Source organism: Macaca fascicularis, chromosome 1 (genome assembly GCF_037993035.2).
Source record: "Macaca fascicularis isolate 582-1 chromosome 1, T2T-MFA8v1.1".
In the NCBI taxonomy this organism is placed as follows: Eukaryota; Metazoa; Chordata; class Mammalia; order Primates; family Cercopithecidae; genus Macaca; species Macaca fascicularis.
The window spans coordinates 122,137,114-122,209,202 of record NC_088375.1 but is presented as its reverse complement, the minus strand read 5'-3'; the positions used below and the strand labels follow the sequence as shown (position 1 = coordinate 122,209,202).

General features: G+C 41.3%; 1 non-coding gene across 1 annotated transcript; it reads left to right on the top strand.

The window, feature by feature from the left end:
* The first annotated feature begins 38,139 nt into the window (after positions 1 to 38,139).
* LOC123571244 (small nucleolar RNA U13) lies at positions 38,140 to 38,244 on the top strand. Its single transcript, XR_006695426.2, has one exon. It is a non-coding gene; the product is annotated as a small nucleolar RNA U13 (small nucleolar RNA).
* The last annotated feature ends 33,845 nt before the right edge of the window (positions 38,245 to 72,089 follow it).

The following is a 72,089-nucleotide window of genomic DNA, read 5'->3' as shown; positions in this document are numbered from 1 at the left end:
TGAGTTCAGAAGGAATGTCTAGGATGGTTTATAAATTTGGGAATCATCAGTGTGGTCACTGAAGCCATGGGAATGGATGAGGTCACCAAGAGAGCTAGTATAGAGCAAGAACAAAAGAGGTAAAGGTGGATACATCTGCAAAGGACTGAAGGGGTGCCAAGACGGAAGGAAAACCAGGCATGTAGTACCAATTGAATTCTCTCCCTGACAGGTCTGAGTTAGGACCCAGAGATTAACATTAATTGGTTTTGAGCACCAGCACTAAAGGAACATGGGTAGCAGGGCAGGGAGGGGGCATTTCTGCCACATGCACGCAGTGCCTAGAATGCTGGTCTGCAGGGAACAATGAAGGGGAGAGCAGAAGCAGAGAAAAGAGGCCATACACCACACAGCCCAGACAGATAGGGGCTGGGCCTCCAGCTCCCCACCTTCCTTAAGGTCCATGGTCAAGGACGTACCTATGTGTCCTTCCTGTGAGCCCACTTTTCACCATGGACTTGTTTGAGTGTTGTTTTTCTTGATGGTGAAGGATGAAGTCAGGAGAGAGCAAGCCTGTGTTGGAGGTAGGAAGCTGATGGTCCTGAGCAGGGCAGGCACAGATAGAGTCCAGAGGTGAGAGAAAGACAGATCTGTGGGGCACCACGAGCTTGGCACTTGCGCACAGTCTCAACTGAACTTCATTGCAACCCTAAAAGACAAGAATTCTTACCCTCCAATTTAGGTGAAAACACAAAGGCTTAGGGACTTTCTCAGGGTCACAACACTAGTACTCAAGGATAAGACTAATAACTAATCCTTCTGATGTCTAGTGCAAGACAGTAGTTATACAGAGGAGAGAAAAGAGTGACTGTTTTGTAAGAGTCTGTAAGGAGAAATAATTAGGAACCACTATAGGTATATTAATTAGTTATTAATGGAATAAAAATGGCTCCTGGGAAGGATGACTTGAATTGCTGTGATAAGCATGAATTAAAGAGGGAAGCTGGAGATCGGGAAGTTTATTCCAATATCTAATCCTAGTAGGAAGTGGCAGCATCTCCTGACCCTACCACAGTGGGCAGGGGTGGAGAAAGCAGAGAAGGATCAAATCAAGCCCCTTCATAGGCTCAGAGTGAAATAAAGCTTTCAAAGACAGGTAAAGAACCTCTTCAAGTAATGAATGAGCTGATTTACTTGGACCTATTTTAGGTCTCAGTGACCTTACAGCTCCTCACACCCTAGGTGTGTTGCTCTTTGGTTCCCACTCACCTGTGGATGGAGGGTGATGAGAAAAGGAAGAGGCTGGTTTGGGAGAGGGAGACTAAGGTGATCAGGAAAGCTACCAACGTCCCCACAAACCAGGGGTGGGCTCAAGATGCAGAAGGGACAGGGAGAGTGATCCGGGACACCTATGCTAATGCTCCTTGGATCGGGTACTAGATTCTGAGAATGAGGGCCTGCCCTGAAAATGGGAGTCTGAGTTAAGAGTGGGAGAAATGAGCTTGGAATATGGGGTGATCTGGCAAGGAAGGGTGATGCAAGGAAGGGGTCACTGTTGATTCTGGAGTGTCCTCGAATAGGGGGACTTGCTGGGAAGGGGAGAATGAGATCTGGGCATGTAGGGCTGCTCTAGGAAAGTGGAGACTATGGGAAATAGGAACCAGAAAGAGATGTTCTGGGAACAGGGCCGTACTGGAACGGAGCTTAGTGCAAGGAGTTGGAAAGCTAGTGAATGTAGGAGGCCTCAAGGTTATCCACGACACAAACTGCTTTCCTGAACTGATTTGGCAGGGATATTCCTTTTCAAAGAAAGATTGTCTCCGTGGCAAGTGTGAGGAAGGGACCTGTAGAGGGGTCTGCACCTGCCTCAGTGCTGATGAATGGGCTGCTATCGGGTCAAGGGCTTGCAAGTATTTCCGTCAGATAGAAAAACCCTGTCATCTCATTCTCCATTTTATTTCCTTCCGTTTCACCTCATATTTCACTTAATGGGAGCTGCCAAGGAGACTCTTTGATTTTTTTTTTTCCCCCTCCTTCTCCAGCAGCTTATGCAGTCTGTCAGCCTGAGACATGGGTCTTTGGAAGACCCACAGTGAAATAAATTGTAAAAGCTTTGAGTTTTAGGGTGTGTGTCCATGTGCATTTCTGTGACTGCAGGCTTGTCTGTGCTCACCTGTGCACCTGAGCATGCATGCGTGTGTCAGCATGGGTGTGTGTGTGACAAAACTGAATCCATGTGGAACAAGGAGATGAATGTATGGGTTTGAGTTCTGCCTCTGATATTTAGCATCCCTGTGCAACCTGAGCCTCAACGGCCTCACTTGTAAAATGAATATAATAATACAGTCCCTTCAGGGGTTTGTGTCACAGGCACTTAAATACAGTCTGTGATCAATACGTGCTACTGATAAGTACAACCACCACCTGTGTCCTTGAGGGGTTCTTCCTGATCCAGCCTGAGTTCAGTGGGGTCTGGTTTGATGCTGCCTCCTCTGAAATGCTGGACCCCCAATGCCTTGATCCTCTCAGAGCCATCATGCCAGTCCCTGATCTTAGCCCAGCTCCATTGACTGCCTCCTCCACCCCTGCCCACAGGCCAGAGAAAGTCAGCAAATACATTTTATTGGAGAACTTCTAGAGTTATTCACCTATTCGCTCGACAAATACCTATTGAGCATTTATTATTGACGAGACTCTTTCCTGACTCTGGGCAAACAGCATTGAATAAAACAAAGGCCCTGTGCACAAGGAACTTTCTAACAAGTTCAATATTTAGAGTTTAAGATAAAGAGTATTATGGTAGATCCAAGCCTGTGGATGATAGCAGTGCAGAGGAGGGCCCCTGACCTCAAACTGACCCCTGAAGCAGGGGAGAGAGTTGGCCATGTGAAGGGAACATGTGCGAGGACCCTCAGGCTTTCCACTGCTCTGCAAATCTTTAAGCCCTCTTTTGAGATCCCCCAAGTCTGTCCCCTAATTTCTCTTCCACATTTTTATCACATGACTCAAGTTGCTTTCATAATCTCCAGATCTTCCTCCTCCATCAGTCCAGTCCGTGACCACTGGGTTAATCCTCCCAAAGCATTGATACAATTAGTTCCCTCACTGCTCAAACATTCCCATTGCATACAGAACAAAGTTCCAACCCCTTAACCTGGCTTCAAGACCCTCCACAAACAATGCTTCCAACTTCCTATCCCACAGTACACAAATACTGGGTCAATCAAAGCTCATTGCCAGTCTTTGCAAATACTGTGTTCTTTCCCCTTCTCTATCATTACTCCCTGCTCTTCCATATGCCAGGAAAGTCCTACCTGCCACCACATCATGTTTTCCCCTTTGGGGATCACGGGCACACTTTGAGTCCTTGCTAAGATTCCACTCTCTCAGGATGCCTTCTAAAATCCCCTACCCGACATGCGAAGGAGATTTTCCCTTATCTATTGGATCAGGTGACCAAGAAAGTTCAATATTGGACCCCACCACACATAGACAAAAGGGACTGTTTTCATATCAGGGACAAGAAGAAGAAACAATCATGGAACTTTGGGTATCAAGATCAACGGCAGGGTGGGCATAGGAGACTGAGGTGCTCATAAACATCAGTTTACCTAGGTTGCTGTGAACATTGACTCATGACAGAATAAATGCACATGTTTATATCTATTTCTTCTCAAAATGCAAAATTTCTGAAATGACTACAAATTATTTTTAAAATATAAATTCACAAAGACAAAGATCATGGAAGTAGAGACCATAGTAAATGAGAAATGTCACATAATCTTTGAACCTGGAAAGCAGATGGGAAAACACTGATTTCCCAGGACAGTGAAACCTAAGTTCCATGGTGAGAAAGCAATGAGAGGCAAGTTGATCCCCACTCACATCAAATGCCTCCTACGCATCACTTCACAACCTCCTGGTCTTGCCTTTTGCCACTTACTCCTTACCGTGTATTATGTCATAACCAGCTGTGCATGGGATCTAAACAGATTCATGCAGGCACCAGCCACCAGTACTTCACCTCATGTTTGTGCTGCCCTGCAGCTTCCCTGTTGACACTGTCGGACTCGCTCAGTGCCCGTCCTGCATAACCCGGAACTTTAGAGAAGTTAACTCCCTTTAGGTGAACTTTTGACCAGTGTGATCATGGGACTAGTAAGTAAATTCATCCCTCTTCCTTCCCTCACATAGATTATACCAAGGTGCAGTCATATTTAAAAGCCACCGACTCCACTGCAGCAGTCAGTGGCTCTTTAACTGAGTGATGGCCAGCACAGGAACACATTTTGTGTTTGCTCTCCTTTACCCCTGTCTTACTCCCATTTTCCCTTACTCCTTTGTCCCTGGGATTGAGCTGCCTAATATAATGCAGTACATAAAGGCTATGTTTTCCTAATCATGCTGAGATACCACCAGAAAGCCAGAAAAAGAATCAAGCCTAGATAGCCTCCAGAGATCTCTGAAGGCAAGTGTGAGGGATGGGGCTAAAAACAGGAGGGTCTTTTAAAATCTATATAAGAAGTTTACACTCTCAGATCTCCTTCCAGTCCAAGATGCCAGGCAACTGCACCTCTACCACCCTGCGTAAGCCTTGAGTAAAGTTTGTGCATTGGAGAAGCTTATTTATCTATTTTCTTTTTCACAGACAGGGACTCACTCTGTCACCCAGGCCAGAGTGCAGTGGCGAGATCATAGCTCACTGTAACCTCAAACATCTGGGCACAAACAATCCTCCTGCCTCAGCCTCCTAAGCAGCTAGGACTACACATGTGTACCATGACACCCAGCTAATTTTTAAATTGTTTTCTAGAGATAGGGTCTTGCTATGTTGTCCAAGCTGGTCCCAAACTCCTGGCTTCAAGCGATACTCCCACTTCAGCCTCCCAAGTCGGTATCCTCAAATTCAAACTCTTATTGAAACTCTTGGCCTGGAAAAGTTTCAATAAGACTTTGAACTTGAGGATACCAGACACCACTGAGGGCAGGGCTGAGTAATCTTACTGAAAACATGGAGACTGAGCATCTACATATTAGAAAACAGAGTCCAAAGAAACAAATAAAGACAATAAACTTGAAGGAAACAGAGACAATGTATACAACAGAAAAGAACTATTTTAAAACAATTTCCCAAAAAATAAGATATTGCATCCGTGAAACAAGAGCAGAGTACTACAAAAAATTGAAAGCACAGGAGAATTTTTGGAAATTAAAAATATAGTAGCATAAATAAAAGTTTTAATAGATTGGGGACGAAGTGAGGAATTGTTTTGATAGTGAAACAAGAAGACAAACAGATGGAAAGTTTTCTTTTTTAGAAGTGGGGAATCAGGCCGGGCGCGGTGGCTCAAGCCTGTAATCCCAGCACTTTGGGAGGCCGAGGCGGGCGGATCACAAGGTCAGGAGATCGAGACCACAGTGAAACCCCGTCTCTACTAAAAATACAAAAAATTAGCCGGGCGCGGTGGCGGGCGGCTGTAGTCCCAGCTACTCAGGAGGCTGAGGCAGGAGAATGGCGTGAACCCAGGAGGCGGAGCTTGCAGTGAGCCGAGATCGCGCCACTGCACTCCAGCCTGGGCAACAGCGTGAGACTCCGTCTCAAAAAAAAAAAAAAGAAGTGGGGAATCAATCTAGAGGTCCAATATCCAGCTACTGGAACTTCCGGAGAAAGAATGAGAGGATAGAGAATGTGCCTAATATAATGAGTTTTAAAAGAACCACACAAGACACATGCTCATGAAATTTTAGAACAAAGATAAAGAGAAAAACTTCAGAGGGAAAAATACATTTAAAAAATCAGATAACAATATGGCATTTGATACATCTACAAAAAATATTAGAAGCTAGGAGATAATAAACCATTATCTTTAACATTCCAAGAGAAAAAACAAATTGCATCTAACCTGGAATTCAATAGCCAAGCAAACTTTCTCTTACTCTTACATGTCCAGCAAGGTCTAGAAAAAGGATGATCTACCATGAATCTTTCTCAGGAAGCACCATCAAAATGAAAAACAGGCAGGGTATGGTGGCTCACACCTGTAATTCCAGCACTTTGGGAAGCCGAGGTGGGTGGATCACTTGAGGTCAGGAGTTCAAGACCAGCCTGGGCAACATGGTGAAACCCTGTCTCCACTAAAATACAAAAAAATTAGCTAGGTGTAGTGGCACGTGCCTGTAATCCCAGCTACTCGGGAGGCTGAGGTGGAAGAATCACTCGAACCTGGGAGACAGAGGTTGCAGTGAACTGAGATCGTGCCACTGTACTCCAGCCTGGGGGACAGAGTGAGATTCTCTCTCTCAAAAAAAAAAAAAAAAGCCACAAATACATCAAAAGAAAAAGATAACAAGTCCAGGAAACAGAAGATCTAAACAGTTCAAAGGCATGATTTCTTGGGATGACAGTGAAGGGAAATGCCAAGGTCATAGCAGTATAGTGAACCTTGGAGGGTGAGCAGCCCAGGGACAAGGCTGGCTGAAGGCTCCTGGCGGATATTAGTCCTAGGAAGAACTCATTAGGACACAAAGACTACCTCATGTGCTCAACTTTACTGAGGGGAGTTTGATAATTTTGTTAAGGAGTCTGAAGATGAATTATTTATATATTACATATTAAGCAAACAACCAAAATGAGTAAAGATTGATCCCAGTGAAAACAAAAAATTATTCAAGAACGGAAATGTAATCATTACAGCTTGACTGTTAAACTTGCATAGCAACAATAACAGATACACTATTTAATCAAAATTATTAAATAACTATATTAGAAAGATTGGGGGAAGGAAATATTTATGGTAGGGTGGGTGGAGGGAGAGAGGGTAGTGGAAGATCTAATTCTCCTCTTCTGTGTTGGGAAGGCAATAAATAATAAGTAAAAAGTTTTAAATCCAGAATTGGTTACACGTGTACATTATTTAGAAATAAAAATGTAATTATCAAGAGAAATAGAAAAAGTTGAATGTGTTTGCCTTTGGGAAATGGGACACAGCGTTAGGAGGAATAGGAGAAGCAACTGCTTTCTTCTGTTATTAATCTTGTGAATTCCGTTTGACTTTTGAAACTATGTACATTGTTACTCTGATTAGAAGTGGGGGGTGGGCAGGCTGGGTATGAGAATTATAGCAGTATGTTAAATGGAATTTTTTTTTATTGTCTTGGAATTTGAGCTGAGGCTCCAAAGCTGAGAAAAGTGATGGTGAAATGCCCACACATTCTAAGAGAGTGCTTAGACACATCTCATCTTCAGGGTTTAGGCAGGAAAATTCCATCTGTGACCCTCACCCCATCACCTGCTTCAGTCCCATAAATAAGAGCAGGTAAATCAAGGACGGTTCAGAGAGTAGATTTCCTGAGACTTGTTACCTTAGTAAGGAGTCCTGTCCCCCACCTCAGTCTTGCAGAGAATCATGTTTAGAAAGTGCAGGCCGTCTGCAATGAGCAGAAGGAAACCTTCACTCCATAAGGCTGAAGCAAAGCAGGGAAAGAGCTTCTGGAGAACCTAAACTACATCTGCGGAGTTTGAGGGGCACAGAGACTAGGGACTGGCATCTGATCCTCACCTGGCAGCAGAAGGTCAGGCCTGGCTGGAGCTGCCTGTCAGAGCTACCTGGGGGCCCGAGTCTAGTGGGGCTTTCCCTGGGACAAGCAGATGTCACAATAAGAGCCAGACTAGAGTTATCTTAAGAAGAACCTGCCCTAAAGGACGGCTTGCTGGGATGAAGTGACCCCAGCAGAGAGGCTGGGGTAGGGGGCGTGACCCTGCAGAAGGAGCTTAGGAGAAGTCATCGGAGGTCATCCAGAAGTCCTCATGTTAGAGAACAGCGAGGGAAACCTTTAAAAGACCCATGAAAGCACCCCATGAAGGAAAGAGCCAGCATTTGGACACCCAAAGAGCTCGCACAGGTCCCTGCTACCAAACTGCAGCAGCACCAGTCTAGTTAGATGTGTCCCTCTCTCTGCTTTCTCCTCTCACCCGGCCCTGCAAGAGCCCCAGGCAGTGGCCAGTAGGGGGGATGAGATGGAATAGGGAGCGTAAGAAATAAATAGCCACCCTCCACCCCACCGCAGGCGGCTGAGCATGAGTAGGCCCTGAGTTGGGAGGAAAGAGAAAAGCTTAAATTGGATGTGAAATGAAAGTATTGATTTAGATCCACCTGGCCTTTTTAATACCTGTAAATAAAACTTCTAATATCTGAAAGTGACTGGAAAAGCTTTAGAATCTGTCCAGGGGCAGAGAAGGGTTATCCAACAGGGCAGGTTTGAAGGACAAGTTGTTATTTGCTGGTTCATTTTTTGAAAGTTACCCTATTTTTTTTTTTTAAAGAACCAACATGTATTGACACCTACTATGTGACAAGCATATACACAGATTATCTCATTGAATCCTCACAGCAATCTTTCATGGTAGTGGTTCTTATCCCTGGTTTGCAAGTCAGGGAATTGAAGTTCAGAGAGGATGAGGTTCTCAAGATTACATAGCTAAGGGGCAAGGCCAGGCGGTGGCACACGCCTGTAATGCCAGCACTTTGGGAGGCCAAGGCACGCGGATCACAAAGTCAGGAGTTCGAGACCAGCCTGGCCAGCATGGTGAAACCCCGTCTCTACTAAAAATACAAAAATTTGCTGGTGTGGTGGCATGCGCCTGTAGTCCCAGCTACTCAGGAGGATGAGGCGGGAGAATCGCTTGAACCCAGAAGGCAGAGGTTGCAGTGAGCCAAGATCAGCCACTGCACTCCAGCCTGGGCGACAGAGCAAGACTCCATCTCAAAAAAAAAAAAAAAGTAAGGGGCCAGGAATCAGATGTAGGACATGTCCCAGAGCCCATACACATCCCAGAAAGAGTGATTCAACACCCAGGGACTGATGTCAAACAGGACTTTAAACTCCTATGAGGGCAGTAACTGACACCATCTCTCTTGGACAAGTTATTTACTCTCCCTCAGCCTCACTTGCCTCATCTCTAATGTAGGGAAATAATGCTACCTATTTCAAAGGCTTGTTATGGGGATTAAGGGAGATCATTCACACTGAGTTCAGCCTATTGCCTAGCACATAGCAAGACTTGATGAACAGTATCTACTGTTATTAAACTATACTGCACCCTGAATAAAAGATGATGAAAGGAAGCAATAATTCAGGAGTGCCTGGAATATCACAAATACTCAATAATTGGTTGAATGAAAACTGAGTTTCTTCTCTCCTGTGAAGATACATATACTTGTATGGAATGGATTGCATTCTGCATTGTATTGTAGATATTTCATAAAAACAGAATCATAAAATCGGGTGGGATCTGGAACTCATTGAATTAGATATTTTCTTCCCTGACAGACTATGAACTACTTAGAGATAGAGGCCATGTCACTTTATCTATTAACTTATTTATTTACGCATTCAGGAAATATATATGTAAGATCTAAGGGTAAAGTATTGCATGAGGTATTTAGAGAAAGACAGAGATTGTTAGAACTTACATCCTGCCCTCAGGAGCTTAAAACCTAAGCAAAGATGAGAATAGTGGCAGGAGCAGATGTGCAGATGGTGTCCTGGGACAGCGCAGCACATTTTACCCCATGCAGCACTCCTCACAGTGCCTGACACAGAGAGAGTATGCACCAAATGGTGTGAACCAATAGTGAACAAATGTGCCTGTGAGCAGGAGAGTATGCGTGCCTAGGACAGAAGAATGAGTGACCTGAGCAGACATTGCGGGCATTCAAATTTGATGGTGCCATGGGAAACAAATGAATGGTGCGCCAAGCTCTCTGTCCCAGGTTATCTATTAAGTCCTTTCTTCCAGCCTGCTCTGTGCCCATGTTGCCCTCTGCACTGTAGAAGTTTATTGGACTCATTTGGGAGCTCGATATTGATCTGATTAGATCATTTCCCAAATTCAAGACTGATACAATCTCTGGCCAGGGCCTTCCCCATTGTGTCAGAAAGAAGAGAGGACTGAGAGGGCTGAGGAGAGGGAGGCACGAGGAAGGTGACTGGCTCCAACTGATCAGGTGTCTTCCCTCTGGGGCCCTTCCTTTAATGGTGTTGCCTCTGGAGAAGTAGACCATGTGTGGTTCATCTTCACACTTTTTTTCTCTCACTCTAGGAGCTCAAGGATTCATGACAGCATCCACACTTACACATGCATTCACAGCATGCTCTGACAGAAGCACCCAAAAGCTCTCACAGGTAAGAGATGCCGCCCTTCACCTGGCCACTTTGCATCACAATGGTACATCAGGGAAACATCAGCCTTCCTTCTCCAACACCCTCTACAACCATCACCACCAAAAATTGGGGCTTCCAGTGCTGGAAATTCTACACTGGCAAACACCACAAGCAGGGACCCAGCATTCAGCCTTCTCAGTCACTCATGCCTCAGGATGAGTGGGAGCAATGGATCCTTTCTGAGTGGGCAGTAGGAGACATGAAAATTGAGCAGAGAGAGAGGGTCTAACTCCATGCGGGAACAAAGGATTTGGACAAGGGCAGTTGGAGTTATCTTCTACTGTTTGGCTTAATTTCATTCAATTTCCATTGTATTGTCCACCAACCACATCCTAGGCATTGTTCTGAGCACCAGAGAGAAACAGGGAATATGACCCAGATCCAGAGCAACTCACAGATTAGCTGCTACCAAGTAAATAAACAAGTGGTAAGTAAACAAAAGTAATAAGTTCTACAATTGAGGCAAAGATTAGGGTGGTAGCACAGCGGACGAACAACTAAACCCAGGCCAAGAGGCAAGGGTTAGGAAGGAGAGCTTCTTAGAGATGGTACACACCACAGCTGAACCTTTAAGCTTAGAACTAAGGGTGCACCCTGCCAATGTTTCAAAATGAAATCACCATAGGCCATTGAAATTGGACAAGAATGCTTTCTGAGTCTGGACAATTTCCACTTTCTAGAGATGCAGGATGATGTAGCAGAAAGCACACAGACCCAGGCTCAGGCCCCCCAAGTTCATATACCAGCCTCAATGTCCTCCAGTCAAATAGCTTGGGAAAGGCACTTAGCCTCTCTGAGCCTCAGTTTCCTCAAGGTTCTATCCGCCCTGCCTGCCTCCTCAGGTTGTTGTGAAGACCTGATGAGATAACCTTGGTGTAAACACTCTATAAACTATTACTGTATGAGTCATTACTTTTCTCTGTTTTGGCAAATCCCTTCTTTTCTGCCTCCTTAAGTGCCAGGATGAGCTTAACAAAGGGTTTTCTTCCTTGACACACCAGCTCCAAGCTTTCTGAAGTATCCCTTGGAGCTGTCATGAGGGCCCCAAGCATCTGTTCCCGGCTCCAGACTTCAGTCTCAGGAAGCAAGACTCTCCATGGGGAGAAGTGTAAAGTAGAGACCCAACCAGCAATGAGTTGCGTGGGGTTTGGGAGTAATGAGCACATGAGCCATGCAGCATTAATAACTGCACAATAAGGACTCTAGCAATGGTTTGGCTCAGAGTCCTCTCCCTACAAATGCCAGTGACATGCCTAAGCAATAATTATAATATTAAATATTCAGTGTTTTATTAAAATAATAATACCTTTTTTGCTCTCTGTAATCACTCATATCCTTTCTTTATACTCCATTTATTCTGAAAATCCACTGACAAGTAGAAAATAAACAGAAGTTCAAAGATGGAAGGAGGCCAAGAGCTAGGGCTGTCTGAGCCTCCTTGATTTTGTCTCTCAGAGATGTGTCAATGTCCATGGCTTTGAGGATTACAGTCTCAGTTACATGATAGCATTTAATGGAAGAACCAAAGGTTTAACTCCCTGATGGACTGACCTTTGGCAAGAGTATGAAATACGTGAGCATTGCAAAATGGTGAAAAGTGCAATTACATTCCAGAGACTTGTGCTCAAATCCAAATACTGTCAGCTCACCTTTGGGCAGGAAAGCTGACCTCTGTGATATTCAATGTCCTATTCGTAAAATAATCACTGTCTCATCTCCCTCCTAAAGTTCTTGTGAGGACAAAATGAAATATTGGAGGTAAAACTGATCTGTCAATTGTAAATTAGTTAATAACATTGGTAAATATTATCCCACAGCTACCTCCTGTGTTGCAGTCATTTTCTTGTTCCTAGTCTGTTGCCCCAAGTACCATACTGGAGAGCCCTGTTAAAGCCTGCCCTCAGTGGACAGCTCCTCTTTTCATAAATGTAGCCCAGTTGCCTAATTTTCATCTGTTATTAGAAAACAAAGTGGTCATTTTACTAGTTTAAGCTAATGTGTGAATAAACATTTATATTCAGGAGCTATCAACTCCACAGGACCTGTTACTCCAAACGCACTAACTTCTAATGGAAACTCAAATTAAACTCTAATGGGCTAAAGGAAGACATGTTACAAGTGAATGGGACCTTTCTCATATTCTTCAAATTGAATATACTCAACCTGGTCATATCACTCTCTATCCGTAAAGTCCATAGATCTTAGGATGATATTCAGGGTCCTTCATAATTTGACTCTAACATTTCATTCCAACTTTATTTTCCACTATCTCCATGAATTCTTCCCTTTGGTCACATGGAACCTCTGGTTATTCCACATTATATACCTCAGCTTTCTGGTCTCCATGCCTCTATTTATGCTATTGCGCTTGCCTGGAATGCCCATGCCCTCACCTCTGCAGGTCCACATTCTACTCATTCTGTAAGACTGAGCTCAAACTCCCATTTGAAGCACAAAATATTCCGATTCCTCAATACAGGGATGATCTCATCTTCCTACCACAGGAAGGATGCCTCTCCTATAGCTTCCATTTTCTATGCTGTGTGATGGCTATTTGTATGCACACTTTAGCTCAAGAAGGACTTCATTCCCAAAATATACCCCTCAGTGATATCTGAACTTTTGTCTGTAGGCTCTCAGTTAATCAGCATATTAATTTGTTTCTATCTGATACAAAACAAAATGGGAACCAAGGAGAATATTCAGAAGTTTCTCTGAGGGAGCCCATGATTTCATTGAGGTGCCTAGTAGTTGATACAAACAAGAAATGCATTAGTAAAGACCAAGGAGAGCTCACCAACATTGAAACAGACCTTTCTTTGGGTTAAATATTGCCTTTCCAGAAAGTCTCTTTTAATGCACATGTATTCTTGACAGTATCTCAGTATACTTCCAACACGATGGCATGGTAGGTGACAGAGCAAGACCATGTCTGAAGGAAGGAAGGAAGGAAGGAAGGAAGGAAGGAAGGAAGGAAGGAAGGAAGGAAAGAAAGAAAGAAAGAAAGAAAGAAAGAAAGAAAGAAAGAAAGAAAGAAAGAAAGAAAGAAAGAAAGAAAGAAAGAAGAGAGAGAGAGAGAGAGAGAGAGAGAAAGAAAGAAAGAAAGAAAGAAAGAAAGAAAGAAAGAAAGAAAGAAAGAAAGAAAGAAAGAAAGAGAGAGAGAAAGAAAGAGAGAAAGAAAGAAAGAAAGGAAAAGGAAGGAAGGAAGGAAGGAAGGGAAAGGAAAGGGAGAAAAGAAAACAGAAAACCCAGAGAAGTGACTGGGAGATAAACTGTGGCTGGTCTGAAATACTAAACTTTCAACAGAGTCCACAGCTCCTAAGAACTCTAATATAATGAAAATGTTGCTAAGATCCTTCATTCAATGTGCAGCTTTCAGATTCTTCTAGAACCAGATCAGGCTTCTAACTACATAACTAGTATAAAAAGAAAAAAGTTATAATAGTGCTTTACATTTATATAATTCTGTATAGTTTACAAAGCACAGTTACACATATCTTCTTTCCCTTTAGCCTGTCACACTGGAGATCCAACCACATGCTGCAAGAAGTGTGAGTTCACATTTCTTGAATAACAAAAACCAGAGGTGACATGTTGAGAGCTCCCCATCCTCATTCCCCAAGATGTCTTAGAAAAGTTTCTACATTCTTTTGGTTTCATGACTTCTACTCCACATGGCTATGTCTCTCATTCCATTTAGAATCAAAAAATCAAGGGAGACAGAATGGGAAAATCAGAGATGAATCAGAATCTGGTGACCTCATCAGAGAGCTGTAATACGATGATGTCAATCCAAACAATGCCACAAATTAGTGTTTATAATCTCTGGTGGCAAAACCCCACTTATTTATGTCAATTCTACGCAAATGTCCTCAGTACCCTCCTACTTCATATCAGTGTGATGTCCTTGTGCAGCAATGATGGGTCTAGTCAGTCTCCAAGAAACCCCAGAAAGCCTTCAGGGCCCAGAAGGCCAAGGCTGGTGGCCAGAAGTCACAGTGCTGGGAGTTGTGGCCCCTTGTTGATTCAGTGGATGTTTCTATGTATTTTCAATAAAAATTTAAGGCAGTGATTCAACATAGCTGAACACTAGAATCACTCATGAAACTTTTAAAACACACTAAAACCTGAAAAATATTCTTACATATTCTGATTCTGTTTTTGAGGCATGCTGCTGGTACCTGGCCTCAATATTTTTACAAGCCTCCAGGTGATTCTAAAGTGCAGCCAGTGTTGAGAACCATCACTCTAGATGTAGAGGTTCTCAAACTTTAGCAAGCACCAAAATTACCTGGAGGGTTTGTTAAAACACAGATTTTAGGGCCTGGTTCCATAGTTTCTGATTCAGTTGATCTGGAGTGGGAGCCGAGAATTTGCATTCACAACTGGTTCCCAGATGATGCTCATGCTGCTGACCCAGGGACTATAGTTTAAAATTCACTGCTCTAAAGTGTCACAAAGCCTTTTACTTACCTATCAAAACCAATTCACCTAAACCTTTCTACTTATAAGAAATACCCCTCACTGGCTATCAGACAGTTCTACTTATTTAGGCTTAATTATTTGCCTGACTCAGTGTGAAACAATGAAGTACAGTGAAACTCAATTTCAAGTCCTCACTCTCCCAGTCCCTCTCTCTTTCCCTCCCCTCTGTGCTTTGATGGAACCTGGAGAGCAGTTTGTTTTTTAAAAATCCCAAGAAGGTCATTTCTGAAAATTTGCCTGGGAGCCCTAAACATCTACCCAATAGTTAAGGTTGCTTCGTGCTGGGTCAGTTCTTGGCAGAGACTAATGGGCGCTGGTTTCAGCACCTCGGAGAGTGGCCTCTGAGCTGCACTCAGAGATGGAACAATGGAACTGTAGTCATCATTCCCAGTGAAAACGAGGAAGAATAAATGGCACACAGCATTCCCTGATCTGTGACAAATTTATAAATCCCATTAGGCAAGCATTGTAAAGTCCCTTGATATTACAAGTCCCTTAAAACTTAATGGGCTTCTGATCTATTTACTTCTAGTTACTTGCATGTGCCAATAACCACATAAAATTTTTCAGCTTTGCTTTACTTGCTTGCTTTCCTGCCCATATGCCTTTCTCCTCCTATTTCCCCTTCCCTCCCTGTCTGCTCTCTCTTCTCTATTAATGACAGCTATTTTAAGTCTATCAGGCTGTGAAAGGCTGTCTCTATCATTAAAAATAGTGCCTTGCACCTGGTAAGTGACCAATAAATAAATAATTATTGAATAAAGTATTTAGGAGAAAGTATAGCAATATCTTCAATTTATCTTGAAGTGCACCAAGACATTTAAGTGTTTCTCTAGTTTGAACACTCACCTGGAGGGTTTGTTAAACCACATATCATTTTCCCACTGTAGAGTTTCTGATTCAGTTGTTCTGGGGTCTGGAGTAGGACTGAGGTGGTTTGGTAGATGATTAGAAGGAGTTCAAGACCAGCCAGGCCAACATGGTGAAACCCCATCTCTACTTAAAAAAATACCAAAAAAATTAGCCAGGCATGGTGGTGGGTGCCTGTAATCCCAGCTATTCAGGAGGCTGAGGCAGGAGAATCACTTGAACCTGGCAGGTGGAGGTTGCAGTAAGCCGAGATCGAGCCATTGCACTCCAGCCTGGGTGACAAGAGCAAAACTCTGTCTCAAAAAAAAAAAAAAAAAAGGATGAAGAGATTATTATGTAATAATACAAATATACTAAATTGCTAATGGCAGAACCTGAAAAGTGGGTATATAGATCTTCATTGTAAAATTCTTCATTGTAAAATTCTTTCAACTTTGTGTAAGCCTTTAAATTTCCATAATAAAACGTTGAAAAATGACAATGTAGTGTCTGAGTACCTGGCTTTAAAGAGCACAGAAATTTACAGTTCAGATCTGTGCGTTCTCTCTCTCTCTCTTCCCTCACCCCCTTCCCCCTCTGCTTCAGCAGCTTGGCTAGCAGAATCCTGGAGTGGGTGTGTGGCTCATTCAGGGATGGAGGGGCACTCCAACAACTGCCTTCTCCCGGGGACCAAAAGCTAGATAGGAAGTGCGCTAAGGGGAGGTGGTTGGGAAAGATTGGAAGCCAGCGAGCCGAGCCGTTAGAGGATCCCTACGATAGAGAGAAAGTAAACACGACTGTCCTCAGCCACCAAGAGGCAACCTGAAGCCTACCGCCTCCCTGCCTCCAGCTGTGCCACAGCAAGGATTGCACCTCTTTCCATTGTCCACCCTGCAGGTCCAGGAAAGGAGTCTCCATCTGGATGAGGTTGCATTACAAACTGTGAACCACTGCAGGACAAAGCCTATGCCACATCCAGAATGGAGCAAGTCGTCAGGCTGGAAAAGCCCTCCTGAGTTGTTGCCAAGCAAGAACAATGATCACGATGCCAAATCTGTTCCATTCTTTCCCTCCAAGAAACATGTGATTTGGGGCAACAACAAAAAAATTTGGATTAAATATAAGAAAGGCCTGTCCCAACATGTGGGTGCTCCACATATTGGCTGAGGAATCTGTGACATCTTATTTTATAAAGGCTCTCAGGCAACAGCTCTACATGGGCATGCTCCTTCCAAAGCCCATCAGCAATTTTCAGACTATACTTCTTGCAGTATGTTAGAAAATTGTGCAAGTGGGAGAGGAAGGGGTATGGAGACTGTCTCGGGGCCTGGAAGCCTGGGCTTTGGCTCAGCTGCTTGAGAAAGGTCTCTGTCTTCTCCCATTCCATTCTTTTGCTGCTGCTTCTGCCCTTACCCCCACCCCACAGCCACAGGACCAGAAGCAGCCCAAACTGAAGAAAAGGAAATCAGAGCCCATGCTCCCACCTATGCCACATAAAAAAGCCCAAGTGGTTTTCTGTCATGCTTTCTCCCTGGTGCCTTTTTAATTAGCTTAATGAAGCCCTCCCACTTGTGGTGCAGAAAAAAAAAAAAAAAAAAAAAAAAGGAGATGGGAAAAAATGTGAGACTGAACAGCCCTGATGACTCAGTGCTGGAGGTTGTGTTGTACCCTGGAAATGAAGGAGGCTGGCTTTGAAAAAACAAACTATCCCTTTTACTGTATTGCTGCAGCAGCTGGCAAAGGAGACAGCTCCACACCCCTTCCCTACTGGGGCCCCTGACATCTGGATCTCCCTAGGAGCCTGTCCCAGGGGCAAAACAAACCAGAATTTGTCCCACAGGAGCAGTCATGGTGCCTCATTAGTCTTGTGACTCCAGTGTCGAGCATACAGCTTGGCATATCACAGGAGCTCAGTTGATGCTGGATCCTTTTGTGTGTAAATGTATGACAGCTTCCCACGCATTCACTCCCCTTCCCATTGTTCATTCCATCTGGATGGTAAGTTAGAGCTCCAGCCAGGGAGACGGCGAGGACCTCAGTGTGTGAGTGCTTAACACTCTCCTCACAGAGTTGTCACTCTGGCACCAACGTGCTCTCCCTACAGAGTAGGTCCCACATAGATTTTTCTCCTCTGAATTCTCCAGGAAGATATATTGATCCAGTCCAAGTGACATCAATAGACCCAAGTAACTGAATAAAACTTCTGGAGTTTGCCTTTAAATATGCATGATATAGACTCAAGACACCACCTGGTAGCTTTGCCACCCTCCCTTCCCCTGTTCTCAATCCACTGTGACTATTAAACATCATCCTCATCTCAGCCCTAGCCTTCCCTTCCCAACCCAGGTACTTCTTGTGCAGTCCCAGGATAATGTGAGGAGGTCGTGGGTAGAAATTAAAGGTGACAGTGAAAGGAAATGGAGGAAACCATGCAATTCCTTCCCATGTTCCAAAGCAGACCTCATCAACTACCTGATTCAAAGATTCTCAGGGCTCTGGCCACTTCTGCTCCATCTTTCACAATAAAACTATTTGAGGCCTATTTGCTCCTTAGTCTGGAGAGTGAACTCTGCCCTTCACCCTCCAATAAGTCCCATGCCCCTTTGCCTACTCAGTTTCTTCCTGGGGCTGGGACTGGCACTGACATGAGCTCCAAAAGAGGTGGTTTGATTCTCCTTGGACCCTACCCAGCCCCCACTGTGACTCTTTGGGACTGTTATATCATTTTCCCTCCTTAGGGATCCACAGGATGTATGTTCACATAGACCACTTTGCCACCTACAAGTCCTGTGACCTAAAGCAATGTTCTATGCCATAGATCCCTTCCTTAACATGGAAATAATAATACCTACCTCATAGGGATTAACTGAGATTAAATACATGAGGTGTTTAACTTACTGCCTGGTATACAGCATTAGTGGTAAAAATAACAGCTTCCCCCTCCTGAGCACTTATTATACATTAGGCAGTGCTTACATTAATCACTCCAATCCTCATGACCACCCTGCGAGATAATTGTCAGAGCCATTTCACAGATGTGGAAACTCAGATTTAGAGAGCAAAGTAATTTGCCCCAAACCCACAACTAGTAAGTGAGAGAGCTGGGATTTGAACCCAGTTCTTTTTTACTCCACGGCTTGTGTTCCTAACTACTGGACCTATTCAAAATACATATTACTTCCCTTCTCCCTTTCTACTCATCTCTCCCCACAACTACCACCTCACTGTGGAGTTTTTTGTCAAGATGCAAGGTTTGACAGTAAGGGTCAACAAATTTTCTAAAAAGGGCAAAATAGTAAGTATTTTTAGCTATGTGGGCCATATAGTCTCTGTTACAATTACAGTCATGTGCTGTCTAATGACACACTTCAGTAAACATCAGGTCACGCATAGGATGGCAGTCCTATAAGATTATAATACTTTTTATATGCCTTATATTTATATTATATACTTTTTATGTGCCTTTTCTATGTTTAAGTACACAAATACTCACCTTTGTGTTATAGCTTTCTAGAGTGTTCAGAACAGTAACATGCTGTGTAGGAGCAATAGGCTATACCATACAGCCTAGGTGTACAGTAGGCTATATATCTAGGTTTGTGTAAGTATACTTTCTGATGTTCACACAATGAGGAAATTGCCTAACATTTCTCAAACTTTATCCCCATCGTGATTCATGACTCTACTGACCTTTGCCAGTGTAGTATGAAGGCAGGCACAGACAATAGGTAAGTGAATGGGCATGGCTACATTCTAATAAAACTTTATTGACTAAAGCAGGTGGCTAGATTTGGCCCAAGGGCCATAGTTTGCTGACCCCTGCTCTAGAGTAACAGCACAGCTCTAGAGGAAACAGACTTACAATAGAGAGTACCTGACAAACTGTGGATGCTCGGTAAGTACTTGTGGGTTGATTTTGAGGTCATTTTGTCCACCTTCTTGAATCCAGGTGGTAGCACCAATAGCCAGTTCTTCTTTGATTACAGTTTCACAATAAAGCTGATTTCACTTTTTACCTAAACTGTCTTCGTGTCTCATTTATGTTGGGAAGATGCCCTCCTATCTTGGCTCATCTGTGAATTAAGATTTTCACTATTGAGAACTAATAGTGAAAATATATGCATCAAAACTAAACCTGTCTCCTCCCCATGCCCTGAACAACTACATTCACCAAGAGACAATGCCACTCTCCTTGCAAAGCCACTGCATCCACAACAGTTGTTCTGTTTCACTGAAGATGGGAAGAGTCAGATACTTCCTCCCTGGTATTTAGGCCATGTACTGTTGGAAGGGAAGCTCTTCACAACACCTCTGAGAAGAACTGGAGTTCCTGATGCCACAGCAATTGACTACAGCTTTTTGGCCTCCTAGAGGTGAGAAAGCACTGTGGGTGGGATAGGTCCCTTCAAAACAAGGCCTGTGTGATGAAAGGATTGCCAGTGCGAGAGGAGCTAGGAAGACAGCCTATCAGGTGGCAGTTCCAGGGTTCCTTGCCTCCTCTCCAGCTGTTGCCACTGGGAGTCGAGCCTGCAAGATACAGAGAGAACATATTTTGAGCTGATTTGTTTTCATTTGTATTTATTGGTTTGTGGGCGTGGGATGTCTGAAATGCCCATATGGTCTTCAACACAGGTTACAGCAAGGAAAATAATCTTGGGAATTGAAATGAAGCCAGAATTAAACAGCCAGTCCCATGAGCCATGCCATCTACAGTCCTGAGCACTCTAGAGAGGAGCAGAAGGCAGGAGAGAACTTAAGTTCTGATGGCCACCAAGGATCAACCAAATGAGCCAATGCCTAATTATTGGGGTTGGTTCATTGGCCCGCTTGATTTTTCTCATTCTCCCCCCTACTTCTTTCTGGATTCATCCTCTGCCACCTCATGCCCCACGAGGGCTCTCCTCAAGGCTAATGTCTCCAGAGGGCATCAAAACCATAACTACAATGAGGCCCCTCCACTCTTGGAGCAGGTTTAGCAAAAGAAAAAAAGTGAAGATACCAGTTGCAGGGCAGCATCTGTTGTTTCCACTGCTTGGAGCATCTCTGGCTCACCCACAGTCACTGGTGTATCTCCCATGACAAAGAGCATACACCTAATCCTTTCCAGACTAACCTCCCCTTGCCCCCACCTTTCACAGCATATTCGAATTCTCACCAGTTGGCACTTTGCTACCCATCATCTTATATTCCTCTCTAAATATTCCAGATGTTACCTCCCCAAGTATAAAGGAAGCTCTTTAAGGGTAGGGTATATTCTATTAGAATAATAATGACATGTGAAAATATTGAGGACAAAAACAATAATAAATCAGTCTTGGATTAGCAGTTCATACTGTTCTGCCCATGGGCTTTGGTAGACAGGGTTGCACTCGTTCCTACTTTACAGACTTTGCAAGATTGTTCCCTTCATCTGGTATATTTCTCCTGTACTCCCACCCTTTACATGTTGATGCCTTCACATCAATCAGATCTCAGTTCAAATGCCATCTCCAAAGAGGCTTTCTCGTGTGACTCAAGCTACAGTAATCCTAGCACTAATCAATAAACATCTGTTGAATGAATGAATGATCTCCATTTTGTAGATGAGGAAAATGAGACTCACTGTGATTACAAAGTACTTAGCCATGGTCAAAGAACCACTAAAGGCATAAACTGAGGTCTTCTGACACCAAAATGCTTATTATTTCTCCTCCACTGTAAGTGCACCTTGGCAATTGTAATTTCGTATTCCATATCTATCCAGCTCTGCATGCATCATGAGGACAGGGCTTGTATCTGTCATGTTTCTCCTTGTCTAGCTCCACTGTCTAGTATGGGATGTGGTACTTCCACATTGACTGTAGTAATGACATAATATCGATGAGTCAATTAATTGCCATCTAGTTGGGTCTCAATAAATATTTACCCATATACGGAGATTGGTGAACTCAGGACACAGATGCATGAGACACCCTTCACTTATTCTAGTCCTCTTTCTCAAGTGGTAAAACAGCCTTTTCCTGGAATGTCCCCTGGAATACAGGAGTGACAAGGATGCTAGGGGAATTCTTTGAAAACCTGGAACAAGAACAGGGAAATTGAATATCTAACATGAGCAGTTTTTGTGCCAAGTTACAAATCTCAGCTAATTACAGCTCAGTGCTGCTCCTTTGGGGGTCCTTCATCTGGCATGAATTGCCTTCACTTGGGAATCAAGGTTCCTACTGCAATCTTCCCCAGTCCCTTCATTCCCAGAGTGAGCTTTGGTCTGGGTCAGAGGAGTAAGGTGCTGTTGGCTCATCTCAAGACAGACAGTTTCATGGCTGGGAGCAGAAACAGCAATAAAGATAGAAATTATGAGTCTACAGCCAGCAGGGAAATAGAATGGGAAGCTGCTAACACACCATATTCATCTCTAGAAATTTCATAAGATTTGATTCACTCTCATGTCATACACTAATTTACTTTTTTTTCTTCAGGTTAGATTCCCCTTCATTTTAGTCAACTACTCTTTTTTTTTTTTTTTTTTTCAATATCAAGTACATTTGTCCTCTTAGGCTTTCTCTCCCTCTCTTTACATGCCACCTCTGCCTTCCATTGCTTCCTTACCAGTTTTAAGAAGGCAGTGTAGTATAACTGAACAGGATTTGCAGTCGTGCTAATCTGGAGTTAAATCCTTGCTATACCAGTTACTAGCCGCTTTTCTACAAACAAGTCACTGAAACCTTATGAGTCTCAGTTTTCTTATCTGTGAAATGGAGATAATCCTCATAGGTGATTTGTGAGGACCACATGGCATGTGTTGCCTGAAGGATTTAGCATAATGCATGACAAATTCAACAAATGGTGGCCACATTATTCCTGTTACTTGTCTCATTTCCCCACACCCAGCTCCCTCTATTTTTCCCTTTGACTGTGTGTGTCTACACACATGCATAGCCTGGCTTAACAAAACACTGATTACCTTATCCATTTTAGTATCTCAAATTCACCAAGATTCTTGATTAGGCAGTCCCTGGTATTTCAGATTTTGTCTCTCTCTCTCTCCCTCCTTCATTTCCCCAAATCCTTTTCTCCTTGATACAATTTAATTTCTCCATCTTTCCTGAAAATACCTGGGGAGACAGTGGCCATGAGCATTACTTTGTAGTCATAATCCCCACCTGGATTCTATTCAGAATATTTGGCTGAAAGAGCCAGGATATCTGCCACTTATAGCCTCTCTCACTTTGCCCAACATGTTTAATTCATGTGTGTTGCAGGCCATTTAAAGGGGTTCAATGAGCTGTGAAGATCAAGATATGAGCCATACAGATTGTACATTATTGAATTAAGATGCTAAATATGGAGACTAAGTGATGCCAAGGAGAGAATATTGAAAGCCTTAATGGTTTATAACAATGAAAAGCAGGGTAGATCAAGTCAGTAGAAAATTGAAAAGATGCATTACTTCAAAGAAAAGGCTGTTTGTCATACTAGAGTCATCCTCAATTTCTCCCTCTCCCTCACCCTCTACACTCAATCCATCACTAAGCCCTGTCAGTTCTACCTCCAAATAAATCTCAGACATCCACTTCTCTTCATTCCCACTGTCACAACCCAAGGTCAAGCCCCTATTCCTCTTGTTTGACTATTACCATTAGATTCACTTGTCTCTTTGACTCTATTTTACCTTTCTGTAAACCACTCTCTACTCAGCAACATTTCTAAAATATAGACCAAATCTTGTCACTCTTCTGTTTAAAATCTTTCATTGCTCTTACAACAAAATCCAGATTCATTAGCACAGTTTTAGAGCTCTTCATGGCCACTCATCTCAGCCTACACTTCTTGCCTCTTGCTTACTGTCCTCTGGCCAGTCTCATCTCCTTTCTGTCATTTCAACATGCTAAGTTCATTCCCACCTTAAGGCTCTTGCATTGTTGTTCCCTCTGTCTATGTTTTATACAACCAGTGGCTTCTCATCCTCCAGGTCTCAGTATAAGGCAGCCTTCTGTGACCCCCTATCAGCATAGTCTGCCCTACTTACACTCCATCTCATCATCCTGCTGATTCTCGCAACAACTTTGCTTAATTCCTTTTGTTTTCTCTCTACTCCATGAAGACAGAGACTATTTATATCTTGTTCATGATGTATCCCTTGTACTTTACGGTGCAAGTAATATAGCACTTGATCAGTAAACATTTTTTGAAAAACTAAATGAGTGAATTTATCAAAGGAAGTTCCATTCCAGGATTTGATCTTTCATTGGCCAATTACAGACTAAAATCCCTTCTTTCTCACATTCCTTCTTGTTTTTGACTCTAGGCTGCAAATCCATAGCTATAGAAATTATTGAATGTAACAGGAAGATACAGATGGTTGATCCTCAACAAAACAAGAGAAAACAACAAAACTTACACATTAGTGGAAATGAACCACTCTTTCATTCAGTAAATACTGGGCACCTATGCTGTGCCAGGTAGTATCAGGCACCCATAATACCCTGGCATTTAGCATAGCACTTGAGTGGAGCTTACAGTCTGGGAGAGGCAAACGTCAAACATATAAAATGTAAGGCCGGGCGCGGTGGCTCACGCCTGTAATCCCAGCACTTTGGGAGGCCGAGGCGGGCGGATCACAAGGTCAGGAGATCGAGACCACGGTGAAACCCCGTCTCTACTAAAAATACAAAAAAATTAGCCGGGCACGGTTGTGGGCGCCTGTAGTCCCAGCTACTCGGGAGGCTGAGGCAGGAGAATGGCGTGAACCCGGGAGGCGGAGCTTGCAGTGAGCCGAGATCGCGCCACTGCACTCCAGCCTGGGCGACAGAGCGAGACTCCGTCTCAAAAAAAAAAAATAAAATAAATAAATAAATATGTAATTATACCTTGGCTTAACTGCTTTGAAGAAAAGGGAAATTATCTTGTTGAGAATAACAATGGGGCAACAAGGTGGTCAGGAAATGCCTCTCTGAAGAGAAGATAAAACATTTGAGCTGCAACCTGAAGGCTGATGAGTGAAAAGTTAAAGGGAGATGACCCAAGGGAAAGAGTCTGGCCCCCTGGATGGCCTGTATCCATGGATGAGGGAAAGTGAGGTCCCTCACTCCAGGAATCATACAGGGAGCTCTTTGCCACTTTTTCACACACCCTTTTAGCTACAAGGGAAATCAAATTTTTTAAAATAAATTCTTTGTCTACAGATGTAACTTTTGCACTCCAAGTCTGGGTATTCGGGCCTCAGAAAGAAGACCAGACTGGTTTCTTCTTTGTTCCAACAGCTTTGTTCTATATCTTCATTGCATGTCTTTGACTTCTTGAAGGATTTGAACTGATCTGAAGAACCTCAGCATAGTGATCTCTCCCTAGGTGGCACGGATTTGTCTCTCCCATCTCCAGAGAGGAAACCATTTACCTCTTCTGATTCCTCTGAGTGTCTGACAGCAGCCCATTAGAGCAACACTTAGGCATTTATGGCATAATTTTCTGGGCACATTTATTTAGGAAAAATAACTTAATTATTTAATAGTCCATAACTCCTGCCAACTCATTATAAAGTCTGGGCATGTGAACCAGATGGGGAAGGAAGAATAAATAAAAGATCAGTGCCCTGCTGGAGCCCCAGGGCACTAATTCTGCTCTGCACAAAACCTTCAGTAAGCAACCACTCTTTGATATGCCAGGAGGGTTCCCCATTCATTGTGCTCACAATAAGGACATCTGGGGCTTCCCCCTCTTGAACCTGGAGGGACCTAAGAAGAACAATGGACAAAACACTGGACTAGAAATCTACACACAGGATGGTAGATCTACTCATTGGCTACTAGAATTTGTCCCTACCTGCTGTGTGACTGTAGGAAAGTCTCTTTTCCTTTCTAGATCTCAATATCCTATCTTTTTTTCATAAAATGAAGTCATCAAACCAGACCAGAGATTTTCTAATATGATTTTATCTGTAAAACCCTGTCTTCAGAGAAAATTTATATGGAGGTCTAATACAGTAAACAGGTAAAGTAGAGCCCACTTGTACTTTGTCCTCAGAAAGTGCTCCTTGGGATGCCCAATGCTCCTAGAAACACTGCTTGGAAACCACTGAGTTAGAAACTCTCATAGTCTTTGATTATAAAGGATTCAGAGGTTGATTTGCCCCATGCTATGGATTGAATTGTGTCTCTCCCACCAGCCCTCTGCAATTCATATGTTGAAGCCTTAATTCCTGATGCTACTGTATTTGGAGATACGATTTTTAGGAGGTAATGGTTAAATGACATCATGGTGGGGAGGCTCCTAATCCAACAGAATTGGTGACCTTATAGGAAGAGGAAGAAAGAGCAATATCTCTTTCACCACGTGCATGCACCGAGTTAAGGCCATTGTAGGACCCAGCAAGAAAAAAGCCATCTGCAAGCCGGAAAGAGAGCCCCCACTGGGAATCAAAGGAGCTAGCACCTTGATGTGGGACTTCTCAGTCTCCAGAACTGTGAGAATACATTTCTGTTATTTAAGCCACCTAGTCTTTGGTATTTTGTTAGGGCATTCTGAACTAATATGTCCCAGCTGTGGAACCAGTGGCCTCTTGGTCCAAAGATGAGAGTGGCCATCATAACTTTGAATTTGACTCCTTTAATGTCCATAAGTCAGCGTTCCAGTTTGAAGGCAAAGGAATGTCTAGTTCCTCCACAGGACTTCCTCATCTGCTCCAGCTCACAGAAACATCTTTCCTCCCTGGACTCTTCCTGCCCTCGTGTTTTGTTTGATTATCTCTTAATTTTACAAGGATAATAGCTTAAAATCATATAGGCAGGCAGTTATATCTTTTCAGTGCTCCCTCTCAACTCTTATTTTATTCCTCTGTCCAACAATATTTGTTGACTCTCAAGCAATATCAAATAAAGATCAAAATTTCACATGCCCCATCCTTGCCTTTACAGCTCCCCTACACGTAACCTAGGCAATGAACCACTTATTCTTCTACAAGCTCTGTGTTTTTCTGCTTTTTCATCTGGGACTCTACCTACCATCTATGGGTGTCTAAATTCCTCCCACCTATCAAGGCCAAACTCAGATGCCATCTTCTCCATAAAAGCTTCCCTGAAACCTCAAGTTGGAAATATTATTATTACCTCTTCTGCACTTTCATTGCCACTGACTCTGCTGATGGTGGCACATAGCACCCGTTTTTCTGCTATCGCTATCTGACAGTGTCTTAAATCTCCTTCTAGACTGTAAATGTCTTGAGAACAAGAACCATGTCTTATTCATGTTTTAATCTTATATAGTGCCTGGCATGGTGCCTTGTAATTAGAAGGTACACAATAAATAATGGTTAAATGAATGGATGGATAAATGAATTTGAGTATAACTGTACCTGATTAGGTGAGGAACAACTTAAGTACAGATAGAGATTTTAATATGCCTGTGCATAAAAGAGGAAGTATGAACTTGGAATATGTGAAGAGCTTGGGGGCAGATGTCAGAGATGAAAGGTGCAGTAACTCATAACTCATTCAACAGCTACATGTGTGTTAAGCACTAACCATATCCCAGGAACTGTTATGCTGCTGGTGAGCAAAACAAAGCTTGCCTTCTCGGGACTTGCAGTGTAGTGAGAGAAACAGATATTAGGTATATACATGAATATTATGTTAAATAATAATTATAACAAGTAGCTTGTTATATAAAGAAAAAGAAGACATTACTCTGAAGGAGAATGAGAAAGACACATAATTTAGATTGAAGGGTCAGCAAAGTGCTCCTCAAAGACAGGGAATTTTATACAAAGGTTAACTAGGTTGAGACCTGAAGGGCCAGTAAGAGTCAGGCAGCCTTAGAGATATACAAGGCCCCAATATAGGAAACTGGTGCCTGCAAGAAACTGCAAAGCCAAGAGGACCCAAGTGTAGAGGCAGAGGGATTGGTAGGAGAGGAAGATGGAGGGTAGATGAGTACTTGATAGTGTGGGGCCCTCCAGGTGAGAAGTCTGGGCTTTTTCTAAGCACAGTAGGAAGTCACTGAAGGATTTCAGCAGAGAAGGAACATAATCCACCCTTCACTTTGACTGCTGCATGGATAAAGATTAGACTGGCTACAGAATTAAGTTAGGAGACTGTGGCAGGGAAGAATTTAGACTAAAGGAGTGGCAGTGGATATGGACAGAAGTGACAATATTGGAGAAATATTTTGGGAGATATAATATTTGAGATACACTTATTGCTACCTAACTTTCTTGTATGCGTTTTCTTACTTATTGTCAATGTTTCACAATTAGAACGTAAGCTCCATGAGGACAAGGACTTGTCTTATACACTGCTGAGTCCCAGCACCTACAACAGTGCTTGCATACAGTGGGTATTGGGTAATATTTGTCAAATGAAATTATGATGGAATGATTTATAAATTTGAGGTAAAAATAAAAGAGAAGAAGGTGTAGAGAGTGAATTCCAGGATTGAAGGTGATATTTATTGAAATGAGAAAAATGAGGAGAAGCTATTTTGGAGGATAAGATCGAAACTTATTTTTTGACCTGTTAAGTTTTCTAGACACCTGTGAGATATCCAAATAGTTACTGGTCTGAAGATTCTAATTTTGGTAATAGCTACACAGATACAGCATCTCAAATCATGGTAACATCTAATACAGGATTCCTTGACTTGAAGGATATAATGTCCAAGGATCTGTACATAAAGGATTTCATAAACCTGAATGGAAAAAATATTATATCTTCATTTTTACTAACTTCCACCTGAAATTTAGCATTTTTTTTTTCAGTTATGACTGACTGTAGGCAGCAACCTATAGCAGTATATGCAGTACCTGTGACTTTTGTGAACAATAGAATTTACAGATATTTTCATACATGTTACAACCATCACAGATACCTTGCAAGATCATTTGTGCTCATCACTACTTCAATGTGATAGAAGTCATTAGACTCACCAATATGTCTGGTTATTTAACACATTGATTTAAAAGTGTATCTATTATTATATTACAAATTTGGTTTTTTATGTTTTTGTAACCGTTTTTCAAAATAACATGTTTCCTTTTTTGTCCTCTAGAGTTTACTTAATACATCTAAAATCATTACTGTGAGAAAGGGTGCACAGGCTTTGCCAGGCAGCTGGAGGGTCTGTGTCTCAGGATAGGTTAAGAGCCTCTAGGAGGAGCTGGAGGCTGGGTCTGGGGAGGAGGGAGCTTCTAGGAAAGCAGGAGCTGTTGGAGGAGAAACAGCCAAGGGGAGAGAGAAGCTGACTAGAAAAACTAGATCAGACTAAGGATGAACTAGTTACAGCTGAGAGAAGCAGGAAGCTATCAAGAACAAATTGGAAAAAGGAGGAAATGAATGAACAGCTCCAGGAGCTGACCAAGGGGCTTCACACCCAGTGAAGACCAGAGAGGATTCTGGAAATGGAAGAACGGGGAGCACAAGTTAGGCTGCGGCCTGTGAATGGCCAAGCTTGGGCTGGAGACCCTGGACTACATCTTCCAGAGAGAGGCTGGGGGCTCCCAACCTGGGTAAAAGGATGCCTGGGGCAGACACGTTAGAGGAGAGATCTCTGGGCTGGGAGAACAGGGATCCAGGCCCTGCCCTTGACCAGCTCTGAGACTTTAGTCCAATCTATGTTCTTCCCTTGGGAGGGTGAAGGGTGATCTGTTTTCTTATCCTATAGCTGAAGGAGTTGAACTAGAAGATTCCTCAGCATCCCCTAATATAAACAATGTAGGATTTGGTTACTCCTCTCTTCTGGGCTTGCTGTGATACCAGCTGGCTGGAAGTGGAGCCTCCTGTATTCGTCTGGCTGCCCAGAGCCTCCCTCCTTTGTTTTCTCCTTATACATTCTTCAGGCTTCTCTTACGACACCCTGTGGCACCTACCCATTTATAAACCTGTCGTTCCCACTCCCAACCCTACCCATAGACTATGAGCTTTTAAGACTAGGGATCTTGCCTTACAGATTCACTTTTATTCTCTGCTACCTAGCTCAAAAAACATTTGCTGAGTGAAAGAATAAATTGATATAACAATTCCATGAATAAATGATACAACAATTTATATACTTTGAGAACAATTATTTGATTGGGATAAGAGTAATTGAAGTGCAAATAGATGGTTAAATATATCAGCGTCTATACCAAAAATGGTCTGTAGTCAACAGGTGGTATCAAATTTTGTTCCTGCACTTTACCTACATATTTATCTCCACACCCTAGAGAAAGATAATTTTCATAATAAATTCCCTCTGGTCTCTCTCTGGCAAGTGAGGTCTCCACCACCATCCCTATCCCTCCCTCTCCTAGGCCCCATGGAGGAATGAGTCAAATTCTGATCTCACTGGTCTGATTTCAGGCTATTGATTGGCCCTCTCTTCTGCCTCCTCTCTCAGGAACAATAACTGAGCCTGCCCACTCAAGCCTGAAGACCAACTGCAGAGAGATCCTCCTTGGGTTTAAGCTCAAGATGCATGTTCTAATTGACTTTACCCAAAACAGCTGAGGTATCAAGCCCTAGCTCAACCAATAACAGAGTGCTTCCTGGTTTCCCATTTGCCATGTATGTATACAGCCATCTCAGGCACATTAAGGGAGAATTTGTGGCTAAGTCAAGGCAAGATTTGGCTATTCCTAGATCCACCTGGTCTTTAACAGAGAAATCCCCATTCCTTTAGATGCGTGAGGGAAAAGCACTCTGAGTCGGAGTATGCTAGTCTTGTGTAGGGTTGGAGAGGTGAATCGAGGAAATAAGAATGTCTCAAAAGCTGTTTACTTACAAGGAATGGAAAATCACTTCAACTAACTTAAGAAGAGAGACATTTATTTAGAGATACAATAAAATTCAGAGAACCAAATTGTGTCATGAGGAAAGCAGAAGATAGATGGCACAGAAATAAGAAGTCAGTGAAAGAAAGTTTAGGAAGTAGAGATAACAACTGAGGATGGTTCTTTAAGAAATTCAGCAATAAAATAGAGATGTGCATCAGTAACCCAAGAGAGTACTGGAGAAGAAAATGTTCTCAGAATGTAAATTGAGGGATAGGAGTTAGAGGAGGGGCAATAGGGAAAAGAAAGACGAGATAATTGATACACAGTAGATGCTCAATAAATACTTGCAAATCAATTGAACCCACCTGGACTGAGGAGAAATGAAGTTAAATGTCTCAAGGGACACTGAGCATGTCTTTATCTATGTCCTACAAGGTAGGCAACTACTTTCTGATTTCTCAGGCACTGCAATATGAGACTCAGACCTCACCCTCTGAGGAAATTAACAGCTTTCTCAGGCCACAACCAGGGGAACAGGCATATTGTTGAAGTCTCAAAGCCACCATGAGTTTCTCATGCCAGCTGCCTTTGATTCCTACATATTGTGAGACCAAACAGATTTGAGGAGAGCAAAAAGTAGTCGGGAATAGCCAAGATCACATTTATAAATTGGCATCACGAATTATTGCTTGTCAAATGCAGTCCCAACAGAGGCTGGTCCTTCTCTTAAAAAGGATTCTTGCTTTTGGGTCAGGATAACAGGAGATCTGGAGAAGGGGCTAGTAGTTCAATCTAATTATACTAGCATTGTATAAGAATTAAAGAGGTAGGCCGGGCGCGGTGGCTCAAGCCTATAATCCCAGCACTTTGGGAGGCTGAGACGGGCGGATCACGACGTCAGGAGATTGAGACCATCCTGGCTAACCCGGTGAAACCCCGTCTCTACTAAAAAAATACAAAAAACTAGCCGGGCGAGGTGGCGGGCGCCTGTAGTCCCAGCTACTCAGGAGGCTGAGGCAGGAGAATGGCGTGAACCGGAAGGCGGAGCTTGCAGTGAGCTGAGACCCGGCCACTGCACTCCAGCCTGGGCGACAGAGCGAGACTCTGTCTCAAAAAAAAAAAAAAAGAATTAAAGAGGTAAACTGAGTAAATGAGATGTCTTAGAGATATTTTGGTTGCAAGGAACCGATATTCACTGAAGCTAATTTGAATAAAATAGAATTTATTAAAAAAAAAAAAGAGAGATCTCCTAAAACAAAATTGTCAGAAAAAAAATTATAATGAGCCTTAGAAGAAATGGGGAGTTGATGTGCTCCCGTTCTCTCTCTTCCTCCCTCTATCTTCTTTCCACCTCAAACTACATGTCTTTCACGCCTTCCATGTTATCTTCATGATAATATTTCTCTGTTCCTAAACCAGTTTCTGTACTCATGATCCCACTTTCACACAGTCTGTCATGAATGCCCTGAAATGGTGACCTCAGTCCCTAGTTAATGGAATCTTGCAGGAATGCTCCCACAAATTAATGACTCAATCTCTGCACTCCCATTCTAAATTCCCTACAAGAGCCATCTATTGGCTCAGCTAGGACCAGCTGTCTACACTATGTAATCAGATATTACTGATGTAGAGACACATGGTAACTAAAGCCACCCCTTTCAGGCTGTGAATGGGAAGGTTTTCTAAGAATGAGGTGGCATGAGTAAGAAATGATTGACACACTTAGTTCAGAGGATCTGGCTGAAGGCCACACTGGGCTGAACCTGATTTACCAAGCACTATGGGAAAAGTGGACTCTGTTTTCTTATCTTCGTTTAGGGAAACTCTGTTCAGATTGGGAGCAAAAGGAGGGAAATGCCTAAAGATCTGCCTAGTAGATTACAACAACTCCCTATTGCTTTATGCCATGCTTTCATTTCCATACCTTACCCTGCCCAAGATGTGAACTAGCCAACACACTGTGACTGGATGGGAACCACTAAGAACTTGTCACTGTATTTGGAGAAGCATAACTTCCTTGGGAAAAGCTGGTGGCCTCAGCTTGTCTTTCTCTGAATTGGACCAAGGCAAACTCATTCTCTCCCTTTCAGATATAGCTCTAATGCCATCTCCTTTGCACTGCTTCCTGCACTCCCCCAGGGAGAGCTGTCACAACTCTGTGCTTCCATTGATCTCTTTTCACATCTTCATTAACCTATTAATACATGGTCAACATCTGTCACAAATCTGCCTTTTCCAGACTGTGACTCCCAGGGGAAGCATCTGGACACTTATTCTTGTACCATCAGCCCCCAGCATGACACATGTTGAGTATTTGATTAGTTTAGTGAGTAAATAAACCAGCAGTGGCCACTCTGGATCCATCTAAGAGTCTGGCTTGATGCTCCCAGAGACCTGTTGAGGTGTGGTTTGGGATGGTCCCCAATGACTAAGGACATGCCCAAATATCCTGAAGTTGGGAAGATGAAAAGGAGGAGACATTTGGGTAGAGGAAGAATAGGCTGTCTTTGTGTGTCTGAAGGTTTTTCATGTAGAATTAAAATAAAACTTCCAATGAATGACCACAAGGGAAAAAAAAGGATCAAAGGCAAAAACTCTAGGGAAATAGATTCCAGTTCAACATAAGGGTATTCTAAGAAGCAGTAATGTCTAAAAATGGATTAGACTAGCTACAGAGGTGATAAGCAACTTGTCACAAGGATGCTGAATAACAATACAATTCTGAAATGGCTCATTGGACAAGATATTTGATTTAGCTTCATTTAAAATTACACAATTAATCTATGTTTATTGTTTAAAAATTTTTAATGGCTAGTGAAAACAAATGCTCTTAATTTCACAACTCAGAGATCATGAGTGCTAACGTGTTGTTGTAAGGTACAGTCATCTCTCAGAATCCATGGTAAGTTGGTTGCAGAACACCCAAGGATACCAAAATTCACAGATGCTCAAGTCCCTTATATCAAATGGTGTAGTATTTGCATATAACCTGTGCATATCCTCCTATATAATTTAAATCATTTCTAGATTACCTATAATACTTAATATAATATAAATGTTATGTAAATAGTTGTTTTACTGTATTGTTTAAGAACAATGATGACAAAAAATCTGCACCTGTTCAATACAGATATAGCCATCCTTTTTTCTGAATATTTTCAATCTATAATTGGTTGAATTCACAGATGCAGAACCCACAGATATGGAGAGCTGACTGTATATCTTTATAGTCTTTTTCTTTTTATTTAAACACTTAAAATCTATATTTGTTTACCAATATAAAATATATTACTTGTAATTTATTGTATTAGTAAAACTTTGAGTCTTCTTCGAATCCTACATTACCTTAAAACATCTATGCAATACCACTCATGTTTACTTAAAGTCTTCTTGGAGCTATTTATTCACCAGAGGTAAAGTAGTAAATACTTATTTATATTTATGTACTAATTACTGATGAGCCCTTGTGATATAGCCAGGCAAAGTGAAAGCAGTACTTATTGAGTTATAGGTTAAGAGATCTGGATTCTAGTCTCAAGTATGGTACTTGTTGGCTGTATGACTTATCTCACTTAGTTTACTCAGCTGTAAAATGTGGAATCTGGATGAGGTAATCCAAAAGCTTCTTTTGGGAGTTAATTACTTCACTAGTAAATGAGCACAATACTCTGAAAGTCACTTAGGGGGCTACACATTGGTAAAATGTTTTGTAGAAGCTTACAGTTTCATTGAGGACTTACATACATGAAATTGTTGAGTAAAAATCTAAGATCATTATTGATGGAAGTGCCAAAAATCATTGCAGGAGTAAGGTATACTGTAGTGAGTCTATTTCACCACTAGCACTGATGATTTCAAGTTCATTACATATTACTAGGAACCACTTCTATAAAGGATGCTGTGTGTACTGCCTATATTTCACCTTCAGGAGTGAGATACTTAATACCCCAACTGCCAGGAGTGTGGACTGCAGATAATTTACAGCTAAATCCTTCTCCAGAATTTTCTTTTGGCCAAAGAAAGCTTCCTTGCCTATGGTTATGCCACCTTCCTAAGGGCAGCCCACACTCGATGATCAGTCAGTGTAGGGTTTAGCTCCCTTGTCTGAATTTGAGACAACTCTCAGCATTTTCACTCTGCCCAATGCTGCTCCTCTCAGTTGTTGTTCCTGAGTGTGTACCCCAGTAAACCTCCTGCTTGAACATCTACATCTAAAGATGTGTTTCCAGGGAACCTGACCTATGAAAACCACCTCTTATTTATCCTAAAATTTAAAAAGCCAAACTACAGATCCACAGATCCAAGAAGCTCTGTAAGTCCTGAGCAAAAGAAACATAAAGAAAACCACACCAAAGAACATCAAAAATCATCACATTGTTGGAAACTAGTAATAGAGATAAAATCTTAAAATAAACCAAAGGAGGGTGGGGGTGGGAGGAGCTATATTACATAGAGAGGAACAAAACTTAGAGTTACAACAGATTCCCCATCTGAAACAGTGCAAGTCAGAAGATGGTGGAGTCACATCTTTAAACAACAGAAAGGAAAAAAACCTGTCAGTATAGAGTTTTGTACAGAGTTAAAATGTCTTTTTACAAAAGAGGGCAAAATAAAGAGTTTTTAAGGTATACAAAAACTGAGATAATTTATCACCAGAGGAGTAGCGCTGTAAGAAATGTTCAGATTTCTTACAGGAAGGAAAACAATGCAAGATGCAAATTAGGATCTACACAATGGAATGGAGTGCACCAAAAATGGTAAATATGAGAGTAAATATAAAAGATGTGTTTTCTTATTTCTAAATCTCTTTAAAACATAATTGACTGTTTAAAGTAGAAATATTAACAACACATTTGGGGTTTTTTTGAACATATGTAAAAGTAAAATGTGTAACAACAAAAACATACAGGCCAGGAGGGAAAAATAAAAATGGAACCATTTACTATTATACAGTTGTTATATAATATGTGTAATGGTTGAAATTATTTGAAGGTAGACTGTGTTAAACTAAAAGTATATACTACAAACCCTAGAACAACCACTGAAAAACAAAAGCAAAAGCAAAACAAGTAAGTCAATAAAGAAGAAAAAATGATCATAAAAGATATAAAATCAATTTTTTAAAGTCAATAAAAGTAAAACTAAAGGAGGGGGAACAAGAACACGTGAGTCAAATAAAAAAGAAACATTATGGTGGCAAACTTAAGCCCAACTATATTGATCATCACGTTAAATGTAAATAGTGTAAACACGTGAATTAAAAGGCAGGATTATAAGATTGCATTAAAATATTTAAGGTTAAGAGAACAAAGCTAACAAACCTAGAATTCTGTGTCCTGCAAATAAAAACTGAGGAAAATTTTCACCAGTAGACATGGTCTGCAAGAAATAGTAAACGTTCTTCAGAGAAAGGAAAAGCATATATATCAGAAACTTAAATCTACATAAAGAAAGAGCACTGCAGAAAGAATAAATGAAGCCATAACAAAATAAAATATTTAGTTTTCTTATTCTTATCTGATCTAATAAATAACTGGTAGCTCAAAATAATGATGGCAACAATTCTTTAGGTTATCATACCTTAAGGATAAGTAAAATGAATAACAGCAATGATACAAGGAATAGAAGGGAGATATTAGAAATACCTTACTATGCTGACACTATTTGTGAAGAAGTATAGTGTTACTTGAAAGTAGACTCAGAGTAGTTGTAAATGTGTATTGCAAACACTAGGACAATTACTAAAATAATTTTTTGAAAAGAAGTATAACTGATAAGCTAAGAGAGGAGAGAAAATGAAATCATGTAAAATGTTCAATTAAGATCGGAGAAGGCAGAAAAAGAAAGGAAGATTGAAAAAGAGTCCAATAATAGAAAACAGTTACAAATTTGGTAGATATTTATCCAGCTACATCGATAGTGACTTCAAACGGAAATGGTTTAAATACAGCAATTAAAAACAGAAACATCAGAGTCAATTTTTTTAAATAAAAACACCCATCTATAAGTTGTCTATAAGAAATCTTTCGAATATAAAGATGCTTATAGATTAAAAGAAAAGGAATGGAGGCAGGGCAGGGGGAGGAAAGAATTAGTGTTTAATGGGTATAGAGTTTCAAGCTTGCAAGATGAAAAAATTCTAGAGATTAATCGCACAACAATGTAAATATGCTTAACACTACCAAACTGTACACTTAAAACTGGCTACAGTGGTAAATTTAATGTTATGTGTTTTTTGCTACAATAAAAAAGTAAAAGAATGGAGAAATCTGTAACATACTAACATTAATTAAAAGAAAGCAGGAGTAGCTATATTAATTTCAGACAAAGCAGGCTTCAGAACTAGAAAAATTAGCCCTGATAAAGAAGTCAATTAATCAAGAAGACATAACAATAATAAATATTTATGTGCCTAATAACAGAGCTCTAATATGCATGAAGCAGAAATAAAAGTGCAGAAATTGACAAATCCACAGTTATTGTCAGTGATTTCATACTGTTATCTAAATAATTGATAAACACCATAAACAGAAAATAAAGATATAGAAGACATGAACGACACTATCAACCAACTTGTGCTGACATTTATAGAATATCCTATCCAACAGAAGAAAATACATTCCTTTCAAGTGTATACACTAAATGTTTGCCAATATTTACCATATTCTAGATCATGAAACGAGTCTCAATAAATTTAAAAGGATTAAAATAATCCAGAGCATATTATCTAACCACAATGGAATTTAAGTCGATATCAATACAAAAATACGTGAAAAAGATCCAAATATTTAGAAACTAAGAAACCTCCTTTTAAGTAACCCATGAGCCAAAGAATAAATTGCAAGGAAAATCAGAAAATATTTTGACTGAACAAAAGAAAACACAACATATTAAAATTTCCCTTTTAAAAAAAAGCTAAAGCAGGACTTACAGGATAATTTGTAGCATTCAAATCTTATATTAGAAAAATAGAAAAATTTAAAATTGATGACTAAGCTTCCTCTTTAAGAAACCAGAGAAATAAAACCAAACTTAATGTGAAATGAAGTAAATAGTAAAGATAAGAGTGAAAATCAATGAAATAGAAAACAAAAATAATGGAGAAAACCAACGAAATCAAACCTCTTTCTTTAAAAATAACAATAAAAATGATAACCTTCTAGACAGGCTGATCAGGAGAGAAACATAACAAATTACCAATATCATCCTGAATGAGAGAAGGGCCATAACTATAGATCTTGCCAACATTAAAAGGAGACCAAACAAATATAAAAATTTTATGTCAATAAATATAACTTAAGATAGAAAATGGGAAAATGAAATCATATAAAATTAAAATTGGAGAAGGCGGAAGATTAATGGAAGATTTAAAAAGAGTGCAAGAATAGAAAACAGTTACAAATTTGGTAGATATTTATTCAACTACACCAATAATCACTTTAAATGTGAATGGTTTAAATTCCTTTAAAGACACAAACTGTCAAAACTTACTAAAGAAGAAATAGCTTGAATAGCCCTGTATCTATTAAAGAAATTGGGTTTGTAGTTTAAAATTTTCCCATAAAGAAAACTCTAGGTCCAAACAACTTTACTGAAGAATTCTACCAAAATTAAGAAATATGTAATATTTATTCTACATAAACTCTTCCACAGAATAAAATTTGAGGGAGCACCCTGAATTCATTCTATTACTTAAGCATTATCTTGATCCCCAAAACCAGGTGGTTATTCTAAGAAAAATAACCTACAAACTAATTTCCACCATGAACATAGAAGCAAAACTCCTTAACAAAATTTAAGCAAATTGAATCCAGCAATATATAAAAAAGCTAATACATCATGACCAAGTGGAGTTTATCGCCAGAATGCAAAATCAGTTTACCATTTAAAAAAATGTATCAAAGCATGATGATTAGGTTTTCACACTCATGTGTGAGATATGCCTCTCTTGAACTTTGTTACACTGGCACTTTACCCATTTGACATGCGGGAAAAAAACAAAATGAAAAAAAATCAGTGTAGTTGCCATATTAACATTCTAAAAGGAAAATCATATGGTCATCTCAATAGTTACACAAAAATCATTTGCCAAAATTCAAAACACACATTCGTGATAAAAACTCTTAGTCAACTTAGAAGGGAACTTTCTCAACCTGGTAAAGGTCATGCATGGGAAACCTACAGCTAGCGTAATAGTAAATGATGAAAAGCTAAGTTTTTTCTCCTAAGATCAAAAACAAAGAAAAGATGTTTTCTTGCCCTATTCCTAGTCAACAGAGTGCTGGACATACTAGCCATGTGCAATTTGGCTAAAGAAATAAATAGCACCCAGACTGGAAAAGAAGAAATAGAACTATTTTAAAATTGCCTTTCTCCAATTTCATTAGCCATGATATTTGGGTACAGACTTAGGTAGGATGAGGCTTAGGGACTCAACCTCTCTCTATTCTTGGTTCTGAGCTACCTTCCACCAGGCAAAAGGAATCATCCATACGGCATACAAGAAGAGCCTGTGAGGTGCGGTGCTACAGCCTCACGGTGATAACACTGGAGCATTTGCCTGACCTTGCCCTCTGCACACACTGCTTTCAGGAACACTTCAGAGTTGTCAATGTCTGGCACAGACAGCCAAGGACTCAGAAACCTAGGTTCCTGTCACATCTTGCTCAATCTTTCCATTACCAGCACTGTCATATGCCATATAACAACGTTTTGGTCAATGACAGACCATGTGACATGGTCCCATAAAAATGGAGCTGAAAAATTTCTATCTCCTAGTGATGTCATCACCATGATAATGTTGTAGCATGATTACTTTATTTTTTTTCATAAATTTGGTGTGGCCTAAGTGGATAGTGTTTATAATGTCTACAGTAGAGTAGAGTACAGTGCCGTCCTAGGCCTCCATGTTCACACACCACTCACTCACTGACTCACCCAGATCAATTTCCAGTCCTCAAGCTCCGTTCATGCTAAATGCCCTATACAAGTATATCATTTTTTATATTTTATGTCATATTTTACCATACCTTTTCTATGTTTAGATGCACATATACTTATCACTGTGTTACAATTGCCTACAATATTCATTACAATAACTTGTGGTAGAGGTTTGTAGTCTAGGAGCAAAAGGCTCTGCCATATAGGCTAGGTGTCTAGTAGGCTCTACCATCTAGGTTTGTGCAAGTGCACTCCGTAATGTTCACACAGTGATGAAATTGCCTAACGATGCATTTCCCAGAACAGATTTCCATCGTTAAGTGGTGCATGACTGTATTGTGATTACCCCACAGAGGCAGAATGAGCCATCCCTCCTCACCCGGAATTTGCTTCCAGATGTCAAGACTGATGTTGTCATACACCCACATGCCAAGAGGGTAAAAATGTTTGTTCTTCATATAATGAGATTCTCTGGGAAAAGCAGGATAGACTTCCAAGCAGGGTCAAAAATGGTTTTTAGAGAGAGTAGCAAGGGACAACTGAGTTGGAGTTTCATGGTGATTATGGAGTGGGGCTGGGGTGATGGCCTGGGCTTGCATGGTTTGAACTTCCCACTGATACAAAAGCAAAAAGCACCCTGGCTCTCTTATAACCCTCCCCAGATAAGGAGGTAGAAAGAGAAAAGGGATTAGTGGGGCTAGGAAGCTGTCAGCAGTCAAACACCACAAATGGAGTCTGATTCTTTATTACACCAACACCATCAGTAATTCCTTTAAAGAGCTGCCTCCCGACTCTCTACCCTCCGTGTGAGGAGCATCCCCCCAAGCGCTCACTCCAGAAACACCTGTCTTGGGAACAGCAGGCTGTGGGGGTGGGAGTATCACTCCCACACAAGGAACAGCCATAAGGTGACAGAACCTAATGAGCTTGCAGGGAATATTTAAATTGCTAAACAAGATAGTATATTTACTACCGCATTTATCCCTAAGCATTTGCAGTAAAAATCAAAGTGATGCCATTAAGTGATCCTCCAGTGGCATGTACTTGGAAGCTCTCCTTTTTTAGCCAAAATTGATTTGAGGTTGTGTATACTTCTGTCTTTCAAACAGCAATTTAAAATCTGAACAGTGGGAAATTAAGCAGAGAAAAAGGGAGGAGCTTAAAGCAAGGGCAGGAAAGAATCTGTTCAGCTACCCCTGGGAGATGGTTATGAGAGCCTCATCTGTCTCTGCTGTCCTATTACAGGGACTATCAGCAGTATAGTGTGAAAGAAAGCACCTCAGCTTTGAAGCCAACTGACGAATTTCAACTCTGGCTCAGTCACTTAATATGTGACCTTAAGAAATTTATTTTCTCATAACCTTGTTTATATCATCTATAAATTAGGGATAACAATACCTACCACAATAAGATTGTTATAAGGAATAGATTATAAAGTTTGTGTAAGTTTCCAGTATAATGTGTGCCACATATATAATAGGTACTCGGCAAATGTTAGTGCATTTCTACCACCATACTCCTCCTTAGGACAGCCACCAATAACAAAGAATTGTGAGCTTTAAGAAACATCCATGTTTCTTATCTCTCCATTATTCTATCCATGGTGCATACATTGCTCTCCAAAATTACCAAAAAAAGATCATCTTGTCTGCACTCTAAAACCTCCAGGAACTCACCACCTCCTCAGCACATTCCATCTTCCAGACATTCTAACAGAAAGCTCTCTCTTAAACCAAACTGAAATCTGGCTTGCCATGGCACAGAATCTTCCAAAGAGCTGTTAATAGAAAAGTATTCTGGAAGATGTTAGCAGTTGAGTAGAAAATAAAGGAAGCCCTTGATTTCAATTCCTGACCATATTTCAGACCAGAAATCTTGAAAAACCACCAAGGTACAAAGAACCCACGAAGGTAGTGTGAAATATTTTCAGATATGTTGTTTGTTTGTTTGTTTGTTTGTTTGTTTGTTTGTTTTGCTTTGTTTTGTTTTGTTTTGTTTTCTTGGAGACGAGCTCTCACTCTGTTGCCTAGGGTGCCATCATAGCTCACTGTAACCAAACTCCTGGGCTCATGCTATCCTCCCATCTCAGCCTCCTGAGTAGCTGGGACTATATGTATGTTACCATGCTCAGCCTATTTTAATTTTTTTTTTAGAAATGAGGTCTCACTGTCTCCAACTCCTGAACTCAAGCAATCTTCCCACTTGTCCTCTCAAAGTGCTGAGATTACAGGTGTAAGCCACCGTGCCCTGCCTCAAATATGTTTTTAAATGAATAATGCATAGCAGAGGTGACATGACAATAAGGAAAGTCCTCAAAAATCAAAAAGACATAAAACACCAACCCAAAGAGGTGTGAGTGCTGAGCAGCCAGTTGTTGTGAGGACACCTGCTCATCACTGGCAAACTGAAGTTTCCTTTTTCAATGAGCATTTTCCTGGAGAAAAGGAAAAGAAAAAAACAAAGGCCCGGGGCTTATAAAAGGTAAGAAGTTAATCTAAGGCCCCTGCATAAATCGGAGACCCTTAAAAGCTCAGTGAAAGGCTGGGCACGGTGGCTCACGCCTGTAATCCCAACACTTTGGGAGGCTGAGGCAGGTAGATCAAGAATAAAAAACTTACCAACATTAGATTTTGACAAATTAAGATCACATGTTATAATTTTAAAGCTAACCACTCAACTAACTAGTTTAGACTGTGCAACATCTAAACTAGTGGAGGATAAAAATGCAAAGATTTTAAAAACCCATTCCAAAAGAAAATAAAAAAGAAGATAAAAGGAAAAACAGAGTATTGGAGGGAATAGGAAGCACAAAACAAGTGGTAAATTTGGAAAGAAATATATTGGTAATAACATTAACCATAAATAAACTATATTGTTTAGTTAAAAGAGAAATATAAAGACAGACTAGATGAAGAAACAAAATCTAACTAAATATAAGGACACTGAAGGATGGAAGGAAAAGGTCTAGCTCACGCCTGTAATCCCAGCACTTTGGGAGGCCGAGATGGGCGGATTACCTGAGGTTGGGAGTTCAAGACCAGCCTGACCAACATGGAGAAATCCGTCTCTACTGAAAATACAAAATTAGCTGGGTGTGGTGGCACATGCCTGTAATACCAGCTACTCAGGAGGTTGAGGCAGGAGAATTGCTTGAACCTGGGAGGCGGAGGTTGCAGTGAGCCAAGATAGTGCCATTGCACTCCAGACTGGGCAACAAGAGCGAAGCTCTGTCTCAAAAAAAGAAAGAAAGAGAAGAAAGAGAAGAAGGAAGAAAGGAAGGAAGGAAGGAAGGAAGGAAGGAAGGAAGGAAGGAAGGAAGGAAGGAAGGAAGGAAGGAAGGAAAGAAAAAGAAAGAAAGAAAGAAAGAAAGAAAGAAAGAAAGAAAGAAAGAAAGAAAGAAAGAAAGAAAGAAAGAAAGAAAGAGAAAAAGAGAGGGAGGGAGGGAGGGAGGGAGGGAGGAAGGAAGGAGGGAGAGAGAGAAAGAAAGAAGGAAAAGTGGTGAAAAAGGTACACTTTGCTAATACCAACCATAGTAAAGTTGGTAGATTTCTGCTTCCAACCAAGATGGAGTAACAGGGACTGGATTTACCCTCATGCCAGAAAGAACCAAAAAACCAACAAACTATAAGAGAAAAAAAAAAAAAAGCCAAAACACTGCACATCAGGTATCGAAGGACAATGATCCCTGAGAAATAGAAAACAAATAAGATGAAACTTACACCTGCCCAAGATCTTACTGCATTGAGAGAGATGCCAGGGCATGGCATGGGGAGAGGACACCGAGGCAGAACCCAAAGGACTTAAGGTGAGAAGATAAAGCTAAGAATCCAGATAGATCAAAGAATATCTAGTAGGCTAGAGTGCCAGAGAAGAGAAAACTGCACAGAGAAAGAACTCTAGAAATCTGCAGGTGTCCCTTTAGCATTCAAGAGTACTGATCATCATAATGCATGTGAGGACACAACCCAAAGCCAGAAAAAGAATCACCTGAAAGGACCAGAAGTGACAGTGCCCAGCAATGACACACAGCTAAGAATAGTGACTCTTCCCACCAGTCAGACTGGAAAGCCTCAAGACTCACAGGGTACTGAGCATATTGCACAGAAAGGTCGTGCCTTAATAATGGGGACTAATTAGCCCTACACTGGGCACCACTCTGCTCCCACCTGACAGATCATACAAGCAAAGTCCTGAAAGGATCAGTTTCCAAGTGATTTAAATGCATCTTAGAACAAAGCTCGAGAATACTGCAAATAATTCAAAAATAACCAGCATCAAATAAGGTAAAGTATACAATGTATGGCAACCAATTAAAAATTACCAGTCATACAAAGAAGCAGAAAAATATGACCCACACTGAGGAGAAAAATCGATAAGCCAAAGCTGATCCAAAACTGATACAGATGTTAGAATTAGCAAATAATAATGTTAAAATAGCTATTGTCACTGGTTTCATATGTTCAAAAAGTTAAGTAGAGACATAAAAGATGTTAAAAGATTCCAACTGAACTTCTAGAGATGAAAACTGCAACATGTGAGATGAAAATATTCTGGATAAAATAGTGAACTTGAAGACCTAACAATAGAAACTATCAAAAAAGAAAAGCAGTATGCAAAAAAATCAAAGACAGGCTGGGAGTAGTGGCTGATGTCCCGGCAATTTGGGAGGCTGACGGTGGCCAGATCACTTGAGGTCAGGAGTTTGAGACCAGCCTGGCCAACATGGTGAAACCCTGTCTCTACTAAAAATACAAAAATTAGCCAGGAGCGGTGGCAGGCACCTGTAATCCCAGCTACTCGGGAGGCTGAGGCAGGAGAATTACTTGAACCTGGGAAGCGAAAGTTGCAGTGAGCCAAGTTCGTACCACCTCGCTCCAGTCAGGGCGACAGATACTCTGCCTCAAAAAAAAAAAAAAAATCAAAGAGAATTTTAAAATATCTTGATTGTGGTGATGATTTCATGGATGTATACATAATATCAAAATCTATCAAATTATATACTTTAAATATGTACAGTTTATTGCATGCCAGTTATGCCTCAAGAAATCTGTTTTTAGAAAAACTTGTGCAGCTATATTAATATCCATCAATAAATTTTAATATATAAAACAAAAATTAAAGAGGCACACTTAATAATAATCATTTCAATTTGCCAGAAACATATAACGTTAAATTTGTGTGTATATAGTAACACGACCTCAAAATACAGAAAGCAAATTTTGACAGAACTACAGAAGACAAATCATTATAGAAAATCTTAATGTTTCTCTTTCCATAATTGATAGAACAAATAAACAAATCCAGTGAAGCTATAAAATATTTTAATAATTTGATTAACAAACTTGACTTAACAGTCATATGTAGAACACTGTATTCTAAAACTATAGAATAAAGATTCTTTTCAAGCACACATGGAAGAATTATAAAAATATAAGAACATATACTTGGCTGTTAATCAGGTTTCAACAATTTCAAAGGATGGAAATCATACAGACTGTGTTTTCTGATTACAATGCAATTAAGCTAAATGTAACCAACAAACATTAAAAGTATTTACCATACACACTGGGGCCTGTCGTGGGGTGGGGGGAGGGGGAGGGATAGCATTAGGAGATATACCTAATGTAAATGATGAGTTAATGGGTGCAGCACACTAACATGGCACATTTATACATATGTAACAAATCTGCATGTTGTGCACATGTAACCTAGAACTTAAAGTATAATAAATATATATATATGAATAAAAAATAAACAGCAAGAAGAAAGATCTATGTACAAAGTAAAAAGATAAACTGGGAACAGATATTTGCAACATAAAAAAAATTTACCATATTTAGAAATTAAGCAATATACTTCTAAATAGCCTGAAGATTAAAAAATTATAATGAAAAGTTAGAAAATGTTGTAGTCTTCATGATAGTAAAAACACCATATATCAAAATTTATGAGATGTAGCTAAGCAATATTTGTAAAAAGTTTAGAAAACAAGAAAGGCTGAAAATTATGAACTAAATATCTATCATGAGAAGTTTTATAAAAGCCTTTTATAAAAGCATTAACCCAAAGAGTGGAAAAGAAAAATAATAATAAAAGTAAGAGCAGGAATCAGTAAAATAGAATACAAACATAAAAGAGAATAGTCAAAGTCAAAAGTTGCTTATTTGAAAAAATAAAAAAGTTGATAAACCTCTAAACAAGAAAAGAGAGAGATAGAAAAAAGGCACAAATAAGTGTTAAAAGTGAAAATGGAGACTTTATTGCAAAACTTACAGATATCAAAAAGGTATTATAAATAACCTTATTCCAGTAAATTTGGAACTTTAGATATAATGGATAAATTTCTAGAATAACAAAATTTACCAACCTGAACTTGAAAAGAGATAGAATATACAAATAGTCCTATAACCATTAAGTAAACTGAATTTGTAGTCTTCAATCTTCCCGAAGAAAACTCCAGTTTCAAATAATTTCACTGGTAAATTCAACAAAATATTCAAGGAAGAAAAAATTTTATCTTAACACGTATATGTTTTAGAGAATAAAAAGAAAGGACATAGTCCCCAACCCATTGTATGAGGTACCTTGATATTCATACCAAACCTGAAAAGGCAACTATTATTTTTAAAAATCATAAGCCAATCTCAGTATGAACATAGATGCAAAACTCCTAAACAAATATTGGTAAACTGAATCCAACAATACATGGGCAGTTCTCGCTTTGCACAGTTCAGAAGTGCAGACATTTCAGTTACTACTTTTTAAGTAATACCAGTCCTCAAATATAGCAACTGCTAATAATTACATAAATACAAAAATCACTGTAGATCTTCAGTCCACAAATCACTATGTAAATAATAGATTGCAATATGATTGGTGACTAATCATATAATGCCTTCAAAATCTGTTGATGATTGGTCACTACACATTTGTTATTCAGGTCATACGCAGACAGCAAAGCATGTTTCCTCTTTGTCTCTCAGTGATAAGCTCATATGACAAAAAAAATGGATAGTTTTAAAAGGGAAAAGGCCAACAAAGATGAAATGACAGCAAAGAAATGAAAAGTGATAATACTGAAAGTGAAATTCAAAGAGAATGCAAATAAAGTTGTAAAAGAAATAGATGGTCATGGGAATGTTGACACTGCCTCCTTCAAGAAACTATACGTAGACAACCAGAGAAACTTGGCGAAGACAAACTTATTGACATAAACAAGGAAGGTGGTTGTGATGAAAAGGATGAAGAGGTCCCAGAGAAAGTGACACTAATAACAAATTTCACATTAAAAAAGCTCTCAGAGATATTTCATAGCATTGAAAGCAAAAGAAACAAAATGTTGGAAGTTAGCCCAAACCTAGAAAGGCATATGACAATTCTCCAAGGCATGTAAAAGATGCTTGCTTCAAAAATTATGTAATCGTAAGACGGCAAGCACTATTCAAACTACTGTTTGATCAGCTTTTTTGCAAAGAAATAAAACATTTTAGTTCTCAATGTTTCTGTGTTTTATAGTGTACTCAATAAGCACCACTTTTACTATTTTTTCATGTATCTATATGTTTATAACAGTTTTTAATGTTTTGAAAAAAATTTCAAAGATCACAGAAAAATTATAATTTTTCTATGGAATAAGATTTCTTTGCACGGTTTCAGCTTGCATAATTACTTTACCATTGTGTACCACCATACAAAGTGAGAACTGTTTATATACATATATATTTTTAACAGTCATGACCAAGTTTTATGTGTTTTGGGAATGCAAGACTAATTTAACATTAGAAAATCAATCGATTAATTCACTAGAGTAACAAAATAATTTTTAAAAATGGGATCATCTCAGAGATTTCAGAAAAGTCTTTGAAAAATTGTAACTCCAATTTAAGATAAAAACTCATAGCAAACTAAGGATGGAAAAGAATTTCCATAATTTGATAAAGAATAAAGAAAAGTTAAACAAGTAGGAAGCACCAAATCCATAGTAAAAATAAATCCAAATGTATAATTCATCAAACTAAATGTAAATGGAATAAACAAAAATTATGAGACCCAATGTTTTTTAAAATGCCCCTTAAGACAAACTTCACCTGTTCTCATTTACTTGTGGGAGCTAAAAATTAAAACAATTGAATTCATGGAGATAGAAAGTAGAATGATTGTTACCAAAGGCTGAGAAGAGTAGTGTGGGGGTGAGGTAGGGAGTGGGGATGGTTAATGAGTACAAAAACATAGAACTAATGAATAAGACCTAGTATTTGAAAGCACAATAGAATGACTATAGTCAGTAATAATGTAATTTTACATTTAAAAATAACTAAAAGAGTATAATTGGATTGTTTCTAACAAAAAAGCTAAATGCTTGAGGTGGGGATACCACATTTACCCTGATGTGATCATTATACATTGTATGCTTGTGCCAAAATACCCCACATACCCTATAAATATATACACCTACTACATACCACAAAAATTTTAAAAGTTGTTGAATGAAGTCATATTACTTTGAATAAACAAATAACTAGAACATATGAACATAGAATAATGGGGCAAAGAAAGTTACTATATAATAATAAAAGGTCTCATTCACCAGGAATGTGTAAAAAATCTAACCTCATACACACTGAAAACATAGCTCAAAATAAGTAAAACAAACATCAAAAGAACTCTTAAGAAGAAATGTTCTAAGTCACCACCATAATGAAAGATTTTAACGCCTGTTTTTCAATAATTAATAAACAGTCAAAAAATCAGCAAGCAACATAACTTACAAGCTTAATCTAATAAATAACTACAGAATAATTGACTCAATATTGGACTATATGCATTCTTTTAATATATTCATGAAACACTGATAGAAATGTATCATGTGCATGACCATAAAGCAAGCCTCAAAACTTTCAGAAAATTGGTACGTAAAAAAAGTATTCTCTAGGCACAAAACAATTAAGTTATAAATCAATGCAAAGAGACAAGTTTTTAAATCTCTAAATAAATTTTCAAACCTAAATATGATCAAGCCTCTCTACCTGTCTACCGATTCCCCAGAAATACAAGAGCAAAGAAAAAAGTCAAATTACACTACGAGGATGCAATGATCAAAGCTCAGACTGTGCTAAACTCTGTAGGACAAACAACTCAGCTTCTTAAACATATAAATGTATAAAATTTAGAGGCGAGGAAAGGAGAAATGGCACTCCTTGAACTCCTTTCTCTCTTTCTCTCTCTCTCTCTCTCTCTCTCTCTCTATATATATATATATATATATTGCTACTAACTGATTAGTAGCAATTTCAGTTAGTAGCAATGTATGGATTCCATTTGGATCCTGATCCATACAAACTGTTGAAAGGGCGAGAAGACATTAAGAGAAAGATATTCAAGTGTTTACTGAATATTGATGCTATTGAGGAATTATTAAGTTATATGATGTATGGGAATTGCTTCAAAATAAAGGGAAGGTTCTAGAGAGGGGCATATAAGTGAAACAAGATTGCCTATGAAGTGATCATTGCTGACTGGCTGATAAGCATGGAGGTTCATTAAATTATTCCGTTTTGTGTATTTTAAATTTTCAGTAATAAATGATTAAAAGAAACTAATGAATTTAGAATGGGAATGAACATTACAGGCCAATCTCCCTCAAGGCTATGTGTGCCAGTTATTTACCCCATTACCCACCCTTGGCAGCTCAGACCTACCCTTTAATACTGTGTTCTATACTGCCAAGGCTGGAAACTGCGAAATACGTTCCTCAGTTTCCATTGCCAGCGGACTTTCTTTTAGATTCTGCTAATGGGAATTTAAAGTCACTGTTGAAAGATCAGAAGTGGATAAAGAGGGAAGTTTTCTGCTTTTGGCTCCAACAGTGTGGCAGTTGCTGGTTGTTGTTGTAGTAACAGTGAAGATAGAGATTCTGAACTCCAGAAGTTTGGCCTAAGGCAACCTTTTGTCTGTGGTTCCAACCCAGGTCAACATTTGATGGGTCCAGAACTGACTGAGATAGTTCCTCCAACAGCACAATGGCAGGTGTTGCTAATAGGTTCCAATCCAGGGCATTAGCAGCTTCTAATCTTTAGGTGTTACCCTTTTTTACTCTTGACTCCTCCAGCACCTTTCCTTCTCCTTTTTGCTTCTGCAGCGCTTCCAAAAGAAATATATCCAATTCCCTTTATTAAGTTCCCTTTATTCAAAATACCTACAGTGGTTTCTGCAATCCTGAGTAAAGCCTGACTGATATCAGTACTTGGTGTCAGGAGTGCTTCCAGAAAGAGAACCTCATAAATGGAATCCTGGGGTTGGGTTGCTGACCCGTTTGAGTAAGAGGGCAGTGATCATCTCATTACATGTTGGAAATAAGATATTGTAAATTCATGCCTTGTGGTGCCATTACAATTTCTCAAATTATCACTCGTGAATGTTTGGAATGTAGTGCCTATTAAAGGCCAGGCTTTGGAAGGCCAAGTGACTAGGGCACTTGACTGTCATGACAGTGACAATGACAGTAGAGACTGAGATAAGCTACCTATTTCTGATGAAACTGGAGAGCTTACACAAAGAAAATGACAGATTCAAAGACTTAAACTTTCAGCATAAGGCACGGTCAGAGAACTAGAGAGTACGTTGAAGCACTAAAATTATCTCTTAATTTTTGTAGCCATAAAGCAGATATGGCTGAAAATAAGATTCCAAATGTGATTTTACATGTTGCAGAATTACATTATAAGTTTAATTTATAGCTTCATCAATTCTCCTATGTGAAAATTAGGACATGGGAGGATTAGGAACCTGCAATTTTGAATGGAGATATTTTGTACACTAGAAATAATCTAAGAAATAAAATCTCCCAAATCCCCCAAGCTTCCCTTACCAACAGGAATAGTTACTTCTTCTCCTTCCAAGGAAACTAGCCAATCTTTGCTATAATAACCTCACCTGAGGCAGTTGTCTTTCAAAGGATTCCTATGCTCCTCAAGTTCATGCCAATGTACACCTATTGCTTCTAGATTCATAACTATAACCAATCCCAGGAAAGTCTCATGCAAGAGGACATAGGCTATACACACCCAAAGAATTGCATATTTCTGCTCATTTTTATTATTAGAAACCCAGAAAATATGTATTTGTGTAGAAGTAGATTCCAAGGAGGATAGAAATAGCCTTGGATAAGGCAGAATTGATCAATATAGGGAATATATTAATCAATATCTGGAAATCTGTATTTAATGCATTGTCTTTAGTAGTCAACAGTTTGTTTGATTGACTAAAATTTGGACTCAACACTCAGCACTGGTCTACAATAAGTGAAATTGAGATGCCAAAATTCCCTGGCATAAAACAGAGAGAGAGAATTAAGTTGGAACTCTGGGGGCAGCAGCAATCAACAGTATTCCCTTTACAAGGATATCCATTTCACCACTTTTATTCAGCTTAACACACAAAGTCCTGGCCAGAGCACTTATGCAAGAGAAAGAAATAAAGAGCATCCAAATTGGAAAGGAAGAAGTCAAATTAGCCTTGTCCACATATGACACAATCTTATTCCTAGATAAACCTAAAGACTCCACCAAAAAACTGTTAAAACTGATAAAATAAATTCAGTAAAGTTGCAGGATATAAAGTCACATAAATAAATTGGTAGCATTTATATACACCAATAGCGAGCAATTTGAAAAAGATATCAAGAAAACCATCACATTTGCAATAACTGCAAAAAAAACAAATCTAGAAATCAATCTAACGAAAGAAGTGAAAGATCTATAGAAGGAAAACTATAAAACTCTGATGAAAGAAACTGAAGAGGAGATTAAAAAATCAAAAGATTTTCCATGTTCAGGGATTAAAATAATTAATATTGCTAAAATGACAAATATTACAATTTACAAATTATAAAGCAATTTGTAAAGCAAATTACAAATTTGATGCAATCTCTATCAAAATACCGATGACATTCTTCACAGAAACAGAAAAAACATTCTAAAATTTATATGGAACCACAAAATACCTTGAAGAGCCAAAGCAATCCTGAACAAAAAGAAGAAAGCTGGAGGCATCACACTACCCGACTCCAAAATTTATGACAAAACTACAGTAATCAAAACATCATATAATGGTACTGGCCTGAAAACAGGCACATAGACCAATGGAACAGAATAGAAAACACAGATATAAATCCATGTGTCTACAGCCTACCCATCTTCAACAAAGGTGCCAAGAACATACAATGAGGAAAGGACAGTCTTTTCAAAAAACGGTGTCAGAAAAACTGGATATCCATATGCAGAAGAATGAAACTAGACCCCTATCTCTCACCACACACAAAAATCAAATCAAAGTGAATTAAAGACTTAAATCTAAGGCCTAAAACTATGAAACTGCTGGAAGAAAACACTGGGGAAGCACTCCAGGACTTTGGTCTGGACAAAGATTTTTTTATGTCAGGCAGCTATAGCATGGGTAACCAAAGCAAAAATAGACAAACAGGATAACATCAGGCTAAAAGTCTTCCACACAACAAAGGAAACAAAGTGAAGAGGTGACCCACAGAATGGGGAAGAATATTTGCAAACTGTCCATCTAACAAGGGATTAATAACCAGAATATATATATATGTAAGGGGCTCAAGCAACTTAATAGCGAAAAAAAAAAAAAAAAAACCCCAATCTTAAAATGAGCAAATATCTGAAAAAAATGTTTCTCAAAAGAAGATATACAAATAGCCAACAGGTATAGAAAAATACTCAACATTGCTAATCATCAGAGAAATGCAAATTAAAACTACAATGAAATATCTCACCCCAGTTAAAATGGCTTGTATCAAAAAGGCAATGCTGGCGAAGATATGGAGAAAGGGGAACCCTCATACACTATTTATGGGAATGTATATTAGTACAATCACTATGGAAAACAGTATGGAGGTTCCTCAAAAAACTAAAAATAGGGCCAGGCACAGTGCCTCATGCCTATAATCCAAGCACTTTGGGAGACCAAGACGGCAGATCATTTGAGCTTGGAGTTCGACTCCAACCTGGGCAACATAGCGAAAAACCATCTCTAAAAATCAAAAAGTAAAAAATAGAACTACTATATGATATGCTATATGATCCAGCAATTCCACTACTAGGTATATAATCAAAAGAAAGAAAGGAATTCAATATATTAAAGAGATATCTGCACTCCCATGCTTATTGCAGCACAATTCACAATAACCAAAATATGGACTCAACATACGTGCCCATCAATGGATGAATGAATAAAGAAAATGTGGTATGTATATGAAGTGAAATATTATTCAGCCATAAAAAAGAATGAAACCTTGCCATTTGCAGGAACATGGATGCAACTAGAGGCCACTGTGTTAAGTGAAATAAGTCAAGCACAGAAAAATAAATATTACACGTTCTCATTTACATGTGGGAACTAAAAAAGTGGATCCATGAAGATAGAGAACAGATTGGTGGTTACCAGGGAAGGGTAGAGGGGAAGGGAGATGAAGGGGAAAAAGAGAATATAAATGTATTTATTACCACCTAACTGTACACTTAAAAATGATGAAGATGATAAATAATTCAAAAAGAAAGACAATGTCAACAAATAGGGATGCCAGATGCCAAAGTAGGCTACAGGACAAGCAAGCTACAGCAAATAATGGCATAATGGTTCCAGGAATGCTGGTAGCTGTTTCTTGATGTGGAATTGTTGAATTTGAAGTAAAATTTTATCTGCACCTGACTCCTCCCACCCCCGGTCTCCCCGCAGAAACACTAGTATTGCCTTTAAGTGGTTCCCTTGCAGCAGCGGCCTATGTAAACAGTAGTGATTCAAAACCAGAACGGCCCTATGGAGTGAATCCTACCATGGTTCCTGCTGGTCTTCCTTGCTTCTGGACCTTTCCCTGAGCCTAGTCCTCCAGCCTTGCGATAGGTATTGTCTTTTCCATGATATTTCATTCAAAATTCCTTTTCCATTGAAGTCAACTGGAGTTACATATAACAATAAACCATGAATTTTGCAGTTTGTATTTTTATCTTTCAGCTACAAAGGCTGTTTAGTAGTCCACATCCTATTAACTTTAGTTTCAGTGATCATCTCTGTTTCTCACTGGAGAATACTGGGAGAATAGTGGTGGAGATAGCAAATTAGGGAAATGCAGATTAAAACCAGAATAAGATATTATTTCACACCCACCTAATTGTAAAAAAAATATGAAAATTCTGAAAATGCCAAGTGTTGGTTAGCATGTAAACAGTGGTTGGAGTATAAAATGGTACAACTACTTTAGAAAACAGTTTCTAGTAAAGTGGATGATGTGCACAACTCCTGTAACCCAGCAACATCTACTTGGAAGAATAGATTGTAGAGAAGGGCTTATTCATACGTGCAGGAGAAAAGTCCAAGAATGTTCACATGGCATAGTTTGTAATAACTACAGGAGAAATATGAAAGTACCCCAAACGTTCGATAGGTAAATAGACAACTAGCTTGGGATGTATTTATACAATGGAATATTGAACAGCCATAAAGATGAAATAATTATAGAACATGTCAACATAGATTAATTTTATCAATATAATGTTTAATGAAAAAATGCAATTCACAGAAGGTTGCAAACAATGATTTCAAGTGGTATAATATTTGAAAAAGGTGAAGCTAAACAATATTGTTTGGGGATACATAGAAAAGTGGTAAAATTCAGGGTGGAGTTACCTTTAGAGAGAGGAGAGAAATTTGAATGAGGAGGGGCACACAAGGGAACTTCGTAGGGATGGTAATAATCTATTTCTTAAGGTATTGTTTCTCTAATATTTTTGAAACCACTTATATGTCTTATATACGCAGTTTTATAATTACAAAATAATCATGATTTTTAAAAAGTGATTTTGTGACTCAGCTGGCTGCCACTTCAAATGCTCATGAATTTGAAAAAAGTAATTTAAAAAAAGAAAATGTCTTCTGCCTACATAGCCCTGTTTACCTACTAAACAGGTTTGGTTTTATTTGTAAACATAGGATTCAACGTCTTGTATAGTCTTGTGCATCATGAATCTCCAAGAGAAGAATTTAAAATTCCGTAATTTCCAAACTTTTTTAACCATGGAATATTTAGACTTGGAATACCTAAAATACAGATATGGTTTGAGAAAAATACTTTTCTACAGATGTGTCCTAGTTCTGTGCCACACCTCCCACCCCCAACCCAGAGTTATTCATTTCTGCATTCTTGGTCCCAAACCCTAGCTGAGTGTCTAGGACGGACGCTGCTTCCCATCTGCCTACCTAGACTCCTGTTCACTGCTGGCTCCTGGGTTCCTAGAGATGTTGCAAAACCTGTTTGCTTGGAAAAGTCCACATTCTGGCCTTCCACTCTGGCCTGAGGCAGGGTTTTTCAGGCCTGTCGTCCTCCACATACCCGTTTCATGCTGTGTTCTACCTGCAGCACTGGCGTTCCTCCCAGCACTTGCAGAGGAGCCTGTCTGCTTATCGCTTACTCCAGCACAGGAGGTAGTCATTCCAGATCATCTAACCCCGCCCTGCTCCCCAACCAGTCAGATCACATTGGATGTGACCTGACATAAAGTCATGAAACTTGAAAATCATATCCCTGGGGACAGGCAGAACTGGAGTGACAGAGAAGAAAAGACTTAGGTAGACAGGCACCAGAAAAGTATTGCGGCATTTGCCCGTGAGGTCACCACTAAACATGTGGTCATTTCTGAGGCTCAAAGTCTAGCCCAGAATCATAGCTGAAATCTCTGGGTCTTCCAAAGAGAAGAATTGGCCTTAAAAGTTGATTAGTGGATATGACTCAAGCAAGCCAAATAGCCCACAGACAAACAGACCATGGAAGAAGAAAGCAGCACCACCAGAAATCTCTGAGATAGACAAGGAGAAGTCTACAGGGCTACCAGGCAGTGAGAAGCACAGAAATGCTATTGTGGAGGATCTTAGGAGGCAGGACCTGAGTTCTGGATGATTGCAGCTAAGTGTGGAGCCAGGTGAGTACTGTTGTGACTGTATTTTTGTCCCCTCTGTTTCTCTCTCCATCTCCCTGACTTATGTGGCCTACGGAAAGATAAGTTATGTTACAAATGGAGTTCAAATTAATATGTTATGACTTACTAAGTAGCGTTTCAAACTTTAAGACAAAAGTCAAACAGTATAGGGTTCTTTATTTAAGCCATTCTGGCTAGCGTTAAATGAAAAGGAATATTTTTGAAGAATATCAGATAACTCACAAAATCAACAGAAAGCTGGAGAACAAGGCCCAGAAACACGATGGAAACCCAGGATGGCCAGTGGGGACTAGCCGGGGCCTCAGGACCCATCTGGGGAGGGCAGTGTCTGTGCTGGTCTAGGCCACCGCAGCCTAGGGGTGCTCAAAACCAACAGGGCTGACTGCCAAATCTCAAACGCTCTGCCGCCACCATAAAGAAAGTCTGACCTGTTCCAGATTCTTAGCAAAGTTCTCTTAAAGTCAAAGTGTGATATGGTAGTGCCTGTTTGGCTGAACCAAGATCACAGGCGAGCTCCCACATGGCCTTTGGGAGGCTGGGAGAGAAGAACTCTCCCCTTTGGTTTCCACTGTGAGAGAAGAGTAGCCTGCACACCCAGCAGGGGGTGGGTGGGGAGGTCCCAAACCCAGAATGGTGCAAAGCTGGCTGAGCAGCACAAAGAAATGATGACTGTTCATTACAACATTATAATGTTGTGTGGTGCTATAAACTAACAGTATTGTGAATAGTAACTATTAAAATGAGTGTGAAATGACTTAATGTGAATAAATGAAGAAATGCTGTATGTGTGTGAGTGTGAATGACTATGAAGGTTGCCAGCTGTGAGCAACAAGAGGATTGCAAGACAAAATCAAAGGACCCAGCTTCAGAGGCGACAGCACAGAGGCCACAGAACAGAACTAGCACAAGGTTCCCAGACCTGCAGGGAACCGACTGAGGAAGAGCTAGAAGCTTCTGTCAGGCTGGGAAGGAGCCTCAACATGCACAGAAAGTCCCCCTCCCCTAGGCCCAGAGAGGGCTGGTACCTCAGGGGTCTTCTTAAGGAAAAGCTGAACCGAATAGAGCAAGTTCTTGCCAGTAGAACTCACCCAGCGATTCCATTTCAACCATGGCTGCAAATGGAGAGTGGTCATCTCTGAGTGATGGGGTTCATAGGAAGTATTTATTTCTGTTTAGAACATTCATCTGCTAAACTTCCTGTGGTAAACATGTGTGGCTTTTATAATCAGAAAAGAAAGGGTGAAAGAAATAAGACAAACTTCAGTGAAAGCTGCCCCTTTCTTTTCTCTTCCTGTAAGAATAAATAAATCATCTTAGGATAGCAATTAGAAACTAAATGTGCAAGAGGGAATATGTGTCTGGTGTGTGTGTCAAAGACAAAATTTAGCAAATTGTAAATCTGTACGAAACTAGAACTTGGCCCTCATGGCTTCAGTGTGGACTGGTTTGGATTGGGTTTTTTGTCAATTTAATTGCTGCTAACTGGTTCTCACTTTGCAAATAAACAAACAAAAACCTGAAGCTTCTTATTTAATTTGAGAGGACAAGGGTCTCTATCTTTAGGGTCAACATCCTGCCTTCAGCTTTTTCCTCCACCACACTCGTATTTTTCTGGGAGACCCCTCTGTTTTTCTCCAGAGCAGCCCATTCAGCCCCCAAAGAATGTGCATAGATTATTTTGTTGCTATCAGGAATGGCTCCTTGGAGCATGCAAATGCACCCTGCAGCAGGTGCCAGCTCGCAGAAGGTTAAACACCAAGGGGGCCAAGCCTGCAAAAGGGAGGCACCAATGCAGGATATGCAAGTCCCCAGGGGGCAAAGCCTCTTCATATTCTAGACACCAGGGCAGGGTGGAGAGGAAATCCAACCCAGAGAAGCATGGCGAGTGGTGTGACTGCAGGTGTAGTACAGAAGGATCACTCCTAGGAAATCCACCTGAGGGGAGGCAAGGGGAAGCCCCAGGAAATGGCTGAGGCGCTGGAGATCTGAGAAATCTGAGGTGAGAGGCAGGCAGGGTCTGTTTTCATGCACCACGTGCCCAACCTAACCTGGGCCTTCAGGGAGCTGTCCACACCCTGTCCACAAGCCACGTGTTCAGGATTTGACCCACAAGCCACCCAGCCTTGTGTACCCATTCCATACCTCATTCCGTATTCTGGTCTCTCCATGTTTATTGTCCCTGCTTCCTTGGTCCCTTTCCAGTTCTCTACTATAGCATACCTTTCTTACTAAAGAAGTAACTCAAAGTAATTCATCATGTTTCTTTACTAGAGACAAATCAATGCTAAGAAGTGGTAAAAAAAAAAAAAAAAAAAGAGAGAGAGCGAGAGAAAGAAAGAAAGAAAGATAGAAAGAAAGAAAGAAAGAAAGAAGAAGGAAAGAAAGAAAGAAAGAAAGAAAGAAAGAAAGAAAGAAAGAAAGAAAGAAAGAAAGAAAGAAAGAAAGAAAGAAGAAGGAAAGAAAGAAAGAAGGAAAAGAAAGAAAGAAAAGCAAGAAAAGAAAAGAAAAGAACAATTTTTTTTTTTTTAAAAAAGAGCTCCTTAAAGAGATTTTCTCCCTTTGTAGTGAGAGGAATTGAAAGAGCACTGAATAAAAAGAGAATTGTACAGATAAACAGTGGTATACCAAGGATGGAGGATGGGGAGAGTTGTCCATCAAGGTGAGGAATATTTTATCACTGACGTTGCTTAGAACTGTCAGTGCAAGACGATAATAAAAAGCAGACCGACTTTTTCTTGCATCTGTTATTGTTTTAACATTCTACATAGACATTGCACATCCTTATTTCTTGCATTCAAGGCAAAGCACTCCAACCTCCCTTGGTACTGACCAGCTCTCTGAGTCTTTCTGTGTTCCAAGTGAATCTGCACATTGCAAACGTTTTCGTCAATAGCCTTTGATTTCTCAATCCATAAAATGGATCCACGAAGCAGAAACAATGGAGGCCAGGGGAGATTTAGATATCATTTAGTCCAATCCTCTCATTTCACAGTGAAGGAGATAGGTGGAGATAGATGACGTGATTTGTTGAAGTTGGTGCCAGAGCTAGGTCTTAACCTCAAGTCTCTGGTTCTCTGCATCCAGGGCTGTATCTAGTACAGAAAGGGGCAGAGCTAGCTCAACATTTTACAGTTATTTTTAGGTCCCCTTCCCAAGTCAACCAATAACTTTCTCTTAACTATTGAAGGCTCTAATAAAATAATGTGATATCTGCCTGAGCCTGAAGACAGCTGTCTCAGAAGAGGATCAAAATCAGCCACCCGAACACGGACTTGATAGCTCCCCTGGATTCCATTCACAGAATATTTCTGCATTATTGCAACAAAAAGTGCAAAAAAATCCCCTTTCCCAGGCATGTTGCTTCCTGCACTGCTCCAACTTTTATAGCTTCTTCAACTGGCCACTCCATGTAGCTTGTAGCATTAATTATTCTGCACTCTTCATCTGGAAGCAGAACTTCTCTAAAACCTTCAAGTTTTCCTCAGCTCCAGCCATTGCAGCAACCCCAGCACCTGGGAACCATGAGGTCATTGCCACCTTTCCAGGTCCTGTTGATATCTTAGAGATGCAGTAGTGGAAAACATTAGCATATCTGGAACTCAGTTATGTTTTTATTCTTCCATCCTTGGCCAGAAGAAAGTTTCTTTTCCCAGACCCCTGTGTTACAGAGATGGGCATGACGGCCACGGGTGCTCTCAAAAACAAGAAGATTTAACATCAGCTAGAATAGAGGTTCTAGAATGAATGAAGCAAATCAGCTGCTCCTGCACTGGAGAAAATCATGACCTGGTGCACTCCACAAGCAGGCTGATGTTTTTTCCAGTTGTCCATTATTTTTAGATTATCCATGTCATTCTTCTCATTAGCCCAAGTCATTGAGAGTTCACAGTTGGTATGGCTGAATCATTGCCCAAGTGACTCAGCCTCCTGATTAAAAACAGATCAAAAAAGCTTGTTAGTTCATCATTACTTATAGAGGAAAGGCTCAACTCCCTAATGGGATGTTCAAGGCTTTCCTAAACTGGCCCCAATCAACCTCGCCAGCTTCATCACCCATCATGACTGTAAAGCTCTTCTCTTTCCTTCTCACACTCCCACTTTCCGTGTCTAATGCTCACTCATCCTCCGGGACTCAGCTTAAGTCATCTTCTCCAAGAAGTCTACTTTGACAGCATCTGGGCTCTTACTCAGAGCTCCCTTACCTCCATCTCAGACTTGTCACTCTGCTTTCATGCTTCCTTATCTGTTTCCTCCACTAGACTGTGATCTCTAGGGGTGCCACTGCATGACAAATGTGTGACTGTGGACAAATCTTTTACCCTAAATTTCAATTTCATCATTTGTAAATGAGAATAAGAATGGTACCCTCTCCGGCAGTTATTGGAAAGAATACATGGGTTAATACATATAAAGCATTGAGTAAGCTCTCAATAAATATTTGCTATTATTATGATCAGTATTCAAGGCATAGACAAGGTTCATAATTCTTGGTCTTCCCAATACCTAACTCAACACCTGGCACACAACAAATACTCAACAATTACTTGTTGATTAAATTAATAAATAATAAATATTCCATCCAAACCTATTTGCCATTTTCTAAACACTCCATGCCTTTTATGGCTCTTTGTCCTTACACACTCTGTTTGGAACATCTGTTACTCCCTACCCCCCTTTTCTAACTTCAAGACTAAGATCAAATATCATCTCCTCTTTTCTACCTCCCTGGGCTCATGGAGCAGATTTTACTGAGTTTACACAGAACTTTGTTCATGCCATTATGATCATACTCATAGCATTATCTTACAATTATTATAATAGTTTGCTTACAATACATTAATTTCTCCATCTCTACAGTGAGCTCCTCTAGAACAACGACTGATTTATACATTCCCAAACCCAGTTCCAACTCAGTAGCTAGCACAGTGCTGGCACATTAGGCAACTAATTGACAAAGAATAGATTCCCCAGTGAGTCCAGAGGTTGATCCCAGTGTTTCAGAGACAGTGAGAAAAAATCTAAGGACCTTTCCTGGGTAGGCAGGGAATATGGCTGTGTGCTTGGAGCAACACTGCCATTTCTTTATTTCTGCTGCTTACGATGCAAACACCTTAACAACAGTAAAGCAGTCATTTAAAAGGGAAAGAAGCATCATTCACTATACTATTATGCTAACACATCAACTGCTTTCATTTTTCTTTGTTCCCCTAAATCTTCTACTTATATGCATGGATAAGTTTGCACGGTTGCACTCATAATGTAGACACATTTTAGCATATTACTTTTTTACTTAACCTTCTCTCATAACATATTTGCAAGTTACTATACTGTCTACAAAACGATTCTGGCTGCATAATATTCCATTTGATGATTTTAAGTTACCACTATTAAAAATAATGCTATATCAAATATCTTTTCGCACAGAACTTTTCTTCTTCTAATTGGTGGGATTTTTTTCAAACATTTCTTTCTAAGACTTTATAATTTTTCTGGAGCCTTGACAAAAGAGCTGACTTTTTTTTTTTTTTTTTTTTTTTTTTTTTTTGAGATGGAGTTTCGCTCTAGTCACCTAGGCTGGAGTGCAATGGTGCAATCTCGGCTCACTACAACCTGTGCCTCCTGGGTTCAAGTGATTATCCAGCCTCAGCCTCCCGAGTAGCTGGGATTACAGGCACTTGCCACCATGCCCAGCTAAATTTTTTGTACTTTTAGTAGAGACAGGGTTTCGCCATGTTGGCGAGGCTGGTCTTGAACTCCTGACCTCAGGTGATCTACCCACCTCGGCCTCCCAAAGTTCTGGGATTACAGGCGTGAGCCACCGCGAACAGCCAAGAGCTGACTTTTTCTTTTAAGTCACAACAAACAAACAATGAAGTACAGAAGGTCAGTTAAGGCAGAACCCTAGAATAATAGTTCTCAGTCTCTGGACAGGCTTTAGGATCCAGAGGATTATTTGAGGATCTTTTGAAACTACCAATGTACAAGCTTCACCCCCGATCAACTGAATCAGAATTTGAGAATGGAGCAATAGAATGTTTTAAAAGATTTCCAGGTGGTTACAATGCCAGTGAGAACCACTAGTCTAGATTCTACTCGTCTCTACCAGGTCAGATAATTAGCAAGAGCATCATGGCAAACAGTTTGATGAGTCCTTGTTCTAGAGCAGAGACTTTGATGTCACCTGCTGGAGGTGGCCTCTCTGGACTACAAGGATTAGTGATATGCAGAAGGTCATTGGAGACTCATGGGACAAATCTGACCAGTCTCTTAATTACTCATTCAAGAAGTAAGTTTTTGTTTTTTTAGACAGGGTCTCTCTCTGTTGCCTAGGCCAGAGTGCAGTGGCACAGCTGCCTGCAGCCTTGACCTCTCAGGCCCAAGCGATCCTCCTGCCTCAGCCTCTTGAGTAGCTGAGACTACAAGCATGTGCCACCATACACAGCTAAGTTTGAAATGTCTTTTGTAGAGACTGGGTCTCACGATGTCACCCAGGCTGGTCTTGAACTCCTGGGCTCAAGCGATTCTCCCACCTTGTCCTCCCAAAGTGCTGGGATTACAGGTATGAGGCAATGCGCCTGGCCAAGAAGTACTTACTGAGTGCCAAACTGAACAAAACTACATCACAGTTTTGAATTCCAGTCAAACATATCCCATGGCCTGCTCTACATTCCTGCTTAAATATAAACAGATATCTTGAACTTGACATGTTTAAAATCTAACACCTGATTTATCCTGATCAAACCAGCTGGTTCAACAGTCTTCCACATCTCAATTAATGGAACCTCCTACCTTCTGATTACTCAGGCCCCAAACGTTAGTATCATCCTTGATGCCTCTCCTTCTGTCACATTTTACATTCCAACCCATCAATGAGTCCTTCAGGTTTTCCCTTCAAAATACATCTAGAATCTAACCGCTTCTCACCACCTCCATCCACTGTCATCCTGCCTCAAGCCACCACCATTACTTGCCTGAATTATTGCAATAGCTTCTGAAAAATTCTCCCTGATTAACCCTTGCCCCTTGCAGACTTTTCTTCACATAGCAGCCAGAGTAATTTTTTAAACCATAAGTCAAATTATACCACTTGTCTCTAAAACTTCCAGTATCTTCCAATCTCACTCAGAGTATGATGTGCCAGTTTGAGCCATGGAGATCCCAGATGTTTGGTCAAACATTATTCTGGGTGTCTCAGTCAAGGTGTTTCTCAGTGACATTAACATTGGGATCTGTCGATAGTAAAGCAACTTGCCCTTCTCAGTGTGGGTGGGCCTCATCCAGTCAGTTGAAAGCTGACTAGCACAAAATTGCTGATTCTTCCACAAGTAAGGGGGGACTCCTCCTTCCTGACTGCCTTTGAGCTGAAGCACTGGTATTTTTTTCCCCACCCCTCAGGTTTGAACTAAAATATTGGTTCTTTCTAGGTCTCTGGCCTGCCAGTATGCAGACTAGAACTACACCATTGAGTCTCCTGGGTCTCTAGGGTGCCAACAGCAGATCTTGGGACTTGTCAGCCTGCATAACTGCATGAACTAATTCCTTATAGTAAGTCTGTTTATATATACACCCTGTTGATTCTGTTTCTCTGCAGAACCCTGACTAACACACAGATCCAAAGTCTTTATCAAGAACTCCAGGGTCTTATATAATCAGACCTCTTTATTACCTCTTCTTCTCCTCTCCATCTTCCTCCTCATTTCCTTCCTCTCCCCTTCAAATGCTGTGCTCCCACAATGTTGGCCTCAAATGAGTCAAACATGTGTCCACCTTGGGACTTTTGCACCTGCTGTTCCTTCTGCCTGGAAAACTCTTGTGCACAGCTCACTCCTTCACTTCCTAAAGGTTTCTTCCAGCTCACTGATGTCTTATTGGAGAGGACAACCTTGACACACCCTCTGTCCCATATAAAATAGCAACCCATCCCCGTATGACATTCCTAAGTCGTCTTCTCCTGCTTTAATTTTCTCTGTCATGCCCTTGACTGCCTGATATATTAAATATTTGTCGGCTTACTGTCTTTTTCCACACTAAAATGACTCAGACAAAAAAATACACAGAGAGAAAAACAAGTAGAAGAGGAGAATAGAGCATGAGAAGGTGTTGTCTCGAATAGGGGAGTTAGGAAAGGCCTCCTTGAGGAAATGAATTGGATACAAAGCCTAGGTGAAATGTGGGAGAATCAGGATGAAAATGGGAAAGAGAGGCTTGAACAGCGTGCCCCACTCATATCTCTTTGTCCTTCTTTATTCAGGTAAGTGCCAATGACGTCCTTCTGCGAACACCTATCGCTCCTTCCTGAAGGCTTTCCTCAGTCTACACATGGGGCAGGTCAGATGCACGGGGGCAGTGGGTGAGGATTAATACCCCTCAGCCAACAGCCCTCAGCAAATGACGGCAAGCAGTTAGACAATCAGGACCATGGATGCAGCCAATGATGGCGAGGAGTTAGAGAATAAGGACCCTGGCTTCTTCACCCTTTCGATGGGACAACTCTGAGTCATGTTCAAAACCATCTCCCAGAGTCCCCAGTGGGACTGAGCCCACATGCCCACAAGGGTAACCTGCTCCAGGACATGTTGTTTTGGCTTTCTTCCCTTCTGTACCTGCCAGTGCTTCCTGGGTTCACCACCCGCTGGATTCATTCACATTGAAATCCTCATCTCAGAACGCAGTCTAAGACAGAAGGGAACTCACCTGATTGCCGGTGGCTTTTTAGCCTTGAGATGGGGAGTCTGTGGGGGTGACATGCAGTGGGAAAGACGCCTCTGCCTGGGGGAGCTGTGTGCAGGGCTGGCCGCAGGCACAGGGAGTGGGGTGCTGCAGCTGTCTAGGGGAGGCTTGTGATCCACACATCTTTCACCACCCCACACAAAACAGAATGCAATATTCAAATCAGGCTGAGGTCCTGGAGGGAGAGAGCGGCTACACAGGCCTGGTGGTGAATCTGCAGAAGCAGATTAACCCAATCTGCATACTAAACAGCATGTAAATTACGTTATTTCAACCCATAAGTTTAGACATGTCCATAGGAATAAAAATTTATGACAGTGATAAGATGTATGGTTGGCGTAAATAAGCTAGCCCAAGCAAAATATGCTAAAAGGGCTATGGAAATTCTCCAAATTAAGTGAGTGAAGCCAGCCCCAGCCTTCAGCCTGGAGGTGAGGAAGCTGACTCCTGGCCCTCAGGGCACTCTGTTCCCTCCAGACACTGCCGGGAGAGGGAGAGAATGGTCAGTGCTCATGCAAAGATGGGGGAGTTACAACCCCTGGGAAAAGGGCTCTGCCTTTGGAAGGGGTCACCCTTAGAGATGAAGCAGAAATCATTCCAGTATCCAGGGCAAATTCTTTCAGTAATGGTAAATAATAGTGGCTAATATTTTGGGGAACATAGTATATGCCTAGCTTACTTCTGTGCCCTCTATGTCTTCTACTCATTTAATTCTTATAACCACCCCATGAGGTAGATATCATTTTGTATTCCATTTTAATATGAGGAAACTGAGGCTCAGAAGTTAATCATGCAATAAGCAGTAGAACTGAACTCAGGCAGCCTGGCCCCAGAGCCTGCATATTTAACCATAATGCTCTACTGCTTCCATTGAAAGTTATGTGGAAAAGAACTTTGGGAGTAATTTATTTCATCCCCTCACCTTACAGATGAGAAAATTGAGGCCAAGGAGATGCAGAGACTTGCCCAAGGCCATGCAGCTGAGATAGCAGAGCCAAGATCCTGTCTTAAGATTTCAGAATCATGGTCAAGGTTTTTCATGTACCTAGGGCACCTCCTCACTGTGTCACTTGCAGTGGTCTTGGAAGGCTTAAGGGGCTGGAATCAGGTAAGAACTCCCAGCCTGCATTTTCTTTCCTATATGGCCCTGAGTCACAGGCAGAGAAGGTCTGTCTTTAGTAGATGCGCAAAGGGCAGAGCAGAAGTTCAGCTTCTGCTCTCAGAAGTGTTCTTTCATAGCCAGAATACTCTACCCCGCCTGTCTGGGGTGAAAGAACTCCACAGAATGTGTACCAACCCTTGCCTCTATGGTTGGGCACCTGTTGCAAGTGTCTTGACCCTGTCACTTGGCTAAATCCTCACAATTCCCAAGGGCCAAGAATTTTTTGGCCAGGGTTCATTCAGTTGAAAGTGATCAACCCAAACTCCAACCAGCTATGCCAAAGAAGAAGTTTCTGGAGGGACTGGGAAGCCAGGATGGAGCTGGCCAGGTCCAGGAGAGACATGCTGTGTCCAAGGACTCCAACACTGTCTTGAGGACTTGATGTCTCCATCTGCTCTCCTTGTGCCTGTGGGACACACACTCAGGGAGGTGCTCTCACATACAGAACCACTTGCTTTCCTGCTCCACAGTGGAGGAGAAGGGCCCAGAGCTGTGGTGCTGAGCAACACAGGTGGTTACTTGCTACCCAGAGGCCTGTGGCTTTGGTTTGGGGGAGTGGGAACAGCGGGAGAGAGAACAGCCCCAAGCCCTCATTCTGAGCAGGGAGCAGAGACTCCCTCTCCCAGAGCCGATATGTCCGGTCTATTTACTCATTCAACAGGATGTAGGCAGCCCCTATCGTGGTCAGGCACCAGGGATACAGCCATAAACAAAACAAATGTAAATCCCATTTTACATTTACAATAAAATATGTTCTATTGGAAGAAGGGTGGAGAACAAATAAAAAGCAAAATGAGTGAGTAAAATATAAAGTGTGCAACATAGTGATAATCACAAGGAAAATAAAACAAGGAAGGGAGATACGAGTACCAGGAGGTATGTTACTAAACTGGAGGTAGAGGGTAGAGAAGAACTCACTGAGAAAGCAGCTTTCGAGCACAGAGCTGAAGGAGGCAAAGGAGGGTGCGACGCAGATGTATAGAGGAAGAGCATTTCAGGCAAAGGGAACAGCCTATGCAGAGAGCTGGAGGTGGAAGCGTGCCTGGCATGACGGAGGCACAAAGAAGGGACCAGTGTGACTAGGCAGAGTGAGAGAGAAGGAACTAGAGATAACAGGATCAGAGAAATAATGGGTGTGGCTGGGAGGCACATTTTACCTTTGGCCATATAGAAAGGGAAATGGGTTGTCACTGAAGAGTTTGGGGCACAGAAATGACATGAGCTGACACGCATTTTAAAAAGCTCACCATAGGCCGGGCATGGTGGATCACACCTGTAATCCCAGCACTTTGGGAGGCTGAGGCAGGCGGATCACGAGGTCAGGAGATCGAGACCATCCTGGCTAACACGGTGAAACCCCGTCTCTACTGAAAATACAAAAAATTAGCTGGGCGTGGCGGCACGTGCCTGTGATCTCATCTATTCAGGAGGCTGAGGGAGGAGAATCGCTTGAACCTGGGGGGCGGAGGTTTCAGTGAGCCGAGATGGCGCCACTGCACTCCAGCCTGGGCGACAGAGCGAGACTTAGTCTCAAAAAAAAACCTCACGCTGGCTGCTGGAACTGACTTGACTGTAGGGGGCGTGACTGATGCTAGGAGACTATTGTAGTAACCCAGGCAGAGATAACGGTGGCTTCCACCAGAGTGAAACAGTGGTAAGATTTGGAGCATGTTTTGAAATAGAGCCAAAATGATTTAATAATGACTGGGATGTGAATTGATAGAAAGAAAAGTGTCCAGAATGATTACAAGATTTCGAGCCTGAGCAATAGGAATGCGAGAATTATCATCAACTCAGATAAAGACTACCACGAAAGGCCGGTTTGGGAGGTGGGGAAACAGTAGAGGAAAACCCACTGACACCGGTAGGGTTCTGTGCCTACATTGAGAGGAATCACTGCACAAGATGGATGAATGGGGTACTCTGGTTGGCCAGTCTGTGTCAAGTGCCCTCCAATGTAGCAGGCAAAGCCTCATGATTGACAGCCCCATGGGATGGGAAAGCTGTAATTCCTCAAAGGAAGGGTATACCTTTCACACAGATAGAGAAGCCACAGATAGAAGCTAGGTGGCTTGTCCAGAGTCACACAATTTCTAGGAAATAGGAAATTTCTCTCCTGCCTCTCTTTACCCACATGCACAAAATCTGGCTGACTGCAGGCTGAGTCCCATCACCTGATATCAGTAAGAGCCTGCATGGTACACATTAGAATGAGCTCAAGTTGGCAAAATACACCCACAGGCACTAAACAGGGCCACCACCCATCAGAAGCAACAGCCGTCTCTGAATCCTCAGGGTCTGGCACAGTGGTAGACACATAGTAGGTGCTCCAGAAACATTTACAAATGAATGAACAAAGCGATGGAAGCCCCACCGGGCTAGCCACTGGAAAAGAGTTTCTTTCACTTAACTTCTTCCTAGGCTATAACGAGATATATGCTATGGCCCTATGCTGACCCCTCCCCTGCCCACTCCCCGGCAAAATTCTCTTTGAGCAAAATCTGTAGACATATAGAACCACTTGCTTTCCTGCTCCATAGTGGAGGAGAAGGGCCCAGAGCTGTGGTGCTGAGCAACACAGGTGGTTACTTGCTACCCGGAGGCCTGTGGCTTTGGTTTGGGGGAGTGGGAAGCTGAGCAGAGAGCCTGACCACACTCTGGCTTGTGGCAACTTCCCACCCCGGGCTCAGAAGCTACCCCTGGCTCTGGGCTGGTCCAGGGCTGGCCTAACAGCCAAGGTTCTTTCAGTGGGTCAGAAGAAGGGAAAGGAAGGCTGGGAAGGAGGAGATGAGAGAAGCAGTGCCTGGGTGCCCAGAGTCAGAGGGACAAGTGAGGCCTGTAAAATTTGGAGTCTAAATGGAGGGCAAGAGAAAAGAAGAGCAAGAAGGAAGGAGGGAGAAAGGAGGGGAGAGAGGGAGAGATTGATTCCTCCAAACCAGGCCAAGCCCCCAGGCTCTGGCTGCTCCTAGAATCGTCCTCCAGCAGAGGAGAAGTGAAAGGCCTCCTGCCAGTGGTCAGTGGGTGTGAACAGGAGAGACAGAAAGGACCATATCCTGACCCCTCTCCCCATCCTTTCTCCACCCTTCAGGCCCCAAGAGGCTGACACCAGAAGACTGTGTCACCAGGCTCCCTTGCTGTGCATCCAGTAGGGTTTGTGGGGGAGCCGGGGGGGGCGGCGAAGCAGGAACAGCTGCCAGAGTTCAGAATATGGGAGGAGAGAAAAGTCAGGGCATTTCTTCCCCATGCCCTGCCTGTTTCAGGGCCACATCTCTGGCTGTACCCCTGCATGGCTGTAGCTTCTGCAGGGTGGCCTCCTTTTCACAGTTGCTCCAGGGCGCCATTCTCTATCCCACTTCAGTCCCATCTCTCCAGCCTTAGGGATAGTGCAGCTTGTCTCTGGGTGTCCCACCATTTCCTGTTTTCCCTCCATGCTGCCCGCACTTCTGTAAATCATCCCTTCGTTAAGTCCTGTTCATTTCAACCATCTGAGATGAACCAACTGGGATGAACCCATTTTCTTTTGGAGACTGTGGCTAACGCAGGCCCCAAGCCTCCCTGAGAAATCCTGAGCACCAAACAGTGACGAAGGGGCAAATTCGCTCATCCAGGACATGGTTGCTAAAGGTCTGCTCTGGGCCAGACACAGTGAAAGGCCCAGAAATGATTCCGATTTGGGGGCCACTGTCCGGGAGCACATTGTCTAGCCAGCGCTGAGGCTGCAGAGACTTGGGGTCCCCAGCTGCATGGGGACTCCTTAGCACACCCAGCCCCTCACTGCAACCGAAGGCTGGGGCTGCTGTCTCCCTGCCCACACCCGCCTCAGGCTGCTGCTGTGTGATCACTTTTCCCTTCAAGGTTGCCCTGGATCTTTGATTTTCCTTGACTTCTGGAAAAGGATGGAGTTGGGCTGAGGGTACAGGAGAGAGGAGAGGTCCCCAGTGGGCTTTGTGTTGCTTCCATGCCTCTTAACGCTTAGGCCAGGGCCAGCACAGGGTGTGCAGCCAAAATGCATTTATCAAAGAAGCAAATGCTCCTCCTGAGTAGAGGGGCAAGCATGCAACATCCCTGCAAGGTGCAGCACTGGGCTGCACACAGGGAGAAGGAAAAGCCAAGGCCCCTGGTCCTGCTCGGCTCCGTCTTCAATCCAACAGCTGCCTTCAGACGGAAATGCTAAGTGCAGAGTAAAACAGCCAAGCAAGGGACCCCAGCTGAAGGGTCACACCCAACAGAATACACCACCAAAGAAGAGCAAGAAATTTGTGCACTGAGTGATACAAAGCTGCAGAAGACTTTATATAAGCATGATTAAGAACACAGACTCTGGAATCACACTGCCCAAGTTCAAATCCCACTTCTGCCGCTTACTTGCTGCATGACCTTGAAGTTACTTAACTGCTCTGTGCTTCACTTTCCCCACCTGTAAATTCTGTAAATTGAGAATGACGGTAGCATCTATCTCATAAGTTTGGTGGAGACTAAGTTAGTTATGAAGCTAGTAAGTTATAAAGCAAGTGCTCTTAGAACAGTCAGCCACAGGCACATAACAAGTGCTATATATGTGTTTGCTATTAGTATTTGCTATTACAAAAGAACAAAGCTGCATGGGCACAAGGGCAGACTACAAGCTGTGTAGACATGATAGTATGGAAAATTATCAGCCAAGTGACACCAAAGCACTTTTTACTTTTTGTATTTTCTACATGACAAAAGTTTTTTGACTTTTCTTGTACCATGCAACTTTGAAGGATAACCACACCTTATGCTTCAAAGTTGCACAGCTAATTTCATCTTCTTTTGAAGATGGTTTTATAATGTTTCTGATACAATTTTCTTCACTTCTATGAAGTTGAGGGGCACCTGCCAGTCCAATCCAAGAAAAGAGGAATCACAGTGTTGCCTGGAGTTGGATCTAAAGGGAGCCCTTGCCTCCCAAATGAAGACCAAATGGCAGGTGCAGAGAAGTGGTGCCCTGTAGAAATAAAGAACAAGGATTCTGGCGTTGCATTGGAGTTCAAATCCCAAATAGACCGCTGACAAGCTGTGTGACCTTGGGAAAGTGGCAACCTCCCCAAGCTTCAGTTTCTTCACCCATAGTTTGGAGACATCGCTGCCTCTTCCAGGAGCTGTAAAAAGATCAATTAAGTAAATCAAGGTCTACAGGATGCCAAATACCAAGTCTGCTTTGGCATAGGTGCCCATCGCACTTTCCACTTTCTTTTTCCTGGAGAAATGGCCCTATTACCCACAGGCTGCCTGGGCTCAAGGAAACGACAGCAGGTGGCCAGGCCCTCCTGATGTGGTCTCACTCCAGGGAGCTCTGCCTGAAGGATAGGCTGCTGGTTCGATCCCAGCTGCTCAGAGGCCCCCCTGAGCTGACCCCATTTCCAGAATTGGCTGAGGGCTCCTCAAATAAACAAATGCCTCTAGGAGGATGAAAGAAAGGCTCATGCAAAGCTTTGAAGCCTGCAATAATGCTGGACCAGCTCCTCCTCCCTGCTCAGGACATCTCCTGAAGGAGGAGATACAAAGAGAATCTGTGATGAGCAAATGAGGGACAGCCGAGGGCCAGGATTTGTATCAACAGTTTAAGTCTCTGCTTTCTTGTCAGCCCTGATGGCTGGCAGCGAGGATAATTCTAAATGAAGAATGGTTTTCAAGGAGGAGCAAGAGTCTCTCATCTGAAACAATTTGTTGTCTAAAATTGTACTGCAGAAGTTGTTTAGAAGGTGCAGATTAAGTTGTGCATAAAAATATAGTCAGCTCTTGATTATCCACATTGATGGATAATCCAAAAACAACACATATCTCAAAGTGATTTCTCTTTGGTTTCATAACACAGGATTATTTTTCCTTCAACATTTTTAGCTTTCTTCATTTAACTGTCTTTAGGATATAACCAAGGAGATAGGGGATCTATAACCTTCTGTTAATTATAAAATAACCGAGGTTTCAGCACCATGCCCTCCAAGGCGGGAGTTGCCTAGATGGAATTTGTAGATAAAAATACTATTTAGGAAAATGGTGAAAAAGAAGAAAAACTATTCAACATTTGTACTTTCTACACATAGACAAAGAAGAGGCAATTAAGAGCATAGACTCTGGAGTCAGACTGCCCAAATTCAAATCCCAGCTCTATCTTTGAGTACTTTATTTAACCTCTGGCGGCCTCGGTTTTCTCATCTGTAAACTGGGGTTAATAACAATAGCAATGTTAGAAGGCTATTGTGAGGATTAAATGAGATCATCTATGTAATATGTTTAGCATGGGGCCTGGCACACAAGAAGTATTCAATGGATGTAAATTAACACCAGTAAATGTTAGTTACAACCAGCTCTCAGCAAACTGGGCAGCTCATCTCCTGCAATTGCGCTCAGTAACGTCTTGTGGAATTCACTGAAGGACCCCAGGGACTGTGGACAGTTTGCCACCCCTCCCCCAATCCCGCAGGATGGGGGAATGATGCCAGGTTTCATGGGGAGAGAAGCAGCTGCAGCTGTGGACAGATACCGGGGTTCTCTGGAGAGCCAGCACAGCTGTTGATTCCTGTGTGTGCTGAGCAAACGGCCCACCATCCTATCTTAATTATCCTGCCTAATGGGGTAAGGCGATTATGATTCATGGAAAATTGGCTATTGGCAGCTTGGCTTAGGAAAGCAGACAGCCCTCAATGGCACAGCACAAACAGCAGGTCAGGAGAAAGACTCAAGTGAGCCCAGCTCGAGGCAGCTGCCATGTGTGAAAGTGGAGGTCAGAAGACCTTCAGCCCACTCAGATATGGCTCTGAGAGATGGGGAAGTGGAAGTAGGGGGTATAGAACTACCCAAGTAGAGTTGAGTGCAGACACCAGGAGAACTGCTGCTCTGAAGCTCAAAGGTCCAGAGTTCGTCTCAATCCTCGCCCTTCCTCTAAGGAACCCAAAAGAGCTCATGCCAAGGTGAATTTACAGAATAGCACTTACCTGGAGTAAGGTGGCCTGAATTCTAGGTC